Raw genomic sequence first — 72,089 nt, 5'->3', positions numbered from 1 at the left:
TTGTTGTCACCTGGACCCATATTGGGGCTGCTTTGTGGTACAACATAGCTTCCACAGGACCTGAACCCCCTTGTTGGGGATGCTCATTTAGAACTCTCACAACTGCCCACAATGCTGTGCCTATCCCTTCATAGAAGATGGGATGGCTGCAGTCCTAAGTCCTTGCTCTAACAGGCCATTTTATCTTTCTATCATGCCTGGAGCCTGTGGATGATATGGGACATGCAACTTCCGTTGAATCTGTAACTGAGTTGCTCATTGCTGCACATCCTGTCCTGTGAAATGAGTACCTTAATCACTCTGTATTGTGATGAGCTGGCTGTACAAGGACATCAACACTGTCAGGGCACAAATCATACGCTGATTTTCTTAACCACTGGACCAGGCAAACAAGAAGACTGTAGCCATATCAACTGCCATCAAGGTAAACATGGTCCCCTCTGACTTCAGTAAAGGGTCAATATAGTTAACCTGCCATTGTGTCAAGGGGACATGTCTATGTCCACAGATTACCTGGCTATTTGTAGCTCCAAGGCATCTGGGGTGTGGATATACCTGAGCACAAACCACACATGCCTGGTAGGCCTTTACCAGGACAGTCCATGTTAAAGGAAGACCCCGTTGTTTGACTACATGCCACATAGTTTTCACACCTGCAGAGATATAACTAAGCCACTAGATCAGTGGGAGGTGCCTGCCCTAACCATTCCACTCTTTTCAAAACATCTGCTTCATCTCTCCCTTGGGTAGTCAGGTGGGTACAGTGGATAAAATGCACTATAGTCTCCCGTTCCTGGTGGCCTAGCTCCCAGAGCTCTTGCCACAGAATTTGTTCCCAATACACAGCACAACTGTCATAGCACTCTAAGGGATGCTTCATTTGCTACTATTATCCAGCTATTTTGTCTTGCATTTCTATCAAACCAGACAGTGTCTCTGATTCCACAGCCACTGCCATTGAACAGGCAGTTGCCATGGCTGAAGTCATCAGTGTGCTCAACACTGGACAGTATAGGTGCCTTCCCTCCAAAGTTTGGACTTGTTTCTGGCTCACCTACATAGGTAACAGGTCCTAGCACCTCTTGAAGTCTTTTGTCTCTGCTGACTCCCAGCATATCTAGGCTCTCTTGGCCCCTACCATCTTCCAACATACTTGGGCTCTCTTGCCCCTCTAAACACCTCCATGGCATTGTCAATTTTGCAACCTTTGCTATAAGGAGGGGTTATAACCTCTCCATTTTTTAGGGCACTACACAAAATGCCATTCACCCTTAAATCTCAAAGGCATAACAACAAAGTGGCCAGAGGATTTCTGAACCTCTGTCCCAAGTGATTTTCCCAAATCCACCAACTCTGTCTGACAGGCAGATCTTGGTGAACTTGTTTACTTGGGCTGGCCCTGTTGGAGGCTGCCCACCAGAGCCATCAGCTGCTGCTATTTCATTTTCTGCATTATCACTGGCTGGGTTTGCAGGTGTTAATTTTCCCTCTCCTCAGACTCAAACAGCACTATGGGGGAAGCCAAGGAGTTCTTTCGGGGTATGAAGATCTTCCTCCAGTGACCATACTCTTCCTTATTTTACAAATCCCTCATCTTGGCAGTCTCTTGCAAAGCTGCATCAGTTTGTGCTCTCAGAGTTGTAAGAAACACAGATTCCATGGCCCCAGTGGCCACACATGTGGCTTCTTAGGTCATTTCTCCATCTCGTCTGTACCACCACTTCCATCTTTCTCTTTGGCCAGTGTCTGGCTTTGGCCATTGCATTCACAGTCCAACCTGCTGGGTCCATGTTTGCTTGCAGAGCATCAGTTCAACCCACTTGCCCCATTGCCTTCTGAGTGATGCCATTTTGCCAGTGGGAGCTATCTGCCTTCTCTATGCTCATGGGAACCCATCCACCATATACCAATTCTTCACAGGAATCCATGCTAGTAGGACCTTGGCAACTGAGTGCTACATGTGGCTCAATGGCCACATGTCCTTTATGTTTGCCAGGGTCAACGTAGCTCTCATCTGCAGAATATCCTGCCAACTATGCCAATTGTTAAGCAGAGGCTCAGACCTTGAGAAACAGATTCAGGATCCTTGTTGGTAGAAGAATATGCAAGACACGGTTGGGATAGTAGACATTCTTTACTCAGAGGTGGTGGCATCCCTCATACTTGCATGGCAGTAGAAAACTAATGCATGAAATTTACTACACTGCAAGTTCCATGATTGTAAATAATTTTGTCACATACCTAGAAATATTTGACACATGGAGGTAGGTGTTCAGTAAATAGTTACAGGAAATGAAGGAAGGAAAGCAGGGAGAGAGGGAAGGCAGGAGAGAAGACCAACCAGTATGGTCTGGTTCACAGACTATTGATGTGTGATGTGACAAGTTGTGGATAAGGTGAGTGCAATAGAATGTGCTAAGGTTTTTCTGGATGTTTTTGTATAGGTGTAAAACTAATATGATTATTTATACACTAAAAAGAGGTTTGCATGTAGGTGTTTGGGGCAGTTTGATAACTTCAGAGGTAAGGAATGGTGGGGCTATTTCTTGAGATTGGACTGCTATAACTCATTCTTATGACATTAGGAAATAGAGCAGTACTGGCACATTGTGGTGGTGATGCCCATGTGCATTTCATTCTAATCCATCAAGTGTGTGACTGAGAACAACCAATGAACTGCCCTGAGGAATAGTGCTGAGGCCTCTCTGCATACGTTGATGGAAATGAGGTCAGATGTTCCCTTTTACATTTTCAGGTATTACATACCTTTTTTTTTTTTTTCCTTCAAGCAGCTTTATTGAGATGTAATTTATATACTATAAATTTACTCATTTATAGTACATAATTTAATAGTTTATTTAAAGTGAATTTATAGACAGGAGCAACCATCACTGCAATTCAGTATTAGGATATTTCCAATATCCCATAAAATACTTTGTGCCCTCTTATAGTACCTCCTCATTCTCAACCCTGCTCCAGAAAACCATTCACCAGTCTACATTCTGTCTTATAGATTTGCCATTTCTGAACATTTCTTGTATATGGAAACCGAGTATGTGGGCCTTTGTGTATGACTATTTTCACTTAGTCTAATATTTTCTAAGTTTGTTTATGTACCACAAATCAGTGCTTCATGACTTTTTATTGATAAATAAAGCACCATCATACAGATGCATCACCTTTTATTTAGCCATTATCAGTTGATGAACATTTGGATTATTTCAGTGTTTTAATAAAAATAATGCTGCCATGAAAATGGCAAATATAACAAACAGTCTTTATGTGGACACATTTTCATTTCTCTTGGTTGAATTCCAAAGGGTAGAATTACTGAGTCATATGATACATGTAAATTAACTTTTGTCACACTATCTTCAGGACAAGATTAAAGAAAACCTTTCAGGGAGTAACATTCTCTTTATAAATAACATTTATTAAAGTCTTACTTACCTGGTTTATGTGTTTAAAGAAAAAAGTAGGAGATATACTGCATATTTTATAGAACACAGAAAAATAAAAATATTAAAAAGTATACTTTTAAGTTGAAGAGAAACATAGTACTAACTACTAGCTCACTACTAATGAATAATGAATGCAACTGTGGACATTGATTTAGAAACCTTAATGTCACACAACATCATTTACTTAGAGGAATACTTGAAACTATATTAAACATAATTGATTTTTACAAATTATATAGATCTAATTAGCATACACCTTAAAGAAGGAAAAAAATCCATTTTATAAACTTATATAATCCTCTAAATTTAGAAACAAAGCTAATTAGTATAAATTGATATACAAATAAAGAATTTATATCTAATTAAATGAGAAACTATGCTCAGATAAGATCCATTGCTTCTATGATAATGAACTCTTGAGTGTGTCTTATCATTTTCATTGGCCAGGTGACAAGTTCATTGATGAAAATGAGAACCATGAGAGTAACTGGTCCTTCAGAAGCAAATATTACCACAGGATTTATCAGATTAATAAAGTTCTTTAGGAAGTAAATTTCTGGAATATTAAAGTCATATTAAAATATCTGGAATGTCTTAGGTTTTATTTGTATGACTTTTTCTTATTTTAATATTAATTTCATTATTTGTGGAATTCCAGAACAAAAAGACACTTAGTGAAGATTTAAAGTATAGTTTGGAGGATAAATATAAAAAAGAAAGTAATACATCTATTACTTGTCATCCTCATATGGTGGAATAGATTAAAAATATACCATGATTTAAGAAGGATTGGCAAAATTAATGACTGATAGGTGGTGGGCACATGGAAGGTACACAAGTTGCTGTATACCAGCTCAATGCCTTTGACTGGGTACATGGTGTGTGGCCATATTTCCCCTAGAGCTCTCTTCTAGTTCCCTTGCCAAAGATGCAATGTTGAGCTGCAGAGGGCAGGGTACAACTCAGTGTGACATTTCTTATGTTCTAAGCTTAGAAAGGCTGGACTATTCCACAGGCCCAAAGTAAGTAGGTCACAATTCTTTACAATACCAAACTATTTAAAAAGCTACTTGATTTTTTTTCAATGTCCAGATGTTATATACACATTTTTCAATGGTAGAAAACTTAAGAACATTAAAAAAAAAAAAAAAAAAAACCCATCATGTACAAATAATCGCTTACTTGATAAACTAGGGCATTAAACTTGGGGAATTTATAAGTCAACTTCAGCATGAAAAAATTAAGTGGTAAACAGGGTAGCTATTGCTTTTTGGATGTTTGGATGTTTCCCAGGTGCTAGGCACTATTTCTTATTGTTTATATGTATAAATACATGTAATCTTGTGTATAAATACACAAGAATCCTGTTATGTAGGTAAAATTATGAATGCTTCCATTTATTACTGGAGGAAGCTAAGACACAGGGAGCCAGGTAAAGGAACCAAGTTTACTCAACTGGGAAGCGGTGAGGTCAAGACATGAACTCTGGTAATCTGTCTTCAGAGTCTGTGCTCTGCACCAATCTCCACATTTTCCTCTTCAACATCCCGCAGAGCAAGCTATTATGAGAAGTGAGATATACCTATGTGATTATTACTTTGTTATATCTACTGCAAGAACATGTTTAAGGATGTCCCTCTTCCAATTGAAAATTTGTAATCATTTGAAAGATAATGACATTAATACTTAACACCTGTAATGAGAAAAAAACTGTTTTGTAACTGTTTTGAAAACAGGAATTACTTTTCTGTTTATTATATCTTCTTAACAAAAATGCTTTCTAGAGTCATGATTATTATTTTTTCTATCGCTGATTCAGTCTCAGGGTTTGGTGTTAGTGAATGTGTCATGGACAAATTTTTGTATGTTCTCTCTGACTTTGGAGCTCACACTGCATTTGAACTCGTGTGTCTCGGGCAGTGCCAGAATTGAATTGCATAGTTATTCATAAGACAAAATGTAATGAGGGAAAAAAGATCACTATATTTAGACAAAGGATGTTTTCAAAGTTCAATTTTTTCATGCTCATTCATTTTTTTATTTTTAGATATATATGACTATAGAGTGTATTTTAATGCATTATACATTCATGGAGTACAACTTCCCGTTCTTATGGTTGTACATGATGTAGAAAAGTTCATTTTAAATTAAATGTTTATGTTCGATTAGATATTTCAATGATGGGGTTTTTTTGATAGAAGGAGCAGTACGCTTTAAAGTATGCTTTAAAAAACCATAATATATGTCTTTCAGAAAATTCACATGAGATGGAAATCTAGCAACTGATATCATGAAGGTGCCAAGCTGTGGCCAGGCTGAATGGAAGACATGGCACCTGGGAGGGGCATGAGTCAATTCTGAGATGTGAGTTTATAAACCTCAGAGTAAAGCTAGTGCCAAACTTTACTTTAATAAGTCTAAGTTAAGGGCTAGGGAGATAGCTCAGTTGGTAGAGTGCTTACCTGGCAAGTACAAGGCCCTGGGTTCTAATCCTCAGTACTGCAAAAGAAAAAAAAAATGTCTAAGTTAATACAAAAAATGAGATTGCTGGTGGGAGAAGTTTTTCAATTTTTTCAGTAAACAAATTTGTTTTCAAACACTCAAACTGCAGAAAAAGCAACTGTTCACCTGTCAAGAATCAATATGCTAATTTTGGATAATTCTTTTCTCTAACCCCATAAGAACCACTATTATGGAGGTCTTTGATTAGTTTGATTTGTCTGTCACTTGCAATTTTTTTCAAAGATTGAATTTCTCTGAAAATACCTTGTAACTTAACATTTCCATTATTTTGGCTGTTCTGTCCTTGGTTACTTCAAGGGGTTTCACTGAAGTACTGCTCTAATTTACAGTGTGTGCATTTTCTATTCCTATCTGTAATTCTGTGAAAGTAAAGCAATTGTTCAGTAGTTTATAATACGAATGTAAAAATATGTCCCCATTGAAGCATTAACATAACTTCATGTACATTCAATGAGATTAAAGCGGCCAATAAGGAATATAATTCTTATTTACATTTTGAAATGATGGTAACAAAGGACTTTGCTACCTGTTTTATAAATGCAAGCTGCACACTGATTTAAGCTTTTTAAAATTCTATGGATAGCACTAGCTACTCAATTTTAAGTTCTCATTGCTGGATTCAAGTTCTTATTGCTGAATTCAAGCTTCTTTGGTTAGGGGAAGAATAAAAATAAATACCATAAAGAAGAAAATATAATAATTTACTTTTTCCTGAACTCTCTATAACATGGATCATTAATCTACATCAATGTGTGGTGAAGATATGTAACTAGAATGTACACAGTGTGAATTTTGTGCATATCAAAGTAAAGTCTGTAGTAATACTTATTTTAAATTCCATAGATCCATTTACTCATTTGGTTTTATAATTTGTCTTGTTTTGTTTGCCTCTATAATTCTGCTTATTTATTTCAAGTTTTAAAATATATATTTCTCCTTTGAGGAAAGATAGGCAACTGATATTGGGGGTAGAGCTTGAATTGTGAGAAATACATGATTATGCCAAAAAGAAATACATAAAACTAATACTGACCAACTTAAATCATATTAGGATTGAGTGTTAAATAAGCTAAGATGTCCAAGAAAGAGCTGATGAGCTATGAATTAAACTTTGGGTTGCACTCATCATATCTTAGAAATCAATTTAAGACATAAGGTTTCAATACATTATTATGTAAAACTAAAAAATAGAGATATATAATATTTCATAATAAAGATACATATGTTCTGATCTCTTGAGACATCTATCTTCATAGAAAAGATTAAAAGTCCCCATTTTACTTATAAGTATGAATAAATGTCAAATATAAAGACCAACTATCATTTATTATATACAAAATATATAATTTTTCTTTGACATTTTTTCTGGATCTACACAACTACAGATGACATTTATGAGAAATGAAGTGTACTGAATTCACCTGAGACAGTAAGACTCTATCTCCATTAACTTGTGAGAGATTTCATCATTCCAAACCTTCTCTGGAAAGCCTAGTTATCATCACTTTCTCTGAGCTGACATGCTGTATGACAATTAATCATCACCAAGTTAACACACAGTCCGTGTGTTTCAGTGGAGAGGTAGTGTCCTTGTGGGTGCTTGAGAAACATTTGGAGGCCCTGAGATTTACATGAAGAAAGTTTATTGGGGAATTCTTTTGTGAGGAAATGCAAGGAAAGCAGGAAGAAGTCTGAAGAAGAATCCTGGCCAGTCCCTCAGGGAAGGAGCCTCACCTTGACTGAACAGCTCTCTTTGCCTGAAGGCAATTCCCAAGGAGGGACCAAGCTCAAAAACACTGAGAGTCTATGCTTTTGGCAGTTGATGAAATGAGAATCCTGGTCCTGAAGCAGGGACTAAGGAGGTGCACTTACAGCGTCCACTACAAGAGGTAAAGTAATGAGGGTTAACAGCACAGCCTCCAGAGTCAGATGGGCTGATTTAAACTTATTGTTTTCTAAATTCTGGCTATGTAACCTTAACAAGGTATTTAACCTCTCTGTTCCTATGAAGTAGAAATAAGAATACTGTAGGTAGTCTCACTGAATTATTGTGAAAAATGAATTAGTTAATACATGTAAAGTGTGTATCTGTTCTTGGAATCTGGTGATCACTCAATAATAGCTATTATTATTAGAGTTTATCAGAAAATAGTGAAACTATCTTCTAAACTAACTCATATGAATATTTTTTCCTATATAGGTCAGGAGAGGATAGTAACAAATTATCCCCAAATCTCTAGTTGCTTAAAACAACAAGGAATTATATCTTGGGCATGGTACATAAATATCATGTGTTGACTGGTATTTTACTAATTTGAGGACTCATCTGACAGAGCTATTTCTAGTTATTGCTGCTGCAATGATAGAGAAAAAAATAGCATTTGAAATTCATGTGATTCAAATACTTTCACTCAGAGTGACATGCCATTTTCACCCACATTTTATTAGTCAAAATAAATCATGGGGTAAGTTCTTCCCAAGAGTGGGAAGGGAAGTGTGATCCTACCCTTTCCCTGGAAGGAAAACCAGAAGTACTTCATGAGTAGTATTAATGACTGTACAGTTTAATTTTTAAAAATTCTCCTGGGAGGATATACATTTGATAATGAAAGCTAAGTTTTCTTGAGCACTTATTATGTGCCAGGTAACACATAAAGAACAATACTGTTAAATCTTATTACTATCGCAATGTCCCATATTACATTAGCTCTACTTTAGTCCTTACTGATTGTGGCGTACATCGGCTGTACTTCAGGTCTTATTGTGAAGCTTTTACTCATAACTACTTCCAAGAACTTCAGTGACAGCAGCGTTACTCAAAATATTTTCAACACATACTCTATTTTTATTTTTTTTAGGAATTGCTTTTAGATTCTATGATTTAGAGGGACATAATGTTCCAAATGTATGAAGGAGAAACTTCTTTCTTGTTCCAGTGATGGTATGTGATGTGCAAATAGTAAGTAGAGAGACCTATTTCCATTGGGTAACTTAGATTGATGGAGACTCCACCTTCTTTAGCACAAAACATCCATGGTTCTTCCTTCCAAAAAGTCAAAAGGATACCCATGGACTAGGCCTGGAAGTGATGTACATAACTTCCGTTTACACTCTGTAGGTAAGAAATTTAGGCCCAGAGCCACACCTAGCTACAAGGAAGGATGGGAAATGTTGTTTAGGTGTGTGTCTAGAGTCTGACCCATGGCACAGGAACTGTGCTTTCTGTTTCCATGGAATTGAGGAGAACTTAAAATCAGTAATTGCACTTAGCTGGGAAAACCCCCCAAAGTATTTCACTGTTCCCCATGCCTTCCTTCCTCACGTAGAACTCCAGAGCAGTGTCTTCAATCGCTATGTGAGATTGTAATTTCCTCTTTAGCTAATGCTAAAGGATGACACAGGGGGCAGCCTGGTAATAAGCAATAAATGAGATTGCAGTGTGACCTGGAGGAGGTTTTCACACACTTTTGGGCCAGCACTGTGTGCGTGAGGGACCCATCACACCACCAGAAAGCTCTGAGATTTGACAGGAGAGCAACAGATCCTGACTTATCTTCCTCACAAAGGAATCACAATATTTTGTGACTGCACCTCACAAAATATATTTTCCCAGGGCATGGAACAGGGGTGGACTGTTGCACTGTAATGGAATTTTGAGAGCTGTTGTAGTTAGTTGGGGGGCTTATCCTTGATTAACTTTCTAGAAGCTTCCTCCTTTAGATTGAGTTGCGGCTATTGTATTATCTGCTACCATGAAAATCACAGGGTTAACAGGACTCTTAAGATTGGGTTCTGTACCAAACCATGATTCTAATGAAGAGTATCATGATCATTTCTGGAAACATGAGGGGTCTGGCCCAACAACACACATTATTTTAAAAAATTTAAATGCTTTCATAGATATTATGTAATTTTGATTTTGTCCACTAGGGAGACCAGAGCATATGTTTTTCTTACTATACTTTATATTTTTAGCCTAGTCCAGGGTTTTAATATTTTGTTACATGGAATATAGATCACAATAGCTCTAAAAATTAACAAGGCAGATCCCTGTATTATCATTTGTTAGGAAAAAAAAAACTGGATGAGCAATATTATATGGTTTTCCCCAAGTCATGTATTTGGTAATAACTTGTCCAAATTTCAAGAAAATTCTACTGATTTGCTTTTCATTGTTCTTTTCATAACCACCTATGTTGTTTATCACCTTCTTTTGAATGTACTCAAAACAAGCAGATATTCATATTTTGAGGATGAATTCTGGTTTGGGAAATAACCAGAATGGTCCAGTTTTAAACGTGTTAAATAAAGTTGGTGATCAAATTAGATAACACTGTTATCTAACACTGTTTTGGATAAAAAAAAAAAAGTATATCTATAAACTAGAATGTTCTTTGAGGGTCCTAAGCTATCACATTATACATATCCCTAAAATATTGGCCAGTTTGAGAAAAATGCACAAATATTTTAAAATGTATATCTCAACTACATAACCATGTGACTCTTACCTATGTTAAGATCAGAACCAGATTCAAGGAAATTGAAAACAGAAACTGGATGAAACCAAAATGTGTAGAATGCAAACCATGGCCAGGTTTAAAAGCTGAACTTTTGTTTTAAGTGAGTCTTAGTGAAATATAGCTGCAGAACTTGGTTTGTGATTTGGCCTGAGAGGGGTTATTTATAAATATGGAGGTGAATGGGCAGCTCTTCATATCTACTATGTGTTATGTGATTTATTTCATTTAATCCTCAGACCTCTCTATGAAACAGATGATATTTCTCTTTTAAAGATGAGGGAAAGACTCATGGTTTCTAGTAATGAACAAAGGTCACACAGCCAGAATCTTACAGCCACAAGAGGAGGCAAAGCTAGATTTAGAATCCAAGTCTATCTGTTTCAAAGTCAAAGTCTTTCCTCTGAAGAATACTGCTTCCTTTTCAAAGGGACAAGAAAGGATGGAGGTGATGTGAAGTAGGTTGAATGGTGGTTTCATTCATGAATAGTTGTTCTGAGGGTCCAACCATTACAAAAAGGGAAGAATAAAGATAGCAAAAGAGGGTGTAAAATATTTCCTTTTGCAGATTGTTCACATAGCAAATATGTAAGAATTTCCAGATCAACTTTGAGAACTAATCAGCAAATTTAGCAAGGGCATAGGAAACAGGGTAAGTCTGTGTGTATATATATATGTAAAATATGTATATATATGTAAAATATGTATATATATCAAGTATATATCTCAAATATATATGACATATATATTTGAGATATAAATATATATTTGATATATACATCAATCAATATATATAATTGTTCATTTATATAAAAGCAGCAAAAATTTAGAAGCACATTTTAAATTAAAAAATTACATTCATAAGAACACCAGACATTTAAAATGTCTATGAATAGTATAATAGAAAAGGTCCAAGACCACCACACTGAAAACTATAAAAAAAAAAAATGCAGAGAGAAAAACAAAGGAGAGACATAGGTTAAATGTTCATGAATTAGAAGGCATCTGATATTGTTAAAATGGTAATTCTCTCCTAGTTGTTCTATAAAATCAATGTGATCTGAGTAAAAATTTGAGCAGACAATATTTAGCACATGCTAATTTTAAAACTTATATAGAAAGGCATATTTTAAGAAGTGTTTATAAACAAGAATGGAATTGATAAAATTATGTTACCTGTTTTCAATATTTCAAACAAAGCAGTAGTAACCAAGATGGTATGTTCTTGGTAAAAACATACACAGTTCAGATTAGAACAAAATAGAGTCCAGAAATGGACCTACATGAACTTGGTCAGCTCATTGATAAAGGTGCTAAGGCCAAATAATAGAAGTGAAAGATTTTTCAAATAATGATCCTAAATCAGCAAAATATTTGTGAACATCTACTCTTACCTCACACTACATGCAAAAACTAAATTAAAATGGATCATAGATATCGATGAAAAGTGTAACATGTTATACTTTTGTAACACTACAAAACTTCTAGAAAAAAATACAGTATAGGAAATATCTTTGCAAAGTTGGGCTAGGGAGTTTGTTTTTTTTTTTTTTTTTTTTTTTTTTTTAGGTGCATGTTCCATCAAAAGAAATAATTGACAAGTTGAATTTTATCAAAATAAATGTACTTCTTTTTGAAAGTCACCATTAATAAGATGTTAAAGCAAACTACAAAGTGGGAAAAATTATTCACAACATATATATCAAGATAGTGACAACATATGTATCTAGAATATATAAGAAATTCTTACAACTCAATAATGAGATAAACAACTAAATAAGAAAATAAGTAGAAAGATATAAATAGATAGTTCACCATATAAGACACATATAGCAAATATGCGCATTAAAAAAGTTGTTGGAAACTGGGTGCAGTGACACACACCTGTAATCCCAGTGGCTCAAGAGGCTGAGACAGGAGGATGGCAAGTTTAAGACTGACCTCAGCAACTTAGCAAGACCCTAAGAAACTTGGTGAGACCCTATCTCAAAAATAAAAGGGGGAGGGGCTGGGGATGTAGCTCAGTGGTAAAATGCTCTTGGGCAAATCTCCAGTACTAAACAAATTAAAATTAAAAAAAAAAATCATTGGGAAAGTATTCCTTAAAATCGCAACAAAGTGCACCTTCATACATATGTATTAAAATGGCTAGATATTAAAAAAAAACTGACCATTCCAAATGTTGGTGAGGATGTATATAAAAGAGAACTTTTATACTTACTAATTAGAATGTTAAAATTGTACAACCACTTTGAACAATGATTTAGCAGTTTTCTAAAACATTTTACATCTACCATATGACCCAGACATTCAACTTCTAGGACTTACTCAAGGGAAACAAAAACACATGTTCATCTAGGGATAGTTCACAAATGTTTATACAATTGTACATGTAATATCAAATGCCCATTAACAGTCGCATGGATAAACAGCTTGTGATATATCCAATGCAATGGAATACTACCCAGCAATGAAAAGGAATGAACTATTGACACATGGAACAACAGGTATGAATCTCAAAATAACTATGCTGAGTTAAAATAGCCATGAAAAACTAGACCAGGGCATATGCTGTATTATTGCATTTTAATATGTTAGAACATGTAAACTGATAAACAGTGACACATCAGTGGTTGCTTGGGGGGAAGAAATGATGGAATGAATGTTTATGACTAGGCACAGAAATTTTTCAGGGATGGTAGAAATATTTTCTACTTATAATTGTGTATATATGTCAAACTGTACACTTTAAATAAATGTAGTTTTGAGTACTTCAATCATTAATCCAATGAAACTGAAAAAACAAAACAAAACAAAACAAAACAAAAAACACAGTATCAGGTCCATAGAATTTCCTGGCATGGAATAGGTTAGCTTCTGTTCTTGAGGAATCTTATTATAATTCCAGATGAATGTGGCATAATCTAATTTTATGCATTCTCAATATGTAACCAAAACAAGATAAAGGGATTTTCTGAAAGTATAAATCCACAAGAATAAGGAAATGACAATGATAACATTTTGAACACTAGAAATCGGATGGACAGGTAAAAAATGACCTGAAAAGACCAAAATTAAGCTGGCAATGAGTACGGTCAAGAAAGAACTCAATGCTGTAAAGACTTGGGAATTATCAGTACCAAGGACTTCTTTGAAAACTGCTTGAAATCTTATAAGCAGTTAGATGCCTGCATTCCCCTTACCTGCTCCATCACTATAGATAGATGACTGTTCCTTTTCCAACTAGACATGAAACTGGAGGTTCATTCCTTGGGGAGGTAGAACCAAGGGTTCTGGACTGGGGATACCTGACATAAGAGGAACAGATCAACCCTACTGAAAATAGGGTGCTCAAGGCTTGTGTGCATAGTGAGAGCTGAGGCTCCTACTCTGCTTCCCTCAGGGGCTCAAGAAACAAGGCATTTAGGTCTCTGCCTTCCAGAAGGGAGGCTGCTCTATGGAATCTGAACAATCCAAGAGAAATGCCTAAGAAGACTGAGAAAGAAGGTTCCAAATGGACAGTCCCCCACCCCCATTTCTGTCAACCATGAAACTCTTGGTTCAAAAGCTCTGCCCTTGACACACAGGTTCTATGAACTTTTTTTTTTTTTTAAAGCTCCTTTACCTTAAGAAGAGGAGACAACTTAGCACTACAAAATAACTGAGGAAAGTTTCCAAATGAAAGATAACAACCAAAAGAGAAAAATGCAATGTAGTACAAAGAATTTTGTTAAAAATTTGTTGTTATTCCAAGAAAGAGAAGATAAAAGCATTTATCTTTTTAAAAATTTATTTATTTTGATTCATTGTACACAAATGGGGTGGGGGAAGGAAAAATATCAGAAAGCATTTATCTTTGTAAAGATGCTTTGAATTAAATATCCAAGTACATAAAAGGACTTAAAATTTTAAAAAATGCAGAAAAAATACTAAAAAACTTGATTTGGAAGATAAAAATTAAAGGAATTTCTTCTTACAAGTATTACAAAACCAAAATCCAATACCAGAACAAAACAAAAAAAGCAGAAATGGAAAATAAAAGAAAAAAAGTAGGAAAGCAGACCACCAGTCTAAAGTCAAGGAATTGCAGAGAGAAATTTCAAAGAAGTGGAGGGAAGGATTTATCAACAAAATGATTCAAGGTTATTCCCTAAAATTGAAGGATATGCTTTTCTAGAATGAAATGATTGATCTACCCTAAGTACTGTCATATTTCAGAACATTGGGGAAAAAGAAAATTCTCCAACTTCCAGAGGAGATAAACCATGTTATATAAAAAGGAAAAGGAATTAGAATGGTCTCAGATTTCATAAAGGCAATCTTTAAAAGTACAGAAAAAAAGAGCATTATCTTCTATATTCTAAGGGAAAAATAATTTCCAACCTAGAAATCTATATTCAGTTGAATGTCAAATATTAAGTGTAAGGACAGTTTCAAAGCATTTACTCCTATGAACTCTTTCTTGACAAGCTATTGGAGGCTATAACCCATTAAAACAGTATTGTGAACCAAGAAAAAGGGAGACATTCTGTTATGGTTTGGATATAAGGAGTGTTTCCCTCACACCCCATCCCCCCCAAAAGTTCCTGTGTTAATGCAGGAAAGTTCGGCTGTGAAAGGATTAGATTATGAGAGCTATAACTTCATCAGTTGATTAATCCACTTGATGGGCTAATAATTTAACTGGATGGTAACTGTAGCCAGGTGGGGCATGGCTGAAGGAAGTGGTCATTTGGGCACGCCTCATGTTCTCTCTCTGCTTCCTGGGTATCATGAGCTGAGCAGCTTTCCTTCACGTGCCTTCCACGATGATGTTCTGCTTCATCTTGGACCCAGAGCAATGGAGCTGAGTGACCATGGTCTGCGACTTCTGAAACTGGGCCCCAAATTAAATTTTTCCTCCTCTAAGTTGTTCTAGTCTGGTATTTTGGTCACAGCAATGAAAAGCTGACTAACACACTTTTTATTAAGGAAAAAACTTCAACTCAGGAGATGGGCAAACTCCCCGCTTAATGATAAAAGGAAATCTTTGAGGGAGAATGCTGGGTATAGGTGTGTCACAATTTCAGGGACAGACGACTTTAAGAAGATGAAATTTGTAGAATAGCTAAGATAAAGAAATGTATTGAGAATATATTTAGACAAGTGGAGAAGGATTTGAGGTTGACTTAGGGATAGGCATATAGAAAATTAAGCAAATGAAAAAAACTCAAAACAATGATTAGCTCCAGGGTGAATAAAATATTGGACAGAGAAGGAATTTTAATAATACTTTATTGCCTGGTTCATTTCTGAATTATACACATAATGATATGGTAAAAAAATGATTACTGAATATTTAATCTAAATTTTGATTTATCTTTCCTGGGAAGGACTAGGATATGAGGAATATGCATGCATTTGGGATCTAAGAGAAGAAAAAGAGCTAATTCCTTACTCGTCTGTTAATAGATACCTAAAATTGGAAAAAAATCTAAAATTAGCAATATAAGCATCTTCTTGGGTTAAATACCAAGAGTCAGCTCAGAATTCAAAGTTATTTTATGGCTGGAACAATGGAACGTGGGGTACCTTGAAAATTATAGAAGTGCTTACTCTTGAACAATATGCATGTATTGCTTTGGTAAGAAATATTTTTTTAAAAAGTCATCCTTGGTTCTAGAGTTTCTGACCTCCAGATATTTCTAGTTGTTCTGGTGAAAATCTCTAGACCCTCTAATATTCTTCCTCATTAAGAGCTGAGATCACAGATACTGTAACTAAGTTCTTTGCTCTTGGATTCCCGACTCTAGGGCAATTTCAAGTGTAGCTTACATCTAACATAGCCAACTTTCTGGTAAGGGGTAGAAAAGTAAGACTATCCAGGTAATATTAGCTCTTAGCAGGGTTGAGGGAAACTACATTTTGTTGCATGGGGGATAGAGACAAGATGAGGGTGATTGCTCCATCAGCAAGCTCGTTACTGGACTATTTGTGTTTGAGGCAGAAATGTAGGAGAAAAAAATGCTGCATTGGGTAGGTTGGTGGTGTGGTATGGTCTACATGTATTTTTTCCTCCTCAAATTTATATTTTGAAATTTAATCTTCAAGGTAATGCTATTAAGACATCCCTGTTTTAGTCTGTTTTTCTGTTGCTATGACAAAGTACTCATTACTGGATACTTTATAAAGAAAAGAGTTTTATTTAGCTCACAGTTCTGGAGGTTCAAGAGCAAGCTGCCAGCATCTGTTCAGCTCTGGGAAGGGCCTTATGGTTGTATTACAATGTGGCAGATGGCATCATAATGTGGGGAACACATATGAGAGGGAGAATTCATATGGTGAGACAGGAAATAAGAGAGATTTAGGGCCCAGGCTTACTCTTTATGTAACAACCCACTCTGATGGGAACTAACCAGGGTTCCATGTGAACTACATTACAGAGTGATGCCCCAGTGATCTCATTACTTCCAGTAGGTCTCACCTCTTAGAGGTTCTGCCACCTATCAACATTGGGGATATTCCAGCACATGAACCTTTGGGGGACATACTCAAAGCATTGCAGTGGTCTTATAAAAGAAGCCTGAGGGAGATGGTTTACCCTTCTGTGTCACTTGAGAACATGAGAACACAGAAGGCATTATCTGTGATGCAGCCTTCATCAGACAAATCTTCTGGTATCTTGATTTTAAACTTGCCAGTCTTCAGAACTGTGAGAAGTAAATTTCTATTATATATGAATTACTCAGCCTAACATTTTGTTATAGCATCATGAATGGACTAAGACATGGGGAAAAGTAAAGATATTAAGAACAGGTAACTTCAGTTTATTCCTTTATCAGATCATGAAGGTAGAAAGGAAGATCTTATTCTTCATTTTGAAACAAGAATTAATTTCAAGGTGAAGTTTGCTGTTTATATGAAATAGAAAGTGTTGAAAATACTTCAATGTGGTACTATGGCAACATTATTCCTTTGAAAAGGTTGAACTTTATAAGGATCTTTTGCTTCTTTGATTTTTCTGTTATCTGTTAAGAATTCAGGATTTCTCTAATTTAGTTTTTCTTGTTCACTGTTTGGAACTCTGGACACATTTTTTTGGTAGAAATATTTGCAGGTGGTTGGATCTATAATGTCAGTCCTCTGATGACTCTTTAACCTCTGATTTCCACAACAGCACTGAACTAAACCAGTATTTCCATGAACAATTACAAATATGCATTCATTTTAGGAAGCCAGGAATGCTTGTAACTTTTTTTTTTTTTGGGGGGGGGCTGGGAGCATATATATTTTTTCATTTTCCAAATATATATTTAAAAATAAGTAAACTTTGTACTTCTTAATTTCCTACTCCACCCTAACATTATCCTAACCTAATCTTCATCATTAACAGAATTATGAGTTTCTTCTATCAAAATAAGTTGACATTAAAGTTATCATTAAAACATATTGTTAACCTTTGTAACATTTTTTGTAAAGGACATTATAAAGGAGTGATGTTGTGGGATCAGGAATGGAGATGCTCTTTTAAGGACAAGAGAGCGTTACTACTGAGAAGGAATCCATTTTAACAATGGAAATGTACCTTCCTCCTCTTAATACTTCTAGGCAGAAAAGTCTATAGTATCTAGAACCCATTTTGAATCTGATTTGAACACGTTCCTCTATTAGAAGACAGTAAAGATGTAGTTAGGCACATTTCTAGGGAGTAATAGGGTTGAAGAGATAGGGAGGGTGCATTCTCAAATAAAGAAGTGAGGAGGATGAGAGTTCTTTGATCACAGGGCAATCTGGTTCAACAACTCTGTGTGTGTGTGTGTGTGTTTCGTATATATTGAGCTCATGTAAATCAGAAAAAATGATGTCTGTGCTTCACTTTTACATCCTGTCAACATAACAAAACTAATATCAGTGCATGTCTTGAAATTTCACAATTAACTAATAACAGTTTAAGAGATAAAAATGCAAACTCTAAATTCTCTAAATTAAAAAAAATAATTAAAAACCTTTGCCTTGGGGCAAAGGAAGAAACTCAAGGATTATATATTAATTTAACTTAATGGAGAGAAAAAGAACTATTTAAAGAGTAACTATTTTCTAAAATTTTAGAACTAATAGTACACATAATTAGATGATTACAATAAAATAGCAAAGGATACTCAGTCTCAGACCCAATTTTGATCATTTAAGCATTTCATCTGCATTTTTAATATTAAGATAAAATAACTAAATACTCTGATATCTTCCCACATAATTGTTTCTGGTAGATTGAATTTTTCTACTGATGAAAGTGAGATATAAAGACATTTTTCTTTTTGTTTTCTTTTTCTTTTTGATTACTACATAATATTTGTATGCATTTTTTGGGTCAATGTGGTATTTTGATTCATGTTTACATTGTGTAATAATAAAATCAGAGTGAGTCTATCCATCACCTTAAACATTTCTTTGTGGTGATTACATTCAAAATCCTTTCTTCTAGCTATTTTGAAATACACAATATATTTTTATTGATGATCATCACTCTACTATGCTGTGGAACATCAAGATGTATTCCTCTTATCTGTTTATTATGCAGTGTTGTAGCCATTGATCATCTTCACTCAATCCCCACACTAAGATCCCTAGAGTCTGGTCACTACTATTCTACTTTCAACCTCTACAATATTAAGAATTTTAGATTTCACATGAGTATGGATCATGAACTATTTATCTTTCTGTGTCTTGTTTAACTCACATAACATAATGACCTCCATCCACATTGTTGCAAATAACAGGATTTTACCTTTTTATGGCTAAAATTATATGCCTTGTATATGCATACCGCATTTTCCTTTATTTAGTCATCTGTTGATGGACTCTTAAGTTGATTCTATATCTTGGCTATTGTAATGGTGCTGCAATAAAATGGCAGTGTAGGCAAAAAATAAATGCTTTTGAGGATGTGGAGAAGGGGATACTTACACACTGTTGGAAGGACTAAATTAGTACAGTCTTTATGGAAAACAGTATTGAACTTCCTCAAAAAATTAAAAATAGAACTATCATGTGTTGAGACATTTTCAATCTTATTTACCAGAATGATTTTGGGTTCATCTTTTATATTGTATATGGCTGACCTCTAAAAATATTTTCTCCCTTCCCTTTTAATTTAAAGAACATTTAAAATAGCTTTCTTGCTGATTTTGTGATATTGTCCTAATTCCATGTCTGGTACAAAGATTAAATAAGCAGTGGGGTCCTTCCTGGACTCACTAACATGGCCAGGCTTGTCCTGGGATCATATCCTTTTACATTATTTCCTTGTGATTTACTTCTTGCCTACTCATTCCCAGATATGAAGTCAGAGAAGCAGCAAGGGACACAGAGAGGTAATGAGCTGTTGGCTCATCCTGGGAAGGACGGTGGCACTTCCCATCTCATTTCAGATAAAAGAATGGAGTCATCCTCTATCACCTCCTTTAAGCCAACTGAGGGAGCTGCAAGAAAACTACAAGGCGATAGCGAAGGTACCTAGAATAAGAGGAAATTGGCATTTCTATCCTCAGCTGGAAACTTGTTGGAGTACAGATGTCCTTATGCCTTTCCTGGGACTATCAAAGGAGAACAGAATATTGAGAAAGATCTTGAGAGGGTACACAAGTGCTCCTGGATGTCTGAACTATACCTGAATATGGAGAGTGGGGCTTGCTTCTCCTCTGGGGGATTCTGAAGGCAGCAAGGCAGCTGAAGCAGTCATTATGACAGAACGAAACGAGGGAGCAGCCTGTCTTTTTATCATTTGGCATGGGAAGGATGTTTGAGCTTCCCATGGCTTTAGAGGATGCTGTGGAAGGCAGACAAAGAGGTGGCTTGCTGAGGAAAGTGAACACTGTGATAATGGGTTGGGATGAGGACATCTATTAGTAGGAATATTTTAAGGAGGAATTTTAAGAGGTAGGTCAAACGCTGGATCACCTTTGTCTGGGAACTGCATAGCACGGAGTTAGCTGCAGGTTCCCTAGGAACTTAGAGTTCCTAGGGAAATTTCCTGGTGCCTCACAAAAGTGCTAGTGTTTGGATTTCTCACCAAAAGAGGTCACTGACAGCTAGTTATTATTAACCAGAGAGAAAATACATGTAATTTAAGTCAACAAAAAGTGGATTTGTCCTTTAATTTCCTCTTCCTCCACTGTGATTATGGAAAGCCAGAAGAGGGAGGGAAAAGATAAGAAGGAAGGAGGGAAGACTCATTCCTTCTCCCCCACTGTAGTCCTGGAGTTGTAGCAGTAGGGGAGAAGCTTGGAATGGGATGTGAGATGGAATTTTGACTTAGAATGAATGGGACCTGCTAAATCTCTGTGTGTAAGTCATCATTAATGAAAGGGGCTTTTCATTTATCTGAAAAAATCTGGAGACTATGGGACCTGAAGGACCAAGAGAAGGAGCAACAGAGCATATTTAAAAGCAGTGATTGGAGAAAAGTAAAGCCATTTCCCACTAAGTTCAGATTGTTCAGTAAAATAATCACATGGGGACAGACTAAGTAGTAAGGTTATTTTGATGACTATTAAAGAAGCTTTGGGGAGGTTGTGCCCAGAGCATAAGGTTAAGGAGTTGGTGCCTTCCTTCCCTGAAGAATCACTGTTTGGAACTTAATCTACTGGGGATGATTTATTACCAGTGCTGAAGTCCATGTTGTTTAAGTCCTTTAATATGATCTTCATTTGTTGTCTCATCCGTTCAGACATTTATTAATTGACTTTGTCTTGTACACACAAAAAAGTAACTCAAAGGCAGCTGCCTCTGTGAGGAACAATAAGAATAAAGATCACAGTAATTTATATACTACCTATTAGATGTTAGCACTTTTCTAAATGCACTATGCACATTAATCTAAAATAATTACTTTAATCCTTAAAGGTAGTCACTGTTATTATCATCATTTTACAGATAATAAAACCTAGGCATGAAGAGGTTAAGTAATTTCTAAGGATATATTGTTAGTGAGGGTTAAGGCTGGATTTGAACCCAGGAAAGTTGTTGAGCTATATCTAATGCTGTACTGTCACTTGTGATATAGGGTATTTCCTCAATAAATATTCTAATTCAGAATATGACTAAGTTTAAAGACTAGATTAGAGGGAGGAGGATTAATGTGGCCTGGAAGGCTTGAAACTCTCATGTTCTAGTGCCACTGGCAAGTTGCCATAAATGACAGCTATACCTTTAGGACCTGCAATAAGAGTATACATTAGGCTCATTTCAGAGATTCATCTCTGTGTAATATCCATTAGTATCTTCTTTGGTCTTATCACCAAGAGACATATCCTTCAGAATAAAACAATTCGACAGATTTCTTTATTCTTATTTAGAAACAGACATCATAATTTCATTTAGACTTTCAATCTCAGGAGATATCTATGTCTATATGTCTTTCATCTGTATCTATATCATCTATATCTATCTACATTTGTGTCTAATAATCTAAGTAGTCATTGGGGAGTTGTCCTTGAACCCTGGGACAAATCTCTTCTTCTGCATTCTAGCAAAAGATGATGGAAAAGTCTTTAACCCTTTCATGCCCTAATTTGGTCTAAGAAAGATCAAAACAATGGGAAAATGACACATCCAATAAACAGGGAAAACCACAAGAAATCCGTTGCTTGCTTTTTGGGAACAGGTTTTTGGGGGATAGTGAAATGCTGTAGGGGAGGCTGCTGAATGTTTTGGGACTTTTGAATGGATAATTTAGCATTCTGGCTGCTGAAACTTGGTATTTTTGAGTTGTTAAGATTACGTATCCTGTCACTTTCAACATGGTTTTTTGAAAGGAAAGTCTAGACCAGTGGTTTATTAGTCTTAAGACAGGGTTTTTAGTTCAACTATTGTGGCTCATGGGCAAATCACAGAGTGCTGGAGTTTGAATTCTAAACCTCCAAGGAACACAGTCAGTTTTTGACCCTGAGAAAGGCAATCAGCATCTCCAAACTTTTTATCATTTATAAACATAAGAATTTCAAACTAGATATCTATCATCTTTTCCTGATCTAACCTCTAATGTGTTTCTCTGTGATTCAAAGCATAGTCTACTGGGGAAGTTTATGACCTTCTATTGTGGCACCCAGGGGTTAGGTGGTGGATAACAAAGTATTTATTTCACCACTCCTTCAAGGGCAAATATAGTAAAAACTGTTGTGAAACATACATTGTGTGGCAAGAAATAGATCGTTTCTCATTTTGATAACTTTTATTATATATTTTTGTTTTCCTGGACTTCCATGTTTTCTTTGAACATGGAAGACTCTCTTCCATACTGAAACCTTGACTGAAAATTTCAGAATAGAAGTTAGCATAAAGTAATCATGATTTTCATAGATCTCTGTATATGATAAGAAGTTGAAAGTGTCCTATCGACAGGTGTGGATTTTGCTAAAGCAGGAATCTGTAAAACTAATGGAAAACAAAACTGACAAAATTGGAAGTGTTTCATTCTCATAGAAACAGGTGAGTGAAGTAAGGTGAATTGCAATTCCACCTGAGTTCTAAAAATCTATTTGTTTTCTCTCTGTGTGGCTGAAAGTGCCATCTGTATTCTAACACTTTCAAGGGAAAGATGTCAAGAGTGTCTGGCAAAATAATCAAGAATTTGTTAAATTGTTAAAAATTGAGCATCAGGAATCTACCTTTGAGACTCATGATTCATGATCTGCCTTTTCTTCCTTTCTTTGTATTCAACAGGGGTATCTATTACTGTAAATGTTTAGAAAAAATTTTTTCATACATATGACCATTTAATTCCCTATAAATTTTTCAAAAATTTCTTCCCAGGTTTCATTTATCCTTAAGGAAAATTCCTTAAAAAGTTTCAATAATATCCAGTGAATCCTTTTGGAATAACAGAAGGCAAAAGAGCTATTTCCTTTCACCACTGAGACAGAAGGAGCTCAAAACAAGTTTACCATTATGATCCTTCTTTAACCAAATTTCGTGTACTTGTAAATAGCAACAATAAACTCCATAAAGTGTTCCTAGAAATAAATAAAATGAATATTCATTATTCCTGAATATCAGTGTGCAATGAGATTTCTCAATCAACTTTTAAGGGGAAATGTTTAACTTAGGTACATAATTTTAGGATCGTAAGAAGCATATTTATATTGAATGGCTTATGTGCTTCACTTGTAAGGCATGAGAAAGACTTGCCCTTGAAGAAAAATGGTAAAAATAGTATTTAATAACCAACTTTGATAATGTGCCAAGTGATGATAATAACAATACCTTCTCTACCTCAAGTACTATGTTAGTTAATAATAATAATACTAGTGACATTAATATTCATCATCTCAATGACCCCAAGAGGGTAGTAAGGAGGTTATATTAACATGGTGCTGTATTTTCCAGCTCATTGGCTTACATGGGTAAGATTGCAGGGTCTTCACCTTCCCCCGACCAGCTCTTCCAAAGTGTGTCTTGACAATGGCTGGGAATTCCTACCAGGAGAGCCACTAAACATGTGTGAGAAACCAAATTTACCATTCTCTTCTGTTCTTCCTTAAAGGGAGTTACCATGAGGACACAGATCCCCAACTTTCTCTGACAAGGACAGTGACATTCCCACTGCTGTGTTGTTCTCTCTTGGTTGCTGCATGACACATCTGCAATGTTCCTTCCTCCCAGAATTAGAAAGAAGTCTTCCTTACATCCATGTTTTCTTCACCTGAGTTTTATACCAACATGCATGGTATGTGCCTTTGAATTCCCCAGTGTTCAACAAAATTGCCTGAACTGCAGCTTTTACTTATAGTCTTTCTACCTATAAGAATGAGCCCCTGTTTTATGCTAGCCTGGGAGTCCTTCCCATTCTATCTTCCATTTTCCACCTTCCTTCCTCCTTGATTTCTTCCTTGGGTTCCTCTCTCCATTAGAAAACAGAAACTTATGCATACTTACACACAGATAACAGTTACAAAAAGAACTCAACATTATCCTGTAGATCTACCCAACCAAATCATTAATTCATGGAAATAGATGAGAGATGATAGAAAAGACAAGATTACCAGTCCAGACTAGTGATAATGAGTAACTCAGTCTAAACAGATAATAATGTAATAATGGTGCACAACAGGCAATGATTGCTTGAATTTTATGTCTATGTCTTTACTAAGTATCTTATAGCTTGTTATCGAAAAGAACTTCATCCTTAGGATGTAGTCAGCTTCCAGCAATAGAAGCATCTAGGTAGACCTTATGGAATCAACTTGAAGGCAATTTCCAAAATGTGCCACTCTTGTTACTGGATTGAAAAGATGTTAAGGGCAAGATGTCATTCCTTCAGCTTGTACTTTACATAACTTTGGAGGTTATAAAGCGTTTTCACATATACTAAGTTACTGTAATCTTTGCAAGAATCCTGGAGAATAAAGCACGGACTGTGTTATTTAATAAATAAACAGGCTTAAAAATTTCATAACTTTTCCTAGGATTCTAGGGCTGATGAATAGCAGATTTGCAATCTGATTCCAGCCAATTATGTTCCTAAACTTCATATGTTTTATCCAATGTAAATTTTCAGTGACTGCTGCATCTCTTTGTTGGCTGGTAAAGGTCATTGTTTTGGTGGGTTAAGGAAATTAACTTAAATGAGACTTATGGATCTTCTGTACTAGCTGCAAAGTTTCAAGATAATTGTGAATCACACACACACACACACACACACATATACACACAAACATACACACTCAAAAGAAAAAAACCATAAAATCCTCTTATTTTCATTCTACTTTTCTCCTTTCCAGTTGAAATATGTGAAAGCCACAGAATTTCACATCATCCTATGTTACAAATGAGTGGCACTGAATTTTGAGTTCTTCAGGGTAGGATCATCTCCATATTCCCTCCTATGCCACATCTAGTGGCTTTTAAAAAGAATCAAACACATGGATGAGAGAAAGATGAATGGGTAGATCAAAGTGACCAGAAACACCAGAGTCTATGACTCAATGAACAAGGCCCAGTTCTTTGTTTTTTTTTTTTTTTTTTTTCAAGGCCCAGTTCTTGAAGACCCATATTGCAGCTGGTCTTAATGAGTCAACCTAACATTCTAGCTACTCTTTGGCAGAGACATTCTGCCACACTGCTTTTCCTGGGTGGCCTCTATGGTCCCACACTTCCCCAGTTTGTTGTTAATGTGCTTGATCTAAATCATCCTGGACCCTCTGTCTGCTCTGAGACAGGCTGTTAAATAAGCAAGGGTCTTTCAGAGACTACACATTCAGAACTCCAGGACCTGCAGTATTATTGTTTCATGATTTATTGCCAAAGGTGTGAGCTCCTGTGTCTTTTGGTCAATGATGATAAAGTAGACATCAGTGCCTCTGTGGATTTTCCGTTGCCCCTTCAATAGTCACCATTTAGAAGCATTTAATTAGTGCTGGGGGGGGGGGGGCTCAAGCTGCTGTTGCATTGTGGAGCAAGTTTGTAGGTTTCCTCTTCGAATTTTCTAAACTAGTAAAAACAGTATTTCATGCTTACTTTCATAAATTTGTCTGTTCTTTCCCTACTTCAGCAGATGAAATATTCCAGGTAATATGGTGACAATTGCTCTGATCCTTAATTTTATTTGCAACTTTGACCACAGAGGCAAGCTAATCCCCCAGGGAACACTCATTTTTACTATTAACAGGTTGTCACCCGTACTTCCTTAACTGGTAGAGTAAATAATAGCAGCCCCTAAACATCAAGGAGGTAATTAACAATTCCTTATTGAAACTGGGCTTGGAAAGTCACTTTGTGGAGGTCATACTGAATATTCAGACGCAATACCTACGTATGCTTGGAGTTTATTATGAAGTGGATATTGAAGTTTATAAATTCTAAGTTTTTGGCAGTAGTTCACAAAGTGTGGTCTTTCCATCAGCAGCATTAGCAGTATCACCTGAGAACTTGTTAGAAATGCAAATTTGGGAGGCCCCACTAGACATACAGAATGCATGTGCATTTTTGATGCACAACCAATTATACACTAAAGTTTGAAGACTACTGGTTTTAGGATGTTTCCTACAATAAGCCTTTTTTCTGTGTTTTTAAAATGATCATATGATCATATAACAAATTAATTTGTCCCTTTTCTGAACAGCATGTAATCACACTAAATAATTATCCATACCTTTATTCAAACATATTAATCGTATTAGAAATGCCATTTCCCTCTCATTCAAAATATAAAATAGGTAACATCGATCCAGTATGAGTGCCCAGGTAAATCAGGGGCTCCAATATAAGAACTGAAATGAAATGCATGCATAAACAATTATTAGTTCTGAACTGTTCCAAGAAGGCTTACCTTTGCATCAAAAATGTATATACAAATTTTTCCTTAATACCATTTAGTAGAGAGAAAAGTAGGGGACGATGTGGGAGTAAGGCAAGGGCATTTTTAAAAAGGTACCTTTTTGGAGAAGAAGCTTATGTTTGATGATATATAAAATGCTTTGTAAAGTTCTAAGAGGAGGTATCTATGCATTTAATGACTCTGTAAGCCAGTGCTTTAACATTTTATTGTTGTCTTTATTGCCTGGAATTCCATCTCTCTGTGACAGTGTTGGGGTAATGTGTGGTAAGAACATTTCCATTTCAGTCCATGATTAATTAGCTGACATTTATTGAGTACTTAATATGTGCTTATAACTGAGTTAAAATGGAATACTTAAAGTATGGCCCATGCTTTCTAACAAGCTTACAACCTATGCAGAGAGATGGGAGTAAAATTCCCGAAACTTTTGAACTCAATAAAATATCATGATCACAAGTGAAGAGGCATGATACAGACAGGGAATGGAGACAGAGTTAGTGCACTATGGGGGTTGGTCACCCAGGGTGTTTAGTATTTATTTAATAGGAGGCTTTGTAGAGCAGGTGGATCTCAAAGGATGCTTTAGATCAGTGGTGAGTCATTTGTAAAAATGGCCTCAATTTTTCTGCTTCCTCTATCTCTGCATTTTAGCAATGCAACTTTTCAGTTTCTTACATGAAGAGGTAGAGCATAGTTCTTCACCCCTGGAATCTGAGCTGACCTTGCAAATGGAGAGAGTGACGAATTGCTAGTTCTGAACTTTGACTTCAAGAGATCTTGCATGCTTTGGACCACTCTCTCAGATTGGATTATCTTTCTTTAGCTGTTACAAACAAGCCCAGGCTGCTTAAGCCCAGGCTCTTTATGAGACAAGCTGTCTCACTGAAGTCAATGGAGAATAATCAGCCCCCAACAGAAAAACTCCACCGAGCCCAGTCATAATCTTGGGCGAAATGAATGTATACTGTTTTAGACCATCAAATTTCAGAGTGGCTTGTCATTTAGTTATAGATAATTGATACAAGAGCTTAAAGGCAGAGAGGAAGAAAGAAAAGGTTCTAGGCTAGAGTTGCACTTCCAAAGAAGTCAAGAGTCAGAAATATGTGAGGCCAGATCAAAGAAAAATGGAAAGACTAGTAGGATTGAGTGTCTGAGTCACTTTCTTTCAATAACTAGCTCCAGGGATTGAGAACATAAACTGGAGGCCAGAGATGCACCACTGTTTTCCTATATAATGAACTTTCTTGAAGTACCCCATCAGGGTAGAAGAAATAGGAATCCCCACGTTTTGGGCCACACAGTGTGCATCCAGACCCTGTTCTTCCAAGCTAGACTTTGAGAGAATGAAACATTGCTTTTTAGCCAACTATCGAATGCCAAGAACAAAAGATCTTTGTGGTTTATCATTTCCTTTTATTTTTCATATAAAATTATGAAAGCTCACATGCCATACTTCCAAGAAATGGCAACTTGTAGAATCCCAGAATAAGTTAGACTGCTTTCCATATTTCACTTTTTACAATGTGGATCTACTGCCTATTGAATGATAATTTTTAATTCAGCTCTATTGGGTCACTAAAAATATTTTTCACTGTAAAAGAGTTTAAGAGGAAAAATTTACCTTGAAATGCTAAAATGTATTCTCTTTCTCTCAGATGGCACTGCTGGAAAAGAACATCCCTGCGATATGAGAAATTCTTGTTTTAGAAGTAGCCCTTTATAAATTTGGCAGAACAGGTGGTCAGTAGTGGGGAGAAGGAGGGGTGGAGTGAGGGCGAGGAGTGTGGTACTCTGGTGGAACAATATTGAACCTATGACTCCTTTTGCCTGGGATCTTTTGTTCCAGTAGCCACAGAAACTTCTTTCAGTTTTTTGGAAAACCGGTTAGTTGACAAAGTGCCATAAACTTCATACAAAATGGCCTTACTGAGCAAATCTTTTACTTAAACTATGCTTCAACCACATGTCCTAAAATTGTAGTGAACCAGGAATTTCAATAGAAGAAAAGGCAGGAGTAACGAAGACTTAAGTGTCACCCAGGCATGGAGTCAAAGAGGCGTCATACCTGAATCAGTGCACACTGTGTGCGCGTTGGAAGGACAGAGGGCGTGCTTTAAAGTTGTTATTTTAATTACTGCTTGTCTCCTATGAACACGTTGCTCCTTTTTGGCTGTCAAGTAATCAGCTCACCCCAAACTTTTCTGAACCGAGGGCCCGCGAGTCCTGTGTCCCACCCTTCCCTCTGCGCCTGCCTCTCACCAGCATTTGGGCATCTTGCGCCGGCTAACAGGTCCCTGCTTACTGAAGCGTCACCTCTCACTCCCCAGTAAATCTCCGCAGCCCACTCGGACTGCAGCCTGTTTGCCGCCCGTCCTCCCATTGCAGCAGTCAGGGCGACAGAGAGGGAGGAGGCACGCGGGGAAGGGAAGATCCAGGAGGACCAACTCGCGGGCCGGCTCCGGAATCAGCATGGGGAAGGGAAGCGCGGGGCGAGTTCGCACCACAGGTAAACAGGCTGGCGAGGCGCAGGGCGCTGCCGCCGCCGCGGCCACCCAGCGATTTCCAGGCACGCAACTCCGCCTCCAGGGCTCTCTCCCTCGCGCTCTCGCCCAGCCGCTCGCTCGCAGCCCCAGCAGCCGCCGCAGCATCACTTCACACAAAGGACTGTTACCCGCTGAGCAGCTCCTCCACCTCCACGTCCTCCTCCGGTGACAGCAGCCCCGACAGCAGGGCTCCGGCGCGGCGGCGGCGGTGGCGCGGGGGGGACCTGTCACTCCTTGCAATCCAGGCGGTGGCAGCGGCTTTTTTTTTTTTTTTTTTTTCCTTTTCGCTTTTTATTTTCCCCGCTTTATATCTCAGCCTTTTTTGTGGTTCCACCCATATCTTCCCCACCTCCTCCTTCCATAAACAACTCTCCTACCCAACCCCCCCAATAAATAAATAAAAGGAGGAGGGTAAAGGGTGGGGGAAGGAGGAGTGGTGCGGGGGGGGGGGGGGGGGCAAGGAAAAGGGAGGCAGCGCGACAGAGCCAGGCAGAGTCCGAACCGACAGCCAGGAGCCCGCACGCACCTCAAACCATGAGATGGCGACGCGCCCCGCGCCGCTCCGGGAGTGCCGGCCCTCGGGCCCCTCGTCCCGGCTTGGTCGCCCGCTCGCCGCCGCTGCTGCTACTACCGCTGCTGCTGCCGCTGCTACTGGGGACCGCGGCCCTGGCGCCGGGGGCGGAGGCCGGCGACGAGGCGGCTCCCGCGGGGGCCTCGGTGTGCTACTCGTCCCCGCCCAGCGTGGGCTCGGTGCAGGAGCTGGCTCAGCGCGCCGCGGTGGTGATCGAGGGAAAGGTGCACCCGCCGCGGCGGCAGCAGGGGGCACTCGACAGGAAGGCGGCGGCGGCGGGCGAGGCAGGGGCGTGGGGTGGCAAGCGCGAGCCTCCAGCCGCCGGCCCAGGGACGCTGGAGCCGCCCGCTGAGGACCCACTGCCTACTGCCAACGGGACCGTGCCCTCTTGGACCACGGCCACGACTCCCAGCGCTGGCGACCCCAGGGAGGAGGAGGCACCCTATCTGGTGAAAGTGCACCAGGTGTGGGCGGTGAAAACCGGGGGTTTGAAGAAGGACTCGCTGCTCACCGTGCGTCTGGGGACCTGGGGTCTCCCGGCTTTCCCGTCCTGCGGGAGGCTCAAGGAGGACAGCAGGTACATCTTCTTCATGGAGCCCGATGCCAACAGCAGCAGCCGTGCGCCGGCCGCTTTCCGAGCATCTTTCCCTCCTCTGGAGACTGGCCGGAACCTCAAGAAGGAGGTCGGCCGGGTGCTGTGCAAGCGGTGCGGTAAGTTCCTCGCCCCTGGGGGCGTGCTTCGCGGGGCTCAGAGGGCGCGGTGGGCACCAGGGTTCGACGGCTGCGGAGCAGAGGAGGTCCCAGGAGTTGCTGGGATCTGGGTGAGGAACTCGAAGAGGTCCTCAGGAGGGGAGATTTCGCGGGTTCCACCGACAGCCTTCTGTACGTTCCTGTTTCCTAGGTTTTGGCACTGGTGAAAGCCCAAGTTTGGTTCTTGGTTGGGGCCGCCTGAAACTTTTTAAGCCTTTGGGGTTTGGTTCACCTAAGTAGAATTGAAATGTGCCTGCTGCTTTCTTGCGTGTGGATTATTGAATTTGACTTTGATTAGGAGCTGCTGATTATGGGCCCCTTCGTGGGGCTTTTCCTCTGAAGGAGGAAGGGTGAGGTGGGCAGGATTTTAACGCCTTCTCTTCACTTTTGAATCCTGAGTGTGGAGATGAGATGGGCAGGGATTGTTTGTGTCCGTGGAGAGTTCAGACAAGGGAAAGACACCACTCTGAGATTTCTCTACGCATGTGGCAGAGTTTTTGGTGAACTAATGTCCAACAGATAGGTGCACTGTATCATGTGTGTATGTGTATGCAAGAATTATAAAGCAGTTTTTTGGTGAAATGATCTTAAGAATTTTTGTTTTCTCAATATTTTGGTTTGGAGTATATTTTGGCTCTTCAGTGAATCAGAACAGATGAACATAATTATGTAGCTTCACATGTAGGCCCTGAAGAAGAATTTCAGAAAAGAAGTTTAGCAATGGATTTCCCAGACCTTTTTCCATTTACCATTGAAATGTATTCTTCCTAGGTCTGCGTCATATTATCAGGTTTGACAAATTAGCTGATAATCAAATTACATTTCAGAGATGACACTTCGTTTATACTATTCATAAGATAATTTCTAGGATCTAAATATCTGTATTATTTCCTGATTACCATATAATCACTAACGCATAGCAGGGTTTCTCCTCAAACCATAAATTAACATGATTACACATTGCAAAATCTAACATGCATAATAGCTTTTTTTCCTTGGTCTTTATATATCAGTCTAATAGATAGTTGTATTAATTGAATTTTCACAAAACTCAGCATCATGCTATGTTCAGTCTGCCTGTGATGCAAAGTGTATCAGTTCTTTTAAATTTGTATCTAGTGAAGGCCAATTATTTAAATTTCTGGTTGGTTCTTGTGTCCTGCAGTTAATTAATGCCCAATGATTTGGTTTTAGTGACAAGAAAGAGCAGTGTTCACCATCATTCCCTTATGTTAACAATGTACTTTATGTGCCAGAGACCTGTTAAGATCACACCACTTTGTGGACAGAAGCTGTTCAGAGTGGTGCTGAGGAAAGCTGAGTGACGTTGGGATTCCCCATGACTGGCTGATAGATGTCACTGTAAAACATGAGAAGTGCTCTGCTGGGAGCTGTCTTATTAGGGAACACAAAAGCTCAACACCATTGTACTGCAGCTTATGTTATTCTGTTGTAGAATCTGAACAAAACCTTTAAGTCATACTATGGTCCAGTTTTCACATATTTTATTATATGTAATTCAGGAAGGATTTTGACTTTAACCCTAACTGTATGAGTTTCAAATCATTGACTCTACATGGTGGGGAGTTAATATAGAGGGGATTGTAGCTAGCAGTGATGCCTTGCATTGGGGGTGTATTACTAGATTAGCAATGGTGTTGGTTATGTCTTTTAACTAGAAACAAATGTCAGACTTTGGAGGTAAAGTTCTTATAAGCATCCAGAGAATGTTTGGACATGGTAACTCCTTGTTGTCTGGAGGAATAATATTCTATTTTGTGCTTCTAAGGGGAGAAAAGCTTCACTGAAGGTCATTGGATTTTGCCCTTTTGTTTGCCAAAGGAAATACATAATTGTAAACCGTGGCATATTTTTAAAAATTGGGATTTTTAATGAGTTGGAAGCCTCCCTGCATCTAATAGAGGAGATTACAAAATCATGAAATTACTGTTCTGGGGTTTGTATAATTATTGTGTGTTTGGTTATTTTAGTGTTATGTAATTTAAGGTAGGGTAGTTATTATGTTAGACCTCAACTTATGGTTTAGCTGAGGACTGAGTGCTAAAAGTTCCTCTTGCATTATTGCCCACATAGTAATTATTGCAATATTGGAGGATAAGAGTAAATAGTATAAGCTATTTTCTGTAATGAAAACTAAGAAAATTCTTACTTGGAATATTGGGTGTAAAAGTGTGTGAGTGTGTATATTTGAAAACTTGTAAATTCATCCAGGCCCAATTTTATGGTCTCAGTTAACAATGTCATTCAGAACCTACCACGCAAAGCAAAGGAGCACAGACAAGTGGAATATATATAAAGACAATAGGGGCTGATTTGTCCTGGTTGAGCTGTTTCTGTGTGCTTCCACTTAGGAGATTTCAGGGAGAATGATGGAGCAGAGGGCCCTTATCTAATGACATGAAGCCGCCCTGGGGGTGTGACGGTTGTATGCAGGTTTGAGCCATGATTCTAGACTGGAGAGGAATACAGCAAAGTCGTTTTGTGATATCATACCCTGGGGAACAGTTTCCAGATCTCATGCTCTCAGCTGCAGTGTCATTTCCTACAAGTTGCTTACTAGTGTAGAAACTACACATGCAACAGATTAGCCTTAGGGTTGAGCTAATAGAAAGCTTCCCTGAAAAAATTTCCCTCCATTGAATAGAAACTCCTGAGTAGTGTCTGTATTAAAAAAAGCTCTTTGAAAAATGGACCTTTTGAAACAGAAACTGTTAGTGTATTTTAGAAGACCCAACATAGAATTTCATAGCTTGTTTGTTTTATAGTTGAAGTTTGTATAAATTATACTTTCTTTACATTTGATTAAATTCTTCCCAGTTTTTACTTTTTTTCTTGCTCAGTGAATGACCTAAGAAATATTACTGGGTTTTATGTTCATCAGAATGCAAAATAACTTGCTCTTCAATTAAATTTCTGATATTCAGGCCAATCATTGTTTGATGTGCTACACTTTTAATTTTCAAAATATTGTGATTATACTAGTCAGAAACTGGTTTCCAAAGAGGAATAAAAATATGGATGCTAAATAATATCTACAATTGGGCTGTGACAGAGTTGCACATCAATTATGTTCTTAACAAGCCAATCTAAATATTCTATATCATACAACTTTGAAATGAAGATATATATGTATATGGATAATATAAACATGTTTATTAAATATTTATGATAAATGGCACTAGCTCTTTCCAATATTCTCAATCACCATTTAATAACGTGTGCTGACCTTATGGTGTTATGAAAATGAAAAAATGCTGCAGGGATTTTCTAGTCAGCATTGAAGAAAATTATTCTTAATAAAAGCTATATTAAGGAAGTAGCAATAGGAACAGATATGGCTTGACTGTGTATTTCGTGAATACACAAGTAAATTTAATTTCCCTAGTGTTTGTGACTGCTCTCTTTAAACCATATAAATCTTGCTGTCAAAAATCTATATCAAATTTAACTTCCTTCTATCAAGGAGAGAAACTGTATATGTATTTATTTATATTAAAAAGTGAAACCAAGATAGGTCATTTGGGAAAAGAAGTCTTTAGATTAAAAATATTTTCAAAATAATTTAAATATTTGAGTTAGAATATTTTACTAGCATGGGGGGATAGTCCTCATCAGTTGGGATAGATCTATAAATCCTCTGAATCTAGGGAAAGTTTTACCATATGTCTTAATACATTAGTGACGACTGGGAAGCTTAAATAACCCTGAGGATCAAAACAATAAGCTGTGTTTCCCTTGGCCTGTGTATTTATAGCAAATGAGAGCAAAAGATATGATTGGACGGGTTACTGCCCTTGTCAAATATAATCTATTCATTGTTCAGGAAATCTCTTTTGCTTCGATACCTATTTTCTTCCTGTTATTTTTCCCTTAATTATAAACATAACATTTTAAAACCTATTTTTACATTTCAGTGACAATTTATAAACTGGCCAGATGTTCAGAGATCTTCAAATGCTCATCTGCCCTTAATACTTGGGTTTTTATGGTTTGTTTTTAATGGGCTTAAATGATATGAAAAGTCTCTAGATAGCTTTTATTTAATGGGTATTCTATTAGCCTTACATAAAAAATGATAGTGATGAAAACAAGAAGGATGTGATTAGTGTTATTAGTGAGTCAAGCAGTTTGTTACCCAACCCCCAAAATGTTTAACATGCCTTAGTCAAAGTTTTCATAAGAAAATGAAAACTAATTTTAATGTTTTTATTTCTAAGTAACAGAAATAGGCCCTTGTGGACAGTTTTCAACCCATTTATGAATGTGCTAAATTTTTGCATGTATGTTACTCTGTGTGCTCTTATGTTATTGTAAAATTTAAGGTAAAATTAAAGTAACAAGAGAGAACATATAATTTAGCTAGTTTGTCCCCATTGTCCTGCAAATATCAGTCACCTTATAGTATTTGAACAACTTCTTAGTGATATGTCTTGTTTAAATGTGAAGTTGAATTATTTGAAAACTTACAGGCTATGGATGAGTCTTATTGAGTTGAATAATTGCTCTAGTTGACTGGGTGTATTTCAAATTACCCAAGTTGTTTAGCGCTGTTTTGCACTAGAGGCAAACCTGTTTTTGAAGTCTTCCTTCCTTGATTTCTATCTTTTAATAATTCATACATGTTGAAGTAAATAAAAGAAATTTTAGTGAAGCTGAGAACTAAAAATGGGTTGACTAGTTTCTACTTGGCACAGATCCAATTGATAGGCACCCATTTCCCCTAATATTGACTATCTATCCTACCATCCTAGAGAGGGCGATATTAAGTGATAATTTACATTATTCTTTTCTCTTTAAGAAGACTAGGGTATTTTTCCCTATGGAAAATAGTTACCTAGAAACTGTTTCTTAACTTTGATCCTCTCCATTAGGGCTTAGTAAAATGAATAACTTTTTTTTTCTTAATAACTAAAAAAACAAAAACAAAAACCAAAAAAGAAGAAATTTTATCCACAGCTTAGATGGTACATGAGAGTGAATTGGCACTTCCTAACTCAGTCTTCATATGTTTTCCCTTCATCTCTGTTTCCCTTATGAAGATACTGCAAGGAGAGCCTTAGGCAAATGATGGGGTCATGAGTGGATCTCAGTCTGTGAGTATAGGATGCTGTTCATCATCACATTGACTCACTTTCTTTTGACATCTTGGAATTTGGCTGCCTGGATCCAAGTATTTTGGAAAATAGCGGTCTGAAATCACGGGATTGTGAATGCAGTCTTTCTGTTCCTGATAGGCTCCTTGTTTATCCCATGAGGACACAGATGGTAACCTGCATTGCATCTCTAGTTCAGAGGCTTTTCCCCCTGAGCCCAAGTTTCTGTCTTGGATGTCTGCCCTGATGTGTTGGGAACTGTAAGAAAACAGCTCAGAGTGGTGCATGATTTTAGAGGTGGCCAGATTTAGGAGGTAATGATAGGTTGAGAAAACCTAGAGGAGAGAATTGTTTCTTTTCCTTTTGCTCTTGGTGCCACAATATGTGAGCTGAACAGAATCCAGCACAAGGAAACATGCCTGACGAGGGGACTGAAGTCTTGGTAGTGGGTGCATCCAGGATCCCAGGGCATGGAGTGGCCAAGCTAACAGAGGCAAAGCCCTACATGCTTTGCTAAATTTGGAAGGCCCTCAGCAGTATGCTGTTGTCCTAAATGTTTGTCTCTAATCTGAAAATTGCCATTAAGGCAAAGGAGGATAACAAATTGAGGGATTAACTAAAACCATTTGGTTTTAATTACCACTGATTGAATTAGAATCTTTTTTGCCTTTTTAATAGCTATAACTCACTTTTTAAGGTTTAGGTTAAATGCCCAGTAATAATTAATTAAATGATAAATCACTGAAGCACCTCAGTTAGGATTTATAGTTGGCAATGACCGATCTAGCAAAATTTGGAAAGAAAAAAAATTACCTCTGATTCTTTCTCTTTGGGTCACTAATTTGATGAGATGGGTATCTGTAGGAAGTACCATATGGAATTGTAAACTACCAAGACACTACTGTTCTCTTTCTACACTGAGCCTCGCCTCTGGATTGATCTTTGGCTTTCAGAGAAAGGTTACTGAATTTTCCCAAACTTCTTTTCCTCAATTGTTTTTGGACAACATTTATTCCATGTAGTTTATAGCCTCATGGGGGAAAAAATTCTGGGTTACAAATACTTGAAGTACACAAGAGATTTTGGACAGTCTATGAATCCCTACCACCGTTTTGGGTGGACCCATTCCCCAATCATCCCAGTTTATTTTGAGTACTTGACCTCAGTATGCAGAAGTGTGTGTTCTCCCTTGATCTCTCCTCACAGGTGTTTAAACATGTTAGTACAGTAAGTTACACCTTATGTGGAAATTCAGCTCTTGCAACTTAAGATGGAAAAGCACTGCTTATATCTCAGAGAAGTAATAAAAAAAAAACAAAAGATTTTGGATGAGTTACTTTTTGCTTACTATCTTGTTTTTAGTATCACTTCAGTTCTTTGTTACACTGCAGGTGGGACAGCACATGGCATTTGGCCTGTGTTGAATAATGAGATCCTTTCCCTTCAGTTGGCCCTGGAGGCACTGTAGGAGAGGAGGGCTTACTCCTGAAGCAGCAGATGCTGTGGTGGCATTTTTTTCCCACCACAGGGGGCCTCCCAACTGCACCTTTGCACAGAACATGGTGGTCATCAACAAGGAGGAAATGGATGGCTGTGTCTGCATCACACAGAATTTGTCATTAGACTTTGCCCTTGGGAGGTGATTCTGGCAGTTAAAACCCCTTTTCAGGATTGAGGGGTTTGGCTCAGAGTGGATAATGCTTATTGTCCTGTCATTAGCACACCAGTGTCCTCATGTTGAGATCATCTAGGTCTCTTTCTTTGTAAGTTTAGGCACCTCTGGAAAGCTCCTTTCCTTTATTGTCTTCCTTCCCATCTGCAGGGATGGGTCACATCTTGTTCTCACAAACTCTAGCAACTTATCTTTCATAGGAATGGAAATTTTATTAAAAATTCTAACATTTTAGAATATAATTTTATGTTATATTTTACTATATTTACTATAAAATTTACTATTTTATCTTTTAATTACCAAACTGAACTTCTGTACCTATTGAATACTAATTCTCTGTTTCCCCCTCCTCCTCTCCTTTGGTAGCTGCCACTCTACTTCCTATCTTTGTGAATATGACTACTTTCGATATCTTATCAGTGGACTTGTATAATATTTGTCCTTTTGTAGCTGGATTATTTCACTGAGCATAATGTCTTCAAAGGTCATTCTTGTTGTATGTAGCATGTGTCAGAATTTTCTTTATTAGGGCCACTTTTTGTTAATCCATTCATCCATCAAGGTAGCTTGGTTTACCTACATCTTTTGGCTATTAATACTGCTGCTGTGAACATGGGTGTATAAATATCTACTCGAGTTCTTGCTATCAGTTTTTTGGGTATATATCCAGAGGTGGAATTGCTAGGTCACATAATTCTATGTTCAATATTTTTGAGGCACTCATATGGAGTTTTTCACAGCAGCTGCATATTTTATATTTCCACCAGCAGTGCACAAGGGCTCTAATTTCTCCACATCCTCACCAACTCATGTTATTTTTTATTGTTTTGATAATAGCCATCCTAATGGCTGCGAAGTGATAATGAACAGTTTTTTATATTTTTTCTATACCGAGTTACTATGTCTGATTATACTATTGTTAATAAGAAACAAAAGTTCTAAGAAAATGAAGTTGTTCATCTCTTCAACTCTCAAGTTACATGACATTTAGGAACCTAAATCTGAATCTACCAAATAACAAAATTTCAACAGATATTAGCTTAATAAAAATGATGAAAGATTTTAAGAGTAAACTTGGCCTTGAAAACCTGGGAAGTTCAATGAGGGTTATAAAATACTATATTTATACTGCTAACATTAGTCCAGAGAGGTGACTTGTTATATTTGAATACTATCAGAATCTTTTAATTGATTTTATTCATTTATTATTTTCCTTCCTAATTTTCTTGTCTGTATTCCTGTCCATGGCTCCAGTCTGCCTGCGTTAAGTACTGTACCGGAGTCTGAGTCATTCTAAAATGCTACTGTGTTAAGCCTCTTTCCCTGCTCAGAGACTCTCCCTGGATGCACTATAGTTAACTTCCATCCTGACAGTGTCCTCCTCATTCCACACTGAACCTCATCTTTCTCATCTTACTATATGAAGACTTTAATCCAGTCTAACTGCTGCATGAACAGGCCATGTGTTTTCCTAACTTTACTGATTTTATGTAGGCCATTTCCTCTTCCTGGATCTCCTTCCCCCATCATTCCTACCTGAGAAAATTCTACTCCTCCTTCAAGAGACAGCTCAAATCCTATTGTCATGATGGTCCTCGTGATGATTCCTGACAGAAATACTCCAGCCGTTGAGCACAGAGCACCATTTTACTTGTACTTTATGTGATGATATTATACATTTTCCTTACATTTTGCTTTTTATAATTTATGTGTTTTAAAAATTTTTCTCTGTTGTGTGTCTGTTTTTTCAGTTGGCTGTGACTAAAAGACCTGACAAGAACAATTTTAAAGGAGGAAAAATTTATTTGGGGGCTTACAGTTTCAGAGGTCTCAGTACATAAATACCCAGCTCCATTCCTTGGGGCTCTAGGTGAGGTGGAACATCATGGTGGAAGAATGTGGTGGAGGGAGGCAGCTCACATGATGATCAGAAAGAGAGAGAGAGAGAAAGAGAGAGAGAGAGAGAGAGAGAGAGAGAGAGAGAGAGAGAGAGAGAGAGAGAGAATCCACGCACCAGATACAAAATACAAAGCCCAAAGGCACATCCACAGTGACCCACCTCCTCCAGCCATACCCTGCCAGCCTTCAGTTACCCTCCATTAATGCCCTGATGGTCAGAGTATTAATTCACTGATTGGATTAAGTCTTTTATAACTCAATCATCTCTCTTCTAAACCTTCTTGCATTATCTCACAGGTCAGTTTTTGGGGGACACTACATCCAAACCATAATATCTGTCTTTGCCTCACACAGGGGGCTGCACTATTCTTGTGGAGAGATGCTTGCCGAATCTTCTGCCTCTTTAGGAGTGAAAAGTGTCTTAACCTCAGAGTGAGGACAATCCTTTTCACTTCCAACTTTGCAATTTAGTACCTGTGTAGTTTTGGGCACCTATTTTTATTTACTAGTTATTTACTAGTTTTCTAATATACCAAATAAGAAGGGTGAACCAAGATGCTTTTTGAGGTTCATTCAAACAGTCCCTAGTTCTTATTTCAGAAATAACCAAAATATAGACTTCTGCTCCTGTCGCTGGAACTTTTTTACACTATCATTTCACTGTTGTTCTAAGGAGAGTAATCTTTGGAAAACAACTGTTGAAATTTTAGATTAGAGAGGAGAAAGAAAATGGGCAGAGAGGAAGCTCAGCCAGGCTGGGTCCATTTTTTTCCCTTCAATGCAACCTCTTTTGCACTGTGGGTTCATCTACTGAAGAGGAGTCATTGCTATCAGTCTATACCTGGAGTACAGACCTTTCTTTTTGGCTCTAGATCCACATAGCCACATAACCCAGATGTCCCCCCCACATTTTATATTACATACATATAACAGTATGTGCCAGTCTGTCTGCACATCTGAATACTAATAATGAAATTACTGTCACTAGTGTTAAAATCACCACTATTATTCCCAGTGGCTTATTTGGTCAACAATTATTCCATGCTAGAGTAGTAGGTACTGATATAAAGTCACTTAACCTCTCATCGTTGTATAACATTACTGTTTTCTTAGTTACCCCAAACCAGAAACCACCTCCTGCCCTGTGTCAACTCGATGACTTAATTCCATTGGTTCTAACTCCTTAACAAACCTCAGATTCCTCTTCTACTCCAACTCCAGTGTCTCTGTGATAGCACCCATTCTTCCTGTAATAGCATGTCTTTGTCCATGCATTCTCTCCCTCTTAGTATGGTCTCTCTACTCTTGCTAGAGGGATCTTTCTAAAATAGAAAAGATCATATTATGCACTTATTTAAAACTTTTGAGTTGCTATCAGGATAAAATCTAGGTTTCATAGAAGAGTACATAAAACCTCTATCAGCTTTTGTACCTTTACTACCCAGTGATCCAGATTGAGCGTGTCCTTCAGTGTGAAAGTTAAATAAAACTGTATGTCCATGGATTATTCTACAGAAGGAATATGATGACTTAAAAATGTAATCATAATCTATTGTTAGCTGTTATAGTACAACATATGTGTGATTTATGCATCTATCCCTCCCATCTCTCTGTCTGTTGAAAGAAAAAAAGAGCCTAGAACTCTAAATGTGAAAATATTTTTTACATTTTTGTGTTTATTTGTGGGTATTGGTATTAGTGATGTTTAAATTTTTCTCCATTTAATTTATTTGTATTTTCTAGTTTTCTTTTTTAGAAAACAAAAGCAGTAAATGCTATTTTTAATACAAATACTGACAGGTGCTATATCTTTACTCCTTCAGAACACTCCCTTCTTCATAACAGATTTATTAGTTAGGGTAGGCTAGCTGATGTAATGAATGGCGCCCCAAATATGTAACAATTCAGATACAGTAGTTTATTTCTTCCTAGTGAATGGAAGGAACAAAGATTCTAGTCTGCTTTCCTCTAAGTTCTGTGCTAATAACACCTGGGGCATAACTGAACCTTACCTTAGACCAAATTTTTTGGAAAAGGTGGTGTTCTAATTTGTGATGGTCATTTTATTTTCAGTGGCATACCAAGTTTATGAAAAGTAGACAAATGTTTTTTGCATTCATTGCTTCATTGCAATGGGAGAGCCCAATGTGGAGAACAGATCATAAAAGCATCTATGTTTATTGTAGATAAATAGCACATTAAACACATGCTCTTCCTTATGTTCAACTTAGCATTTTATGGGTGAGTTTTGCAATAAATCTTTAAGGTATAATGCCCACTATGTCTGGTTTCATTTGATATCATTGAAAATGTGGAGGGTCAGATGACCATATTCACTGTGTCTTTTATGGCGTGTTAGGATGCCTTTTTGAGCTCCATGTTTAACAAATCATTTTGATATACGGACTGTGGAGAAATACTCTCAGACTTTATCACTGCTGACTTAATTGAGTTTCATGATGCACATTTTTTCTTAGTAGGGTAAATTAAAAATGGTGGATAAAGATGCCTGTAAAAGCAAAATTGTTAGGTTAAACCTCCCTAATATATTAAACGTATTGATGAATAATCTGTCCACTGTTTTTAATCACTTTTATTAACTCTCTACTAGTTTTATTTCCAGTAACTTGCTAAATAACTGTCATTATGTACTCAGTAATATTTCTCTTTAAAATACTATTGAAAAGTCCATGAAAATGATTAAGGTGCCAATATCATCCACCTACTTCCTGTTAGCAAGAATTGTTGGAGATTTTATGATTAGCTGGGACTAAGGAGGAAAGGAAACCAATTCATAACAGGTGAACAGACAACAAATGGATTTGAAGCTGTGTAAAATAGTCTTTTGCACATTTACATCTTTCATGTTATTATTACAAAGGTCTTTAAATTATTTTCATTAAATATTGAGAAGATAAAACACTTATGAATTATGTGCATGGTGTAAAGAATAGTGATATATTTTGTTGTGATTTTCATTTTGGTTTTGTCATGGGCTATTTGGTTTTGAGTTAACTAAAGAATAGCTTAAGGCCACTAAAGGGTTTTTTGAGTGCAGGAATTACAAGGTTTCCTTTTTATAAATGTTACCACTGGTTGTCCTGTGGACAGTGGAGTGGGAGGGACTTGGAGTGCATGCATAGGATATAGGTAGGGCTCCAGGTGAGCTAGCATGGAGCCCTAGAGGCAAGAAGCCAAGGATTTGATTATTTCAGAAGCATCTTTTGGTCTGGACTCTGAAGGGGAACTACTTTCAGAAGCGGGTAGAGAGGATGCCTCCCAGGTTTCTGGAATAAACAATCTGTATGCATGGTAGGTAATGAGTTGGGGAAGGAGGAGGGTTAAGTTCAGTGTGATTTTGATATAAAATGGAAATGTTGAATAAGCCCTGGAAGGTACACAGAGCTAGAGATGGGCAGAGAAGTGAGGGTTGGATCATGAATATGACAGATATGGACAAGGATGTGATATTTCTGTCTCATTATAGTTGATCAGTTTGCTCAGAAAGGAGGGTAGAGGGTGAGGAAGAGTGAGCAGAAAATGAAGCATGAGGAACAGCATCTTCAAAGTTGAGGCAGGAGAGAAGATAGAGTGACTGGACAGGGTCAATCAGGGAAGGTAGAGGAAGGAGAACTGACATGGCTTCCTGAGGGAAGAACTGGGTCTGAGTCCCTAGAATGTCCTTACTGGAAGATGGGGAAAAGAGAGTCAAACCCAGCATTTTTTGAGTTCTGACAACACTGGACACTTTATATTGAAAATTACACATTGTAGTTCATAGCAGGGAGGACTTACAAAGCAGTTCTGGCCAAGTGCGGGGGTGGATCTCAAATAGGAGTGGGTTGAACTACTCATGGCCAACCTCTGGATTATTGACGTTGAGTTTCAGCAGTCTTTTTATTTATTTGAACATAAGGAACAGGAAACTATTTTAAGTACTCTGAATGTTTTATAGGGGGTTGGGGGGTGAAAAGAATATATTTGAGAGATCTAATGGTAATTTGTATAAAGATAAGACATTTAAAAAATTATCATAATTGATTAAGTTATATGTGCTGTTATTAAAGCATTGCTGAAGGTCACCTTTTTATCAGTATATTTTCCCTCAGCTAAAAATTCTTTCTTACATACCACACAAGTGATAAATTACTGTTCAAATTTTTCTTGACACAGTGACTTGAGAACTAACTACTGTCTGTATAGTTGGTACCCAGGTCCTATGAGAATATAATGCAGTGTCACATAAGTACTTGTGAAGTGACACCTATCAATCTAATTTAAAAGAATATTTGAATCAAAAGGTCCTTGAATCACATCTTAGGTTGACACAGAAGCTACCTTTACTGGGAGCTATGACTGAGCATTTTAATGAGCGGCAGTCAAGAAATTCAAAGTTATTATTCTGACAGTAACTGAATGCATTTTTCCTGCCTGTCTATATGCAGCCTTTTTATTGCCCTAGTAAGCTGTTGAATTGATGCATTCTAGCTATTATTTGCATAAGGATTTCGAACCACCACGGGAAGAATGATTTTGACTTTCCTACTTTCATTTGTTTACTTTCTGAGCAATAATAGTGTTTTCATGTGAGATTTTTTTTTTTTTTTACATTGGGTTTTCCTAATTTTGATACAGTGTAAATAAACTGGGAGTTGTATTTCTGAAGTCCACACTGCACAAATAAAAGGAAATGAAGGGAAGGACAGAAAGGAAATCTCCAAAATTAGGAAGAAAATTTCTGAATTCTTGGACCTCAGCAATAGGCTAGTCCAGTTGACTCTAGAGAGCCATAGATGAGTTATTGAACTAGGTGTTCTGATCTCAGACAAACCAGTGACTTGCAAATTGTTTGTACATCAAAATATTCATATTCCTGCTAGACTCTTGGAGATAACAGTAACCCATTTTTTTCCAGGGTTTGTCCTGAGAATCTGAATTTTTGAAGCACTCTTGGTGATTTTTAATGTGGTTTAGGTTTGGGAGCCTTTGGATTTTTGTCTTTTTCAACTACTAAAGTTGAAGCTTCTCTGAAAAAGAGGCCATGGGTAAGAAATGGGGAATTAGAATTTACTGAGTTTCTATTATGGACTGTACATTTTTACATATTTTACCTAATTTATTCCTTAACACTATCTTGCAGGGTATATCATTTTATTCATTTTATTCCAATTTTAACTCAAGATTCAAAAAAGGTTTACAGAACTTTAAAGGTCATGCAGCTGCTGGGAGGCAGAACCTTTATTTGTATTCAGCTCATTTGATATACTGTTAGAATCATGTCGAGGTTCTGAAGAATGCAGTCTAATGGAATTCTAGTCGCACCATCACCTGGGCCGAGTTGTCTTGCCTCTTAGTTGTGGTGTACCCATTGCCAAAGGTAGACGTTCCTATTTAAAGAATGTACATGTGGATTGCCTAGTGGGGAGGACTGGATTTGTTTTAAGAGTCCTGAAGTCAGATGCACTTGGACAAACCTATGTCTTCAACAGTCTACAGTGCACATGCTGTTATTGTGACCAGAGATGATCTGTCTCTAAAAAATCTATGCTAACGAGTTCACTAATTATCTGAAATGAGGAATATCACACATAAAGGAATGAGACATGGTGGGGCCCCATAGGGAAAAACCTGGAGTCTGGAGTGGGCTTAACATGCTGTTTAAGGGGCAGGCCTTGGCTCCTAGGTCTCAGCCTGTTACTTGTGATATTGGCAACATAGCTTGATGTTTACAAACTTTATTTTTAGTTTTCTGTTCATAAAATGAGAATAATATGTCCCTACAGAGATGAGTGCATGTCTGCTGAGTCCATGAGAGCACCTCGATCCTCTTAAGGACCCTGTTAATATTAATTCAGAGGTAGCTATCTTGGAGGCTGATTCTAGGCAGCAAGAAAATAGTGGGGTGGGAATACGAAGGAGGTGGCAACAGGAGGCAGAGCAGAGAGCTGTACCTTACCTACTTGACTACTGTGCTTGCCATTCTGTATCAATGGGGGAATTCTAATGTGTGTCCTTTAATAGAGTGCTGCTCCAGGTGTGGTTTGCAGATCAGCAGCATTGTACCAACCTGGTGCTCTTCAAGGCTGCAAGTTCCTAGGGCCCCTCCAGACTCACTGCTCTCCAGGCATTTTTGATGCTAAGTGAAATTGAAGAAGTACTAGTTCAGCAGGCACTTCCCACAGTGTGGATCACATCTGGGGCAGATGTTTGGTCAGAGGGGAGCATTGTCTAGGCTTAGTCATACAGGAATACCACGTGTGACAGTGGCAGCTGAAGCAGCAGGCAAATGAGAGTGGAGAAAGAAAGACAGGAAGAAGAGAAGGGAAGAGGAGAGAAGAAGACTTTTCCTAGAAAAGTTAAATGATAGCATGCCCCTTTCCAAATGGACACCAGGACATGGCACCAAGAATGAGCAATACCCAGAAAAGGTCCTCCTCAACATAGCTGGCATCCTGGGAGAAGATATAATGCTAGGAAGGGGTTGAGAGAGCGTGGACTGGCTCTTATAAAGAGGACAGAGGAGATCTTTCAGAACCTCATGCCAAGCCTTGAGCCCCAGCAGCGACAGAGTACGGCAGGTGTCCTTGGGGAGGGGATTCAAAATGTCCTGGTTCTCAGACTCAAAGGGAACTGTCCAGCACACACAAGGAAAAACAAAAAACAAACAAAAACCTAAAACCCAAAACCAAATATTCCACACTTCACTTGCCTAACTGGAAGGGCGCATGGTTGCTTGAACACTTTGAGCTCAGGGCTTTGGGAGGATTTCCCATCTTGCTGTGAGCTCTGTGGAACTAGGTTGAGAAAGCAAAAATGTTACATTTATTTAAATATCTTAGGGAAATGGAGCAAGATGAAAAGCAACCTTTGTGTAGCTACAAAGAGAAAAAAAGGGGGGGGGTATCCTACTGCTTTTTGTCTTCTCTGTACTAATGATAATGATTTGAGTTTGGTCAGTGTATTTGATCTGTGCTAGGCTGTTCTTTTGTGTTATGTTGCTAACTCCTGATCATAACCTAGAGTTTGGATCATTATATCCATTTTACCAATGAAACTGTCCCAGAGCAGTTGCAGAATTTGTCTCAGGTACACAGCTAAGTGCATGGTGAAGTTGAGGTACAGATCTAGGGTAAACTTGTTAGAAAAGTACCTTTATGTAGCCAGCCACAGTGTGTAGCCAGGTTCTCAGGAGGCTGAGGCAGCAGGATGGCCAAGTTTAAAGCTAACCTGGGCAATTTAGTGAGATCCTGTATCAAAATGAAAAATAGAAAGTATTAGGTATATAGCTCAGTGATAGAGCACCCAGTGCCAAACACACACACACACACACACACACACACACACACACACACACACACACACACACACCACACAGTATCCTTTTATATTAAATGCAGGCTCCCCATACCTGATTCTTAGGGAACAAAAAGTAAAATGCAACATATGTGACAACCACTCTAATGTAAATAATAAAAGTAACAATATTTATTCCTTGCCCTCCCTAATACAAGTACTTATTGATTACTTACTGTGCCTGGCCTGCTATGATTGGTTGTTGTTCTGTGAGATCTGAAGAAGTTTGAGGAATTTGTAATACAATTGGGAAAAAGGACATGAGCATGTTCAACCAGAATAAAGCCATCATGCCCCACAGGTGTTGAGACAAAGGGAACAGCACCTCTGTTGGGGCACTCCCAGAAAATCTCTAATTTGAGACAGAATTTTGGGAGTAGAAGAACTGCATTTCATTTAATATTGTCAGAGTATTAAAACCATTTGCAGAGTGTGTTAAATAAGAAAGGTGTTGTCTATATTTGCTGGGAGTTGGAAAAACAATTAGAACAAGGAGAGTCTTATCAATACTGATTTCTTTTTGGATGAAAAATGTCTATCAACCATTTTTCTTGGAAGAAATATAATTTCTGTTTTCATAGGGGAAAATAGAATAACACTCTGACTTAAATTCTGTTACCAGAAGCATAGCTTTGTCTGTATCTTGAGGTAGTGTTTTTCTTATATACTGTTGGGAGTCTGTAGTGACAGTCATTGTCTGTGATACTATTTGGCCAGTATTTATTCTTTTAAATTCATGTCTCTGGCCTCATTTTTAATTGTTTGCATTTTTTATTAACTAGCATTTAATAGCGACCACCATTAAAACTATTGCAGTCCCTAAGTATATTATAAATTTATCTGACATGTTATTGCTTCTGGATTATAAGCTGGAAAATAATTAAAATTCTTGTTCTTGTTGTAATGCTATTATTATGATGATTTAGTATTTCCCCTAACAGTTTATATAATTTGGTTGTTTTCTTCATTTGTATGTTTCTTTGTTTGCTGGACAGGATGTTTAATAGTTATTTTAAAAGGAATAAACTCTCAGAGCTGTTGGTTTGAGAAATCTTTTTACAATGCCATATTAATCTATTTAGTTCTCAGACATTTCTTAGCAGGTCAAAGGAATTTCCTGGCCACTCCCAGAAGTCTGACTGACTTTTATCTCTCTTAATGAGGTAATTAAGATTGAGGAATCTTACCCAGATCTGGTCCTTGTCCTGAGTAAATCAGTCCCCAGCAGAACTTTGGGAAAGAAGTACAAGCAAACAGAACTGTTTCCAAACTCAGATAATTATTCTGATTCATTCACTTACGATGGATCTGGAACACTTTTTAGACATATAGGAATGAAGCAAATGGATCTCCAACCAATAACCAAACACTCAGCATGTTCACTGTATCATTGAATTTCACTGATAGTTTTATAGCATATGGCTTTATAAAAAGTTATTAATTAAATGATATGTTCTGACCTTTTATAAGCAATGTCCTATGGATGTCCAAAGTTTTAAATCCTCTACAACAAAACATTAAAAGTCAATAAAAAGGTCTTTGGTGTAAGCACTGTTCTCGATCTCCAAGTCCATAGTCATTTATTGAATAAATATGCTTGGAGCACTTATTATGAGCCAAACACTGCAAAATGCTTCAGATACAATGTTGAACAAGGACCCTGTTTTTATGGTGCAAATTCACATGTTACAATCTGTCTGCTCAGCCAGTCTTTTGAAGGCCATCTTTTCCTAAAGCAGCTTATGAAATTAAAAGGAGAAGAGTCATTTTAGGATTTAATCTGAGTTCTAGTCCTGTTCCTGATCACACAGTGGGACCTTGGGAAAACAAGGAACAATAAGAGCATTCTTAGTAGAGCATAATGACATTCCATAACAGGACATGACTGGGTACTTTCAAGACAAACTAATCCATAAAATTAAATTGTGCAATAGATGGACAGAAGCAGGTAGCCTGTGAGAATAGGCTTCCAGATTGTCACAACTGAATGCTCAAGAGTTCTAGGTAGCATTCAAGCACTCTTTCCCATAAATTTTAAATTAAAAAATATAGATTAATAATATGCAGCTAACTGAAAATGAGCTGTCCTTTAACAAAATAACATTTGTCCCCATGAATAAAGAACTCTTGAAAATATTAGGAGAAAGTTATAATTGACTTAACCCATGTAGTTTCTAGCATTGTTTCAAAATGATGGAAAAACTTGTTTGAAGCCTTTGCTTCCGATGCCTGCCAGTTCTACCCAGCTCCCCTGCATTCCTGGGTTCTCTTTGATCCATTTCTACCTCTCATTTGATCTACAAATGTCTGAGTGCCTTTGTGTTCCAGGATCTGTGCATAAGACATAGATGCAATAGCAATAAGTCAAGGTCTCCATCTTTTAGGACCTCCTTCAGGTCCTTCCTGCCAACTTTGTGACAGGTGCTGATGGAGCCTCATATGTGTCTCATTGTACAGGATGATGTGAATGAAAATTCTCCTCAGAGTTCATCATAACCCTGGGATGGAATGGAATTATGAATGTTAGAAACACTTATAGGTTAGAGAGACAAAGCATATCAAGAACTTGTTGGTAAGTAAAGGAATCCTTTGAGTCCCTCTTCTCTCATCCTCCTTACTTGCCCTTCCCCAGGATGGGAGAGTTGGTCACATGTGATTGACCCAGGCTATCATTCACTGGACCTTCTTTCCTTCTTGTTGTCAAGCACAGAAGGACTTGGGTTTCCAGAGATGGCTACTGTGCACAGCAGGCCGTCTAGTCCTTCCTGCCCGTGGTGTGGATGGTACACTTGGCAATGCCTGGGGATCCATGTGTATTGCCTGTCAGTGCCATCAAGTTGGTTTGGTGAAGGGGCTATTGGTCTGCTCCAGGGACACAGGACAAATTGGATTGGAAAGGTAGGAAACCTTACTTAGTACTTGTTGCTACACTTTGTACCCAAGCACTGTATACCAAAGAAATTCTAGATTTGGAAGTTGTCAGATTTTCAGAGCCTGTCCAACTACTTATGGAAATGATGCTGATTGTTCTGTTTGATTCCATCAGTTAGGGAACCTTAGAAAGGAACGGAGATGAGGGAGAAATACAGCATCAGGACTCTTCCCCCTATCTCCAAACCACCAGCACTAAAGAGGCTTCAGTATTGTCACCCTTACTGTTTGGGTACCTATGATTCATTTACCTGTGGTTGATGGCGTATATTTGTTTTGTTTTCCTGGTTAGGTTATAGGTAGGAGATGGAAGTCACCCTTCTGTGGATCTCACACAGAATGTAAAAGAGTAATTTTTAGAAAGCACAACTTATTGCATCTTTTTAGTTTTCAAGTGTAAGATTTTTATATAACATTGTGTAGAATTAGGAGTAGGGGTTTAATGGAGGTAAGGGTCTGACCAGTTATTGGACAGATACACAAATGATGCCAGGTTTTTGACTGTGTGAGGAACTCTTTGACGTATCAACTTGCTTCTTGTCATGCTTCCATTTCTTTCCATTTTTGAGGTTGGAGGTCAAGGAGGAGGGTGCTGTAGGTTGCAGTGATGGTGAAAAAATGATAGAGAAAGTGAAGACAATAGGTAGACAAACTTAACTTTGTTTATAGCATCAACACGTCAGGTTCTGAGAAGGAATGTGTGACTTTTCCCTGCAAAGGATTAATGGGATTCTCTGGTTGATTAGCTGAGAAAAAGAGACAAAGGAAGCCGGTGAAAATGTTTTACTTTTTTGCTATTTTATGTCTATTGTCGTAGACATTTGTTATTCTGTCTGTCTAGTACTTAACTTCTCACTATCCTCATTCCTACTTTGTAGTCCCCTTCCTTCCTTCTCTAGCAGGGACAAAAAAGAAAATTCCCCACTGTCAAGCCTTCACACAACTGGGAATTTCCACAAAAGGAAGAAGACATCGATTAACCAATTCTGTTCTTCCACTCCATGATTAGTTGGGTTTATTTGAAGAAAGAATGACTTAATTGAGTATTGAGAATTAACTCAATAGAGGGAATCAGGAGCTACCTGTCCATAGAGTGGAAGAAAGTTTGAAAATTTGAGGGAGAAGGTATAATTGATGGCAAAAGGTTGCTGAGAAGTTTTTTTTTTTTTTTTTTTTTTTTTTTTTTTTCTTTTTTTGGTGGTGTTGGGAATTGAACCCAAGGCCTTGAGCTTGCAAGACCAGCACCCTATCAACCGAGCTACATCCCTAGCCCCCGGTTGCTGAGAAGTTGACTGGGAAGTTGTTTCAGTCCAGATGGAGGGATTGTTCTACCACTTAACTCAGAGTCCCTTTAGCAACAGTCTTCATTATCTGTAACTTCTCTTTAATCTCCTAAAAGGGTAGTTAGTATATCATATATTTTAATTCAACATAGCACTAGAAAGAAAGAAAAAAAATCCTAAATATTTTACTAGATTCACTAGTGATGAGACCCCAAAAGAAGATAGACTGGTGTGGGAGGGGAATGAAGATTGGTTTGTAAAATTGGCACTGCAGTCAGTAATTTCTATTGCAAAGAAAAAGAATAAGGCAAAACTCAATTAGAGTATGAGTAAATTAAGGTATCACACTCTGCTTGGTTCTTTTGTGGGTAAAATGATAAAGCATGGGCAATAATCAATGAGCTTATAGTATAATTATGGAGGTATCTGGGCTCAGGAAGATTATTATTCCCCAAGATTATTTTTGGCAAATGAGTAGATCATGGATAAATAATTTAAGTGTTTTGAGAAGCTGGAGCTCTCTTCTATTTGGAAGGGTCACAAGAAACTTTTTTTCAGGGAAGACTGTTTTAATTAGGTTTGTTTGATGCCTTTCTTTTTCTTTTTGTGACCAAAATACTGATGAGAACAACTTAGATAAGGAAAAGTTTATATGGGGCTCATGGTTTTAGAGCTCCCAGTCCATAGATGACCAACCCCATTGCTCTGGGCCCAGGATGAGGCAGGACATTGGCAAAAAGGCCCAGCAAAGAAAAGCATCTCAGCTCATGGTGGGGTCAAGCAGCAGAGCTGATGGAAGAGCTAAGGGGTGGGGGACAGAAAAGATCATAGAGGAGCTGCACCCTTCTCGGACACGACCCCAGTGATCTGCCTCCTCCAGCCATGCCCCAAATGCCCACAGTTACCACCAGACCATTCAAAGTAGGGTAGACTGATTTGGGTCACAGCCACCATAATCTAATTACTTTACCTCTGAAATGATTAGATTCCTGCATTAATAGGAGTTTTCAGGGGACATCTTATACTTAAATAGAGGGTGAAGTTGGAGGTGAACTTAAAGGGTGGGTGGGGGGAATGGGGATGAACAGGTGTGAGTGTTGGGCATTGGGTAGGGCAATTTATATAAGATAAAACTGACTCGACAATTCTGGAAGAAAGCTTTATTATCCTCATTTTATAATAAGAAAACACAGGCTCAGAAAGTATAAATAGGGGATCCAAACTTTTTCATCATTGATGGTAAAAGTCAGAGCTGGATTTTAAACCTAGGTCTTCTGACTCCTTTCAATGGCAACTTGCCTTTATGGCTTTCTGTGCAAAGACATAGTGTGTGAGCAAGAAAGCAAAAATTTTGTACCCAGGTTGGAAACCTGGTGAGAGTAATGAAAAGAGCCTGGAAAGGTGAACTGGGAAGGATCAGAGACCAAAGAAACCACTAAGGGAATTCCAGGCAGAGAGGGATCTATATTTTAGATATCTTTCAGAGAGAAAAGCTATGGAAAGGATGCTATTTTACATGCTGTTTCTTTTAACAAAAAGTGTTATTTAACTTATAGTTTTTAAAACTTGATTACTTCCAAAGTATAGATCTGCATTTGAAAATCAATGATTAATATAATCTGTATTCAATTTTTCTCTTGCTGGTCAATATAGAAAGCATAGACTTTCTTCTTTAAAACTTGTTAATTCTCATGGCTTTGTATTGTTATAATGCGTTCATTCTGGATGCATTAATGAGCTGGTGTGATATGACCCAGGGCTCCCATCTGTTTAATTTTGTTAATTTTCTCCATTTTCAAATGAGTTTCCTTTGCTGCAAGAAGCAGCAGCAGAGCATGAATCCTGCTGAAAGGAATTTTGGTTACACCTCTACTGCCACCTCTGGGGCCCTGGGATAATTTTCTTATCCTCTTTTTGTCATTTGGGAATGCAGCCATGTTGTTTGCAATTGAAATATAGTTTTTAAATGTACCTCCCACTGTGTTTTTATAGGAGAGCCTCTTCTCCTGGAAAATAAAACACCATTGATTGAACCAAGAGCCCTCGGAAAGGGCTTTAAGTACTGCATTAATTGCAAACTTAAGGACAAACCCAGGGCCCAGGAGCAGCAAGCTGCTCAACTTGGGCTGTTGTAAAGACAATAGTAAAGCTTTTGGATGTAGACTGCAGCTGCAGTCGAGAGGAGGTGGGCTTGTGGAAAGCATTGCTTTCTTCAGGATTTGAGCTTTGCAGTAAGTGAGTGGTGGTTGTGGGGCAAACCTTTTCCTCTCTGATTTGTGTTTCCTAGGGCAGTTCTAAGGACATGGGCTCCAGGGCCCTCCATACTTCCTACCTAACATTGACTAGAGGAAAGTGGGGAGGAGGTCTAAATTTTGCAGATTAGAACTTCTCCTGAAGATAGGTGGCAGGGAAAAACAAAAACAAATGCTCTGGCTTAGTCCTTTTAATATGGTACTCTTTGCTTACTTTTATTCTAAAGGAAGAAAGAAAGAAAGAAAGAAAAAAAAGGCTAGGGTTTCCCTTTTCTGCAGAACACGTATCAAGGGGTTTTCTTCTCATTCTGCTGTTTTGATGGTGGGCTATTGGGTAAATTGTCTCAATGTGAGTAGAGGTTTGGAAACTACTGGAAGATTCTGTAATTTAGTTCTTAGGATTTGGTCTGTTTCCCAGGGAAAATAACTCATTAAATACTGAGGTGACTAGATGGAATTGAGTTCACACCTCACTGGTTCTTTCAGATTGGTGTTTTCTGCCTTACATCCTTTTGATAGGATATTACCATATGTGTTATTTCTGGCAGGTTTAAGGGATGGTTGCAGAGGCTAAAATGAAACTGGTGGTCATACCTGTTTTCCTGATGTATAGTATTTATTATGTCCAAAACAACACTCTAAAACTTTACATGTGGTAGCTCATTTAATCCTCACAAGCAGCTTGAGAAGTAGAGACTATTGTAATCTACTTTTCAGGAGAGGAAACTGAACCCTAGATTCCATGGTGGAGAGAGCAGGCTATTTGGCTTCAGGGTCTCTATTCTAACCAAGTACTCGAGAAGATAGATATTTAAGTCATTTACTATCACTTTGAATATTCATTGACAATTGATTCTTCTTATCTCACACCAGAGGCTTTCTCAGTCTATCCATCCATCCATTCATCCATCCATCAACATAACAAATGTTGATTTAACAATGTTCTCAGACCAAGATTAGACATTAGGATATGAGAAAAGACCCAATTCCTACATTTGAGGGTTTTCTCACTCTAGTGTAGAGGATAGAAAAACAGAGCTCCAAAAGGTCAAGCATCTGGTCCAGACTAGAGAGGGCCCGTGCATCAATTCAGTATCTTAACAAAATATGTGCTAGAGTATACTGGGCACCGCTGACTATAGGTAATACCCACCCCATTCTCAGTGGTTAAGGGAAATGGACAAGTAAGGAGCATATTACTGTTTGGTGTGATAAATGTTGTAATTATTATTGTTGTAATTATTAGTATCAGTAGGGGTGCAGCATTTGTAAATGTACAAGGCACAAGGTACATTATAAAGGTACCAGGAAATGTAATGGCCTGTTCAGGGAAATGCACAGCAATGTAGCCTGGCTGGAGAGTGCAGTTTAAGTGGAGTGGGAATAAGAGGTGAGGATTGGAGACACCCTTAGATTGGAGTCAAGGGCAATATTGACTATTTAAGGAACTCTAGATTCTCTGAAGACAATGAAAATGAGACTGTGTACCTAGCACTAAGGGTTCTGCTTCCTTCAAGTCACTTGTATTAAAAAGTGGAAAAGAAGAATAAAGAGTAACTTAAAATTAAGCAATGATAGGCTACCACAAATTCCAGAAGAATGGGAATCCTGCTCTCTAATTTTGAGCTTGTAGTTATTTTCTTATTGGAGACAGGCTAAAGAAGAGGGGTCTGTCTCTTTGTCAGAATCTGGGACATCAGTTAAAAATAAAGATGTTTAAAAGGGAGGGATGAGGTTAAAATCAATGCACATCAAATTAATTTCTGATTCTTGTATTGAGAAAATGATCACATTTCAAGGTTATGATGTGGGTCAGTGAGACTAAGAGAATTTATGGGTGAATACCTGAAATTTCTCTATATGTCAGCAATGAGAAATTATGAGGCTACCAGATTTTGCACTTTTTCAGAATTAAAAAGACTGTAGTAGAATTGGATAATGGGTTGTGGAACCTCTTATTCTTGGATCATTGGTTTAGATAGATCCCAGATTGGCAGTAACCAAAATTTATTTCAATTTTATGTCTGCCCAGTGGTTGAAATGAAGTGGGCTAATAGGTGTGGTTTTGCTTTTTTTAGAGGAATGCTCTTGTCACTTATCACAGAAATCCCTAAAGCTAACTGGGATCCCCCCAGACATTTTCCCAGGATACATGGTCTGACAGATGGCTCTTTTGTCTCAAGATTTCCTTGTTGTTGTGTCAGAATGCCCAGTGTATTAAGAGTACCATTTAAAAGCATGGATCTAATTTCAGTTTATTGTTAAATTCAGTGGATTAGAAAGTACTATATCCCTAACAACAATAACTGATTAGAAAATGGTAAACTGGATATTTGGAACTGCCAAAGTGATGGAGACAGGGGTGGGTGGAGGTAGAAGCCTGGCTTTCTGGCACATGACCCTAAAGTTCTTTTAACCTTTTGTCTTATGCTCCATCAGAGTAGTAGATATGCACCTTAGGACACTAGTGCACTTAGGGTACTACTAACCATTTCTATGACTTTGTGTCCTCAGTCCCTAGTGTAATGTGTGGTATACTATTGGAGTTTAGTAAACGTGAAAGGAATGAATAAATGATATTATCAACGCTGAACAGTTTGGATGTTCCCTATAGGGATAAGGACTCTTGGTGTAACACATGTATTGTAGAAAAGATAATTTAGGTACCAGATACTTACAGACTTAATAGAAATTCAAGACAAAGGCACTTCTGTGCATTTAGTTCTGTTTTTCTCCCCCATCACCTTCTCTAAACCAGTTTTTTCTCTTATAGCTCTATAAGTCAGGAAAAAAAATTTCCAAACTATTTTATATATATTTTTTTAAGATAAGAACCTACTGAAACAGTCCAGCCAGCCCTGAGTCCTGCATTGACAATGTCACTCCTCTGGTTTAGTTCCTTTCTCTTTGTTTTGTTCACAGGCCCATTCTGTCCAGTCTCTGTCCACTCCCTGATCTTCTGCAAGGATGGTAGGCCTTTTTCTATATTTTTGTTTTATCGCCCCAACCAGACTTTGTCCCTTTAATCAAAAATCACTAATGAATCTTGAATCTCTGTTAACCTCATTTAAAAATAGGAATTCCATTCCATTCATTACCTATAAATCTGACATTAGGAAGATACCAGAAGGCTATAAGCAGGAAATGGGTGATTAGCAGAAATGTCCTACTGTACAAGCTGATACTTGTTATTCTTCTATTATTTTTATTTTTTGTAGAAAGCATACCTTCTAATAGAGATGGCAGAGAAAACTATCCTAAGTGTGGATCTCATACGAGTGTCTAACCAAGTTACATTTTATTAACATCTCCCTGATCCCAACCGGATTGTACTCGGTGGGCACAATGTGGGCAAGTGTTACAAAAACTAGGAGGACGAGGGTCTTGCACTTCTTTAATTTTATCCTGACTTTTGAAAGGTATTTTCAACACTTTGCTTTGAACTTCATATGTGACTTCCTGGAGATAAAGTATGTGTGGCAGCACTTTAACCTATTCTCCAGTGAGAAAAGATGACGGACTACCAGGGCAAAACACGAGACGAAAACTCTTGTGATTTATTTATCTTTTATTTGTGTTTAAAGTACCTGTTTACAAATACCCATACTTGTTCAAAAATTCATGTGGTGAAAGCAGACTTTCTTGTATCTGTCAGTCTTATCAGAGAGAAGAAAATCATTATAAGCATGCTCATTTTAGCAGCAATTTGTGACTAGGTTAGTTTCTAAAGGATACAGATATATTTGGGGGCTTCACCCTTAGTTTTGTTCTTATTAATATGCTTAATGATCCTTCCTCCTACAGGAAGAAGGAAATTTAGGTCCAGCTTTTGTTCTACCTGTGGACTTGGAATTAATGACATTGCCCTGCCTTAATTGAGACTCCTTAAATGAGCATTTTTTTTTTTTTTTTTGGAGTGTAGTAATAATACTGTGAAAGAAGCAACGAGAACATTTTTCTGGAAAAGAAAGTAAGAATTTTATGAGATGGTGGAGTTCATAGCCAGCTATTCCCTATTCAAGAGGAGATATTCACTATGTAGGAATAAGATACATACAAGAAGATGGCTTACTGATTTGAGGGACCATTCTCAATACCAGAAAATAGAGTGGTTTTCAAGACATATGTTAGGTTTCTCACAATCTATTTGAAACAACATCAACAACAAAAGATAGTGGTATGAAGATGAAAGGGAGGAAGAGAGAAAAAAAGATTGATATTGTCAAAGTGATGCATGTAAGAATGTATTGACTATCACTATTTTAAGAGGTCTTACTATAAAATTACATTTCCTATCTACTCCAGTTGTGCAGCCTAAATTCTTTGCAGTTGTCAGAGTGGAAAATATCTCTCATCCAGGTTTCCTCTTCCTGTCAAACATTAGCACAGCATAATTCTCCAAAATTTGGGTAGGGTAGTACTGAGACTGTTTCCTACCTCAGCAAGCCCAATATATATCATGGCTTTGGGGTTTTATTTCTGTCTTATCTTTTTCTTTTTTGTTTTTCATTCATTTCTGCCTTAAGAAAGTGTCAGACCCCAGCCTGGTAGTAGGTGAGCCATTAGATCAATATCTTAGGAATAAGGGAGTTCTGGTATTGGCATGCATTATCTCATTTAAAAAATGAGATAGTCCCTCAACAAAGATGGAGTGCAGATAGTTTCCTTGAAGCTGTGAGTGTGATACACACGGTGGAAAAAAGATTTCTGTGAACTAACTATCCAGACTAGTTTAAGTGTTAGGATTTCTGATGTTGTTTTAGGACCAGTGCATGAGAATTAAGACTAGATTAATATAAAAATGTGACTTGTAGCACTGTAGATATTTGTCTTCATAGAAAAGGGATGACATAATGCTCAGTAATTTGTAAGAACGATGATTTCTTTTTTTGTCAATAACTTAGATGTTTTCTTGAAGATAGGTTTGTGGGGGAAAAGCACAATAATTAAACTGAACATACCAATGAGGAAAAATAATTTAACTATTATGATGACTCATTTAGTTGGCATGCTCAAGTAATGAGGTACTCTGGATTAATTTTCCTGAGAGCTGAAACATATCCCTTTAATGATTAAGCATTTTATCTTCATCAATCTTTGAAGATAATATTTCCAAGGTATATTGTATGTTCCCCTCTGTTAGTAAATTGTTTCACAGTTTATAGGACTCAATTCAGTTTTTTGTTTTGATGTTTAAAAAAATGTTGGGAGATCTTGAAAAATAATGTTACCATATTATCTGCAGTGCTCTTCTCTATAAGATTACATGATCATTAATGTTCCTTCCAGCGCTAATGTTCTCTATGTATGGGACTCATGTTTTGAATTTTCATGTGCATAGGAGTCTCACTTGATATTTGTTAAACATGTAGATACTCAGGCATCATCCATGGGGGAGAGGAGATTTGTCTTAGTGGGTTCCGAGGGAGACAAGAGAATATCTATCATAAATAAGCACCCTGTGCTATGCAGATGACTTTATTTTGAGAAACGCTCATTCTCCTTCCACTGTTGCACAACACATGCCATTTCCTTGTTGATGACCACAGAGTTTTGGAAAAGATCCCTCCTGCCAGCCCTCAGTGGTGGTAGGTTGTGGGGTTCTGATCAGATGGTGGGGGCTGATCAGACTCCAGCAGCTGTGCTCAGTCATCTGTGCTTCCCATCTATTCTGCAGTCATTACCTGTCACTTCCTAATCCTATCTGCTGAAGAAACAAGATCATGAAGCTTATTAAATCAGGTGCCCCATATTTGTCCATATGTTTTTAATTTCAGACCTGGGCAGGGACAAAAGAGGGACTTCCCATTTTCAACTGTCATCTGAAGTGCATACATTTAAATGGCTATCACAGACTCTGTTTGAAGATTTTGTTGTTGTTGTTCTTTTGTTGTGTTCCTTAAGAGTCAAGTTTTCCAAAAGAGTGATACCGGGGTAAGTGGTACATTATAAATATTTTAACTTTCATGGTGAGATTTGTAGTCAGAGTGGTCCATGACTTCTTTTTAAAAAATTTTCTTTAATTTTTGAACATACCATAAGATTTACCCTACAAGCATATACATTTTAATGATTTTTAGTAAAGTCTATAAATTTATAGTTGCAACTATCAGCATAAACTAGTTTTAAAACATTTCTTTCTCCTCAAGAAAGAAACCTTGTACCTAATTATAGTTGCTTCTATTCCCACCCTCTCAAATCCATTCATCCAATAATTTATTTTTTATCTCTGTAGATTTACCTATTCTAATCAGATTTACCTATCCTGCAAATGGGATATTTTGCATCTGGTTTCTTTGACCTACCATAATGTGTTTGAGGGGCATATATATTGTAGCATGTATAAGATTGTCGAAGAATTCTATTGTATGGATGTGCTATGTTTAATTTACTAGTTGATGGACATTTGGATTGCTTCCACTCTTTTGCTAGTATGGCTAATGTATGTAAGTTTTGTGTGGACACATGCTTTCATTTCACTTGGGTGGTTACCTAGGATAGACTTGCTAGGTCAAAGGTAAATCTGTATTACAGTTCTACCTACAATGCATAAGACTTTCAGTTTTTCTATTCTTGCCAACACTTTTTATTCCATACAAGTCACTTATTGGATATATTATTTTCAAATAATTTCTCTAAGTCTATGGCTTACTTTATGCTTTTTTTGTTTTTATTTATTTTTTTCAATACCAGGGATGTAACCCAGGGGCACTTTACCACTGAGTCATATCCTCAGCCATTTTTACTCTCTTGAGATAAGTTCTCACTAAGTTGCTTAAACCTCACTAAGTAGCTGAGGCTCATCTTGAACTTGTGATCCTCTTGTTTCAGTGTCCTGAGATGCTGGGAATACAGGCATGAACAACCATGCAGGGCTATTTTACACTCTCTTAAAGGTGTTGTTTGAAGTACAGTATTTTTTATTTCATTGAATCCCAGTTTATCATTTTAAAAAAATGTATTTTAGGCGTTGTATCTAAAGGGACCTTTAATCCAATGTCTAAGACTTCTTGTGACTCACTTAAGACCTTGTTGGCTTTGTTTATTATGAAATGGCCAGTGATACCTAGTATTTGGTGCCTTATTTAAACAGATTAAAGTCTGATATTTAGAGTTTGTGACATGCAACCACTCTCATTAAAACCAACCATCAGTTATCCTAAAGTCTTGAAGATTATCAAAACCATGATATGCTCATCCCCAATCACATGATGACCATGTCCTTTGTAGCCACTGTCTTAGCCTTTACTGTTAGCTGATGAAGGAGAATATAGATCTTGAATTTACTTTGTTGTACTCTGAAATAGCACTGTGCCTTACTTTATTTTTTAGAACCCTGGTTGCAGAACCCTTTCCTGAGGCTCCACAGCTGTGGGTACACAGCCTTATCTTTTCAGATTTTAGAACAGGAAGTCAGGGTGGCTGTTCGTAATCAGGCGTGTCTCCATTAAAAGGAAAACAAAAGTTACTGTCTTGGAGTTTGGTCATAAGAACATGCTGTTTGCAGTCTCTGAAGGCAAAGACTAGGCTTTACTGAGGTCCTGATACTTCTGTGGAATCCTGGTGAGCCTGTCATCTTTGCCTAACTCCTAAATGGTTTGAATTCTCTTCTAACTCTGGATTGTGTGTGGATCTGCATAGCTTTGGTCAGGTTCCAGCTTCAGGAATGCCTGATTTCTAGTTGGAGATTTTGTTCTCTTGAGGCAAGAAGGCATCTCTTGTTACAAGTCAACGTGGCATCATCATGCATTATAAGCTTAAATACAGTGTCCATCTTGTAACTGGTCTGCAGAAAATGTATTCTTTCTTAAAGTAGTAGTAACATCTTACAATTGAAAAAGTGAGGTATAGTGGACAAAATGCTTTCATGCATTTGATCGCATTTGATCCTCACACCTCTATGAAGAATTATTCCTCTTTCATGCAAGTGGAAAATGACTTGTCAGAAGTCATTTATTTCCAAATATAGGACTTCTGACACCAAATTTGCTACCTTCTATATAACACCATGCTTCCTCTCCAGTGTAATAAAACTGAATTTTTGTAATTTTAAGAAAAGGAGGAATGACATTGTATCTTAGGCTTGTGACTCATCTGTAAGCAGTCATTTACATTTTGAAGGAAATCTGTTAATGATATATTCACTTTCCAGGGCTTATTTCCCTCTCAAGCCTCCATTTTTCATTGTGACATGAAGAGTTTGTTTCTTGTGAGAGGAATTCGAGGCATCAGATTGTAGGTGTGTAAAATGTGTGGTAGGTAGTTGCAGAGTTGGGAGATCCTGAGCCTGGGGGACATCCTTTTGTCTAAGTGTTCACTGTGTTCAAAGCTGGTTTAAGTTGTCTGAGGTCAGAAGGTGACTACTTGACCCCCACACCCTGCCCCATGGAGGAGAAGACCCAAGAATACCTCAATGTTGTCATAGCTTGATCCCAATTACTTCATTCCTTTCTTCTTCCATACATGCCAACTTTCTTTGCCAAGATGCCTTCTTATCACAGACTCAGATCATTCTTATTCTGATTTCTTCCTCTCTTCATAACCTTTGGCTTACACCGTTTAGTGTAAGATAGTGGTTTGCAAAGTGTGAACCATGTTTTAACAGCATTGACTGGATAGAAAAAGAAACTTTGGGGCCCACCACACAGATCTACTGAGTCAGAAATGCTAGGGATTTGGGCCTAGCAATCTGTGTTTGAAACACCCTCTGGGGATTTTGATGTCTGCTCAACATTTAAAAACCAGTGATGTAATGATTAAGAACAAGGATTCTGGGGTTAGAGCCAAATTTAAAATTTTAACTTTGCCATTTAAGAAACTACCACTGGTTGTCACCTATTTACCTGCATCATTGGGAGAAGTTACTTTTGTCTCTAAACTTTCATTTCCTGTTCTGGAAACTTATAGGATAAAATGGTAATTACTTCTGTAGAAAGTTGTGAAAACAAAACAAGGTATTGAATATGCAGTGCCTCAGGAGGTGTCTAGTGCATGGCCTGCATCCCTAAATGGGAGCTTTCATATTTGATGAAAGGCTCTGACCCTTAGTTACCTGCTCAGTGCTGGGTAACCTCCTTCACTTATACCTGGCAGGCTGACATTTCACTCCTCATTTCTAAACCTAAGTGTTTGCTCCATGCTCCATTTTCAATAGTATGAAAATGAGATTTGTTTTTATACCAAAATCCCTAGATGAACTATATTTTAAATTTTGCTTAGGTCTTCCTTTTGTTTTCTGCCACCATGCCAGTTTTCTATCTGGGCCAGATTATCTCTTTTGATTGTAATTTAATATTTAAAACCTTTAAGAATGGTGTCTGTAGGCATGTTAAAATTTTAAATAAACATTGTTCCTGCCTGGTATGGTTTGAATGTGTCCCTCAGAAGTTTATGGAGTGGAAATTGAATCCCCAAATTTGTATGTTGATGGTATTTGGAGGTAGGGCCTTTTGGAAGTTATTAGAATTCATTGAAGTCATGAGGGTGGGCCCCCATGATGGGATTGGTAACTTTATCCAAGGAGGATGAGGGATCTGTGTTTGCTAGCTCTTGTCTTCCACCATGTTGTGACGCAGTGGGGAGTTTCTCACCAGATGCTGTTGCATGCCTTTGGCCTTCCCAGCCTCCGGAAACATTTGAAATAAATTTCTTTATAAATCACCCAGTCTCAGATATTATGTCATTAGCACCACAACCACAGAGTAAGGCACTGCCACAGTTTATTCCATTTAAAAAAAAAATCCATGATTTTTTTTTTTTAATTTCTCTGTTTACAGAGAGAATTTGTGCATCACAGGATAGCTATCAATGGGTTCTGCAGCTATTTTTGGGGTTTTCCTCATGTGATAGTATGTTCAATGTTACCTTATTGTTTATAAGAAATTCCATCAGTATAGAACTTCCAACAAATCCAAGATGAAAGTTGCGGTTATTGGATCTTTAGCACTGTTATAGGAGCCAGTCCCTGGGCTATTTGTATGACTATGTGACTTGTCTACAAATTCAGAGTTGTCCTCTAGATCACCTAGAGCTGCTGGTTGGGTACCATTCCAATTTGATTTAGTTTACTTTTACTTGTCAGTTAGGCCTAGTATATCCCTTGCATTTACCTTTCTTAGATTTAACATATTTGAATTGCTTACTTCAGAGGAGAATTTGTATCCAAATATTTTCTTCCATAAATATGTGTTAGCATTTTGATTTATTCTCTCTTCTATCTTTTATGCATCCATGTGCTCATTTTTGTAAGTTCATCCAATTCTTTGACTGGCTTTCTGCCAATTATGAATTAAAAGAGAACATACATTAAAAACAGTCCCCCAACTAACAACCCTTTTAACTTGTTATATTTTTATTTACATATTTAGCAACCTTTAAACTCTTCAAAATATTTTATAAATTTCATCTGACCCTTCCAGCTCTTAGGGCAGCATTTTTTTTTAACAGTGCTTTGTTTGTGCCTGAAATATGAGTTCTATGATCAAATTGGCACAGAAAAGTCTACATGGTTACGCATAGTTCTTAAGCATCCCTCCTCGCCCTACCCTCTGACATGGTTTAGTAATTCATAATTCACAGTAGCATTTGAAGAGTCTCTGAGATGCCCTGCATAAACAAACTGGATTAACTTTGTTTGACCTATTTTTTCTTCTGCATGAACACTTATTAATATCCCATGTGTTAAAGATCCATAGAACATGATTGCAGCCACTGAATTTAAGAGTTAGTTCCTTTATTCTTGTTTGATTTTTAGATGTACCTTTTTGTTCTTTACTTCTTTGTATGTATTTTATTTTTCATGATTTTCCCATATTTATTTTCTGACAGGTCTGTGACCCATGTCAAACATTTCTAATGACATTTACTTTCAACCAAAGAAGGAGTTTTATTCATAAGTTATTTATTTAAATAGTTATTTTAACATTTTCTCAAGAGTACTTCTTTGGTACTGCTGAGGGTTGTAATGTTTTCAGCTGTTTTTGTTATTCATTTAATAGTTCATGTGGGTTTTTAAGCTTTATTGCTTTTCATAGGGAATAAATAACTAAAATTATATATTAAAATTTGCATTTCCCAGTTAGCCTACCTAGAAATTAGTTTTTCCTTTTTACATTTTTGTATCAAACTTTATTTTACCTTGGAATACTCACCATCTTGGCACTTGCTCCTTCTTCTGCTTGAAGGCTTTTGTCCCAGATATCTACATATCTATTTTCTTCACCTCCCTCAGGTGTCCTCTCAAAGGTCATCTTCTTAGTGACACTCATTATTGCTGCTACATTTAACTGTTTTTAGATGTACTTCTAAACATCTGAACACCCTACTGCAATTCTACTTATTCCCCTCTCCTAGTTCACTTATATTTTTCATGTTTATCAGTATATAATGTATTTTGTATTTTCTGTATACTTTTTGTTTGTTCTGCCTTAATGGAATGTAAACTTCCTGAGGGCAAGAGCTTTTATCTGTTTTGTCACTGTCTTTTCTCTACTGTCTAGAACAGTGGGACACATTTTAAGTGGTCAATGAATTTTTTATTGAGAGGATATGATAATCTCAGTAGATGTAGAAAATGCATTTTAGAAAATTAAAAATCCATTTCGACATAATCAGTAGGCTGTGATTGAAATGTATAAACATGAGCAGTCTTGATATTTAATGGTAAAACACTAAAAAACATACAAAAACATTACATTTTAAGGTCAGAAAGAAGATAAAACACCCTGTAGTAACAAGGCAACACTTCTGCATAGCTCTATATAGGAAGACAAGGGAAGGAGAAGAAGTAAGGATTCTTAATACTGAGAGGAAGAAATGATACTGTCATGAGTCATAGTAGATATTTTTTCTACACAGACTCCTCCAAATCTACAAAGTATTAGAATGAATAAAACAGATTAGTACATCTTTCCTATATACATATGTGAATACACCACAGTGAATTTCAACATCGTGTACAACCACAAGACTGGGATTCTAACAAGATATGTTCCATGCTTGTATAAATGTATCAAAATAGATTCTACTGTTACGTAGAATTTATTCTACTGAAAAGAATAAATAAAAATTAAAAAAAAGATTAGTACAAACAAAATCAATATACAAAATCGGTTGCATTCCTAAACTTTGCAACAAATGTTTGGAAAAGGAAATAAAATAATATTTATAGTAGTTTCAAATATTTGAAATCCTAGGAATAACTTTAACAAAAATAGGTAAGACCTCTCATGCAAAAAATGATAAAACAAAATACTTAAGAAAACTTAAATAAATGAGAAATAAATCATGTTTATGAGTAGAAAAATCTCAAGCTATACAAGATGTTATTCTCTCAAATGGTTTTAAAACTGAAATCAAATCAAATAAAAATCCTGTACCTCTCTCTTTCTGGACCATGTGAGCTGATCGTTAACTGCCAATGGACAAGTGAATGGGGAGTCTTGTCCTACCAGGTATTAAGACTTACTGTTAAGAACTTATGGCAGTCGAGCCAGTGTGGTACTCTGTTGTAACAAACAAACAAACAAACAAAAAATAGGTAATTGAAAGAATAAAAGAGCATACACTTATGGTAATATTCTTTATAAAGACCCTGTTCTGAAGATAGATAGAATAAAAGCTTTTCAATAAATGGTTATAGTTGGTTATCTATGTGAGAAAAACATGTAATACCTCACATGATGACTAAAAATCAATTCAGGTTGTAAAACAAGTCCAGAAAATTTTTAGAAGAAAATATATAGGAAACTGGGCACTGTGGCATAGACCTGTAATCCCAGCAGCTGGGGAGACTGAGGCAGGAGAATAGAAAGTTCAAAGCCAGCCTCAGCAAAAGCAAGGTACTAAGTAACTCAGTGAGACCCTGTCTCTAAATAAAATATAAAATAGGACTGGGGATTTGGCTCAGTGGTCAAGTGCCCCTGAATTCAATCCCTGGCACCCACCTCCCCCCCAGAAAAAGAAAATATGTAGGAAAATATTTTTTGATCTTAGGTAAGGAAGAATTTAAAAACAAAACATAATGAGCATGACTCATGCAGGAGAAGAGTTAGTTTTAGTGCATTACTACTCTATGCATCAAAAGACTTTAGGGAAAAATACCCCAACATGGGAAGAGATACTTATAATGTATATTTCCAAAAAAGGATAAGTATCGAGAATGATAAAGAACCAAATTCATATTCAAAAGACCAATAGTCCCAAAATACAGTAGGCAAAGGACCTGAAACAGTATCTCACAAAGGAAGAAGCAACAATGACCCAAAATCATAAAAGGAGATATACAACCTCATTAGAAATCAAAGAAACATAAATTTAAACTACTCTGATGTACTACTTCCTGTCCAGCGTTTGGGGAAAGGTAAAGTCAGCAATGGCAGGAGCTGCAGGTGGGGAGAACTCATACACACACAATGCCAGAAAGAGAGTGTTTGTGAACAGTTTAGAAGACTCTTTGTCTTGGCCAGCTGAAGACACCCTTTGGCTCACCACTCCTAGGTCTGTCTGTACTCTGGAGAAACTCACATATATTGACACCATATGACCATAATATTCACAGAATAATTGTTAAAGAATTCCTTAGGAGACTTAAAACAACAACAACAACAACAACAACAACAAAAAAAACAAATCAGTTTTAGCTTCACAGCAACAGTAAGCAGAAAGCACAGAGAGTTCCCATAGGCATATCCACTTCCCCTTCCCCACAAACTCCCACAGCACCATGATAATATCTGTGATGCAGTGAACCTACCCTGATGCGTCATTATCATCCAGTGTCCATAGTGCACATTAAGGTTCACTCTCATTGTTCCACTTTCTGTGTGTATTAACAAATGCATAAAGGCGTATATTTTCATCATTTTAACATCAAATAGAATAGTTTCACTGTCCTGCAGATCCCATATGCTCTGCTTCTTCATCCTTCCATTCCTCCCCACTAAAACCTGACAACCATTAATCTTTTTAATGACTCCATAGTTTTTCCATTTCCAGAATGTCATACAGTTGGAATCACACTACAGTATGCAGCTTGTTCAGATGGGCTTCTTTCACTTAGTAATGTGCATTTACGCACCAGCAAAACATTATCAGTGGTGAAAGAGAGTTCTTGTTGTTTTACATCTTCACAAGTATTTGGTAATATCAGTGTTGTCATTTTGGTCTTTCTAATAGGTAAAATAATTGTTATTATTTGGGGGAAAAGGGAAATAATTCAGATGTTTATTCACATAAAGATTCAAAATGTTGAAAGTTTCACGTAAAATAAAGTGACATAAAACTGTGTAATGTTGCATCAAAGTCATTTTTCTACTTTTGATTTTTGTTCTATAATTAGGTGAGATGCAGCCACTGGAAAAACTGGGAGGAGGGTATGTGGGACCTCTCTAAACTATTTCCCCATCTTTCTGTGTATCTATATATTTTTCCAAACTGAAAAGTTCAAAAGGAACTTGAGTGTTATTTTCTTATAGATGAAATACTGTCCAACTATGAAAGCAAAAAACCATTGGGGAAAAAAAAAACAAAACACAGTCTACACTGAAGAACATCATATGAAAAGAAATTGCATAAAAACTGATACAGTATGAAACTCCAAACACACGAGCTAAGCAGTATATTATTTTGAGATACAACTGTGATAAAACATAAGAAAAGGAAGTAAATTATAAGAAACAAAATTGAAGATAATACTGATCTTAGGGGACGTCCTACATTTTTGTGAATTTTATCTCCAGGAGCTCTATCAGGTCTTCACAGTGAATATTGGAGAATTTCCTCTCATTTATGGTAGTGGAAAAGGAACCATTTTGAAATATGCCATACGTTTCAGTTCTTCTTAACGAGGCCTGTCCTCCGGAGAAACTAACTTCCCAGAGCCTAATCTAAAGGGATTTTGTTAGCCCCAACTTTACTCCAGGGTGAGGGGGTTCTTAGAAGACTAAACATGCTTTTCCCATACATTCTGCAGTCTTCTTCTTTAGCATTCCCTTAAATGAGATGAAAACTTACATCCACATGGAACCTTCACAGAGTTGATTATAGCAGCTTTATAAATAATTGCCAAGACTTGGAAGCAACCAAGATATCTTTCAGTAAGTAAATGGCTAAATTGTTGTACAGCCTGACAGTGGAGTATTATTCTGTGCTAAAAAGATCTGTCAAGTCATGAGAAGACATAGATAAACCCTAAGTGCACATCACTAGGTGACAGAAGCCCATCTGAACGGGGTGCATGCTGTACAATTCCAACACTGTGACATTCTGGAAAAGGTAAAACCATGGGGTCATTGAAAGGATTAGTGGTCATCAGGGTTTAATGGGGACGGAGGATGAATTGGTAGAGCATAAAGGCATCTTCTGTAGGACTCTAAAATGGTGGCTACATCTGTTGATACCCTTAGAATGTGCAGTGGTATGAGTGGACCTTGATGTAAACTGTGGACTTTGGGTGTACTGCTGTGTTGGTATAAGTTCATTGATTGTAGCAGATGCACCACTGTGTGTCAATAGTGAGGGAGGCTATGCTTGCATAGAGGTGAAAGGCATATGGGAACTATTGGTATGTTCTGCTCAATGTTGCGATAAACCTAAATCTGTTCTAAACTTTATTAGTCAGAAAGAAAAAAAAAAAAAAAAAAAAAAAGAAAAAAACCCTGAAAACACCCCCAAACCTGACATTTAGTTTATTGAAAATAATTCAACAGTTTTGACAGAGCACAGACATATAGAGCATCTAAGAGATTTGGTTCTAGTTTAAGTTCTGATGTATCACTAACACTTGGGTAAATGAGTGACTGAGGTTCTTGAAGGGTGGTTTCTGGACCAGCAACAGCAGTACCACTAGTACCACTTGAGTATTTATTAGAAATAAGCATTTTCAGAGCTCATTCCAGACCTACTGAAACTCTGAAAGAGGAGCTGCTATGGTTCAAATATTGGTTGAATATATGGTTTAATTCATGTTGAAGCTTATTCCCCAGGACAGCAATATTAAGAGGTGGGGTCTTAAGAGGAGATTAGGCAACAAGGGCTCCATCTTGGTCGACAGGATTAACACTTTATAAAATAAGGGAACTTGCTTGATTTCCTTTTGCCCTTGTGTCTCTCCTGCCATGTGAGGACACAACAATGAGGGACTGACCATCATAGAAGCAGAGAACAGTTCTCACCAGACACGGATGTCGCTGATGGCTCCTTCTTAGTTTTCCCAGCCTCCAGAGCTGTAAAGAATAATGTTCTGTTTTTATAAATTTCCCAATCTTAGGTATTTTGTTGTAATAGCAGGAAGAGATGAGACAAGGCCCCAATGATCTGTTTTAGCACAAGCCCTCCAGGTGATTCTCATGTGCAGAGATGTTTGAGACCTATTAAGTTCAGCCTTTTCATCTTAAAAATTAGTAGGGAAAATGAGATTGACTTTCCCTACATGTGGTATGTAAATTACTGATCGTATGCAAAATGTTTTCAGGTGACATAAATAAGAGTACCTTAGGTTTCTCTAATGGCATATATTTTAAAGTTTGTGAGAAAAACATAGTTTATCAAGGCTTTAAGCTCACTTGTATTATTGCTTTGTATATGGATAAGTTTTAAAAAAATGACATAAATGGAATTAGTAAGATAAAGTTATAAGGTCATATGAGAATATCATAAGATTTATGGAGTCAGTTCTCAAATATTGAAGTTTCAGTAAACTGAACTGGATGAATCTCTAAAATATTTTCCATTCCCAAATTATGAGACTTGATATGCTTGCTTTTCATATATATTTGCCTCCTTAATTTTACTTTATAAATTCAAGCTAACGCATTAAAATTTGTTCATAATATTTGTGCTGAAAGGTGAAATGGTCTGTACTAGGGGATACTTATCAGACTCAACCTAACCATGGCTAATGGACAGTACGGATAATTTACATGCACATTATCAAAATGGAACACACTAAGGAGAAATCTGTTTTGAAAATACCATTTAATTTTAGAAACAGTTTCTTTCTATCAGTGTGTATTTATAGAATGATAGGCAGATGTTTTTCTAAAAGGAAATGAAAAGACATTTCGGGACAGTAAAAGACATATTTTGGTAATTAGGGATTTATATTTTATAAAGTTTGCACATTATGAATAACTTCAAAATAGCTGGCCTTTTAAACTGACATTTTCAGTAGCTTTGTTGAGATATAATTCACACATCATACAGTCCACCCACTTAAAGTGTATAATTCAGTGTTTTCTATATTCACAGAGATGGGCAATCATTGGCATGAGCAATTTAAGAACATTTTTATCATCCAGAAATTAAACCTTGCATGCTTGTCCCCATACCTCCAACTGTAGGCAACCACTTATTTATTTTTTGGCTCTGTGGATTTGACTATTCTGGACATTTTATATGTATGGAATAGTATGTAGTATGTGACCTTTTGTGGCTTGACTTCTTTAACTTAGCATGTTTGTAAGATTCATCCATGTTGTAGCATATCTAATTATTTTATTCCTAAATAATATTCTGTTGTATCAATATATTGTATTTCATCTACCCATTTTTCAGTTGATAGATATTTTTTCCCACTTTTTTACTACATATGTAATAATTTTGTGAATATTCATGTGCAAGTTTTTGTATGAACACATGTTTTTATTTTTCTTGGGCATATGCCTAGAAGTGGAATTGTTGGGGTCAGATTGTAACTATATTTAATAATTTGAGGAACTTATTGGATATAAGAAGCACCTTTATTCAATATAAAATTGTGATCTTATTTAAAACAACATTTCTATTTTAACTTTTAATAAAGTACAAAGATTTTTTTGTTAAGAGTTTTATATAAAATACTTCCCCAAAATGATGTTTGGCAAAAATCATTAAAATACATGTTTTTGAACACAGCTGCTCACAAACTGTTATTCTACATCACAATTTATCATCATTTATCAAAATTGTCACATTCTTCTGTGACATATTTCTTTCTCTGAATATTTTATTGTTGCTTCTGTCATTTAGCATTTAGGAAAAAATGTCATGGAATCTGATTCCTAAACTGATAAAATTCATGTTTTTTTTTTTTCCTGTGTTTTGACTTTTACAAATAAATTATATGTTGTTGAGAAACTGATGATAGTTTTCTTTCTCTTTCAAAATTTTCACTTCAACAACAATGAACTCTGTTTTTTTCAAGTAAAAGCATAGCATTTTCATGTTTATTCACATCTGACACTTTTTTTGCTGTCTGGTTCTATTAATACTTTAAAGTTTTAGGAAAAGATACTTTTTATATAATGAGATTTTATGTTGAATAAATTGTTAATATTTGTCTTACTTTGTAAACATTTCTTAAAGGCTTTTGTGTCAAACTGTCTACCTTTAGATTCTGTTTTAAAATAGGACTTCAGGATGTTCTCTTTGTATATCTACTTATGAAATTAGGTCTTAGTGCTTTGTTGTCAGAAAGGAATGCTCTGTAATAAGGAACAACTAAACTAAAAAGGACTTTAAATGCAATGACTGGGATAACAGGGAAAAGTGTCAGTGTGGAAAAACAATGCTCCAAAGGGTAGAGAAAGAAAAAAAAAAAAAAAAGCCAATTAGATTTGAAGGGTTCAGATTTCTTCATTGACAAAGTTAATCTTTTCATTGCTGCACTAAAGTAAAACAAAAGCAATGATAAAATAGCATGAGGCACTTGGTGTCCTTGTAAACAAAATCACAACATATTTGTGTCGTTGTAAATAAAACATAACATATCCTTAATCTCCGAATATAGAACTGTATAATTCTACTGATAGATCAGCTGAGATTGCCCTTGATTGCATTTCTGATAGAGAGAGAATGTCCTACACATAACACTAGAATGATGGGTGTTAATAAGGAAGAGGCAAAGCTTCATAGTTCGGGCCACATGGGAG

Source organism: Sciurus vulgaris, assembly GCF_902686455.1.
Source record: "Sciurus vulgaris genome assembly, chromosome: 5".
NCBI classification, from domain to species: domain Eukaryota; kingdom Metazoa; phylum Chordata; class Mammalia; order Rodentia; family Sciuridae; genus Sciurus; species Sciurus vulgaris.
The sequence above is the reverse complement of the archived record's forward strand: the minus strand, read 5'-3'. Positions refer to the sequence as shown.